Source organism: Tetrao urogallus (assembly GCF_951394365.1).
Source record: "Tetrao urogallus genome assembly, chromosome: 5".
NCBI lineage: Eukaryota > Metazoa > Chordata > Aves > Galliformes > Phasianidae > Tetrao > Tetrao urogallus.
The window spans coordinates 1,698,066-1,748,987 of record NC_136818.1 but is presented as its reverse complement, the minus strand read 5'-3'; the positions used below and the strand labels follow the sequence as shown (position 1 = coordinate 1,748,987).

The 50,922-nt window shown below is 45.5% G+C and overlaps 2 protein-coding genes across 3 annotated transcripts; both read left to right on the top strand.

Moving 5' to 3' along the window:
* Positions 1-451: 451 nt before the first annotated feature.
* DNAJC6 (DnaJ heat shock protein family (Hsp40) member C6) lies at positions 452-30,073 on the top strand (the record flags this gene model as incomplete). Of its 2 annotated transcripts, none has more annotated exons than XM_079535564.1 (19): positions 452-635; positions 11,699-11,849; positions 12,707-12,756; positions 12,864-13,012; positions 16,508-16,630; positions 17,761-17,894; positions 18,735-18,929; positions 19,306-19,423; positions 20,331-20,410; positions 20,581-20,774; positions 20,868-20,948; positions 21,715-22,161; positions 23,131-23,283; positions 24,798-24,866; positions 25,403-25,528; positions 27,109-27,366; positions 27,714-27,859; positions 29,408-29,584; positions 29,972-30,073. In XM_079535564.1, the coding sequence occupies 19 exons, from the start codon at positions 452-454 to the stop codon at positions 30,071-30,073; spliced, it is 2,937 nt and encodes a 978-aa protein (XP_079391690.1). The 2 variants fall into 2 exon arrangements, with proteins under 2 accessions (XP_079391690.1, XP_079391689.1); XM_079535563.1 differs by having other exon boundaries at positions 25,403-25,537.
* Positions 30,074-33,393: 3,320 nt separating this feature from the next.
* LEPROT (leptin receptor overlapping transcript) lies at positions 33,394-36,110 on the top strand (the record flags this gene model as incomplete). Its single annotated transcript, XM_079535571.1, has 4 exons — positions 33,394-33,409; positions 33,584-33,659; positions 34,471-34,657; positions 35,994-36,110. The coding sequence occupies 4 exons, from the start codon at positions 33,394-33,396 to the stop codon at positions 36,108-36,110; spliced, it is 396 nt and encodes a 131-aa protein (XP_079391697.1).
* Between the last annotated feature and the right edge of the window lie 14,812 nt (positions 36,111-50,922).

Below are 50,922 nucleotides of genomic sequence, written 5' to 3'. Positions count from 1 at the left end.
ATGAGGGTGGTGAGGCCCTGAAACCGCTGCCCAGAGAGCTGTAGGTTCCCGTCACTGGACGTGCCCGACACCACGGATGGGGCTAAGAGAGCTGTCCGTGGCAGGAGCTGGAACTGGATGGGTTTGAGGTCCCTTCTAACCCATTCGGTGATCCTACCTCAAGAACCTGCCGCCAGCTGTACACCCTCCTCCTCTGAGCTTAGGAGTCGCGCTGGGAGCGGGCGGTGCTGCGGGCGCAGGATGTACGAATGCACCATTTTCCTTAAAGATCTCTCTTTCCACGGGATCACGGATCGCGGTCGCGGCCCTCCGATTGCTTCCGGGCCCGCGGAGGCGGGCAGAGCTCAGCGGCCGCCCCGTCCCGCCCCGTTCCTCCCCTCGGGGCGGCCGGAGCGCTCATCTTCCGTCCTGCCCGCGGCGGCACGGCAGGCTGCCCGCCCGCCTCGCCCCTATGAGCCTGCTCGGCGGCTACCGCAAGAAACCCGGAGGTGACGGCTATGAATCTTTGCAGCTGGTGGAGAGCGGCGCTGAGGGAGGCGGCGGTGGGCCCGGCGCGGTGGGGGCGGGCGGCCGGAGCCCCGCGCGGCAGCAGCAGCAGCAGCACCGCGCCGACGGCAGCACCATGGACAGCTCCGGTAAGGGCCGCGCGTGGGGACAATGGCAGCGCGGACAATGGCAGCGCTTTGTGCCGGGCTGCTCGCGGCGGGAGGAAGGCGAGGCGGGCGCTGCGAAGCCCTTCCAGCTCGGGGTGCTCTGTGAAATCGGCTCGTGGTGTCCTCTTGGTTTCACCTTCGTTGGAGGAAATGGTTATTTGGAAGGTAAAACGGATCGAGGGTGTTGGGGTCTTTTCCCCGAGTGCGACCGACCGACCTGTTTCCCAGAATTATTGGTTTTCTTTCCCTCGCCCAAAAAGCATCATCCAACCAAGGTGCGTTGATTGTGCTGGAGAATGCGGTGCATGCAGCGTTTTTATTTAATCAGGGAGTGGGGGACCAGATGGTCTTCGGGATTGGTAATGGGATAGAGAGCTCTTCAGCTCTGTATCACAGGTCCAAATTTGCCTGGGTCACCAGCCTTCGGGAATACTCATCCAATAGCTTCGCAGTGAGCCGCTGGAAGGAGCCACTCTGTGTCTGGTTGCTTAGTGGTGCCCATCCCCACCAACACCTACAGCCCGTGCAGGGGGCTTCCAAAGGCCAAACCTGGGCAGGATATGCCTTGTCCAGTCATGGGGGACCAACCCTGTGTCTATCCATCATGAGGGAGCGATGTCGCAGTGATATCTGCACTGCTCCATGAAAGAAAGGCGTGGGCCTGGGGCACTCAGAAGCATTCCATTCACTGCCTTTGTTTTAACGTGGTAACCTTCTCCAGAGGGAAATAAATCCTCTTGACCCACGTCTGGATGTGGGTGAGGAGCCATACCTTGTATTCATTTCACGTTTTCTCTGGTATAATGGGAATAATGTTTTCCTCTTCCTCATTGCCACGTAAATCTGCTTTCCAGAGTTCTTCTTGAGGCTTTGTTTTTTTGTTTCTTTTGTTTGTTTTGCTTTCTTTTTTTTTTTTCTTCTCACTCCTGGACTTTAGAACTGATCTTAATTTGCTGCTATGATATCTTTGCTATAGTAGCTCGCAATACTAGTGTATGTCAGTAGATTCTTACTCACAGCAGGCTGCCGTGTTACAGTTGTTTGGATCCATACACTGGCATATCCGCTGCATTGGTTAGATGCTGCGGTCTGTTTAACCTCTATCATTAAGGCAATTATCTGAATGAGTTTCCTAGAACTTTCAGAACCACTTACCCCCAGCCAGGCGTGGGCTCACGTCAAGTCACAGCTTTTGTCTGGTGTCAGCTCGCGGTGTTATTTCAGTGTTGCTGCTGCAGTCGCTCTGTTCTGTTTCTTCAAGCCCTGCCGCTCCCTGCTGAGCCAAAAAGAGGTGTTTGTGGATAGCCAGACAATACCTTTATTTACGGCTTCCGTGCAATATTCACCCATTCCAACAGTTTAGCTGCAAATACAAAGACATCCCAGAGTGCTAATTGTACTCACTCCCTCAGTCTGCTTCTGGGATGCTCTGCCCTTAAATACGTGGGGCTGGGAAGGCCGTGGTTAAGGGCTCTGCTTTGTGCACTTGGTGCTCTTGACATCCATGGCAGTGGCTCTCAGTCTGCCCAAATCTTACAGCCACGCTCTGGGCAGCAGGGAGCCTCAGGCCTGGTTGTGTGGCCTTTGAGTTGAGTTTAGAGAGGGTTTTTTGGTAATTGTAGTAAATTTGTATGTTGTGCATACAAATGCATTTTTTGGAGGGTGTCTAAATCTTCAGGTGAAGTTCAAGAACCTAATGTGAAGCTCTGTTTTACATGTGAATTCCCAGCTTGTATCTGCCTGGTTCATTTAAACACTGGCTGCTGAGAAGTGACAAATTATCAGCCCACAGAAAAGATGTTTTTCTTTGCCAGGGATGAAATTGTAAAAGCTTCAAGAGCTGTATCCACCCCTCAGGTGTGCTTTTGGCTTCTGGTCATTTGGTAATTGAACTGTGGGGCAATTTATCTCTAATGCTGTGTGAAGGTGTGTCATTCTGGGGGGAGATTAGGTAGCACAATAAAGGAAAGACAGGGCAATAAGGTGGCTGCGGTTTTGGCTTACTAGAGCAAGGGGAAAAAAAAAAATACCCACAACATTTTTCTTAAAAAATTAGAGAATATATTCAAAGGAAATATTTGAGAGTCTTCCACAAGGTCTAACTTCACCTGATAGGCAGCAGCAGAGAGTTTTCCAGCCAGGAGCAGAGATCTGGGACCTTGGGGGGAGGAGAGCTTGAGGTGTGATGGTGGAGGCAGTGATGTGTGATGGGGGTGGCAGGGCATTGGAGTCTCTGCACCCAACAGTGATGTCTTTGGGGCATCCTGGCCCAATCAGAGCTCTTTCTGTGCATCCCTCCCACCCCGCTTTCTGTACTTTCCAGGAGTTCTGTTGCGTTATTTTTCCCTCTGGTTGTAGATGATGGTTTTGAGTGTGGCAGAGCAGCTGCTGCCTCTGTTATCACAATGTCTGGGAGATGCCTTGGGTGCTATGGAAGTCTGACTGGTGAGGAATGGTGCTGAAGGCAAAGTGCTGATGGCTGTCGGGCAAATTATGGGTTGCTTTAATTTGTGCGGCTACTCCTGTTGGTGCTGCAGTGACACAAACTCATGTGAGCTGAAAAAACGGCCCAATGTTGGTTTTTGTTGTTGTTGTTGTTTTTGGTGGGGGTACTGGTGTGCTTGGGCAGTGTAAGTGGAAATTCCTGCCCATATCTGTCCCTCACTGTTGGGTTGGGTTCAGCTCAATGGAATCAGGAGCTGCCCCCCACCAGGACAGGCTGCCCAGGGCCCCAACCACAATCAAAGAAGGGATTGGTAGGGACCTTGAGATCATCGAGTCCAACCCTGTGCTAGAGCAGTTCCCTACAGCAGATTGCACAGGTGGGTGTCCAGAAAGGTCTTGAATATCTCCACAGTAGAAGACTCCACCACCTCTCTAGGCAACCTGTTCCAGTGCAGTCACCCTTACTGTAAAGAAGATCTTCCACATGTTAGTATAGAAAATCCTACGTTCAGGTTTTAGGCCATTACTCCTTGTCCTATCGCTGTGCACCACCGAGAAGAGCCTGGCCTCGTCCATTTGCTTCCTATTTTCCTTTAGAAATTTATAAACATTTATCAGATCCCTTCTCAGCCTTCTCCTCCCCAGGCTGAACAGACCCAGGTTACTCAGCCTTTCCTCGTGTGGGAGATGCTCCAGGCATCTCACATTTAAGTTCTGTGAGGCACGAACACTGTGTGCAACTTCAATGTGTTCCTGTAGCTGCTGAGCTCTCAACACCTGATGCAGTGCTTCTCACAGCCCTGCCACGTGTGCTGGATGCCTTGTAGTAGCAGGGTCATGGTGCCTAGGTCCACACTCTGATGGGCCCTTGCACTGCAGCTTGCTCTTTCCAAAAGCTGCAGGATTCAGGGATGGAGGAGAGGTGAAGGGAGAAGGGAGAGTTGTGCTGGAGCTGGCAGGACACAGAACATTGCAAGTCCAAAACCAGAATCCCAAGAAGAGCATCTGTGTGGTTCTCCCTTTGTCATTGTAACCTGTTAATTTCTGAAAGTGCTCGGAAGAATCCAGCAGTGAAGATTCAATCGATTTTGGCTTTTGCTGTGGCATTCAATCATGCTTGCTTAGCAGCATGCTGCATGCTGGAAGAGGAGGAGGGAGCTTTAGGAAACACGGGGAGATGAAACGTGTTACAAAAGGAGCCAAGCCTTTCTGCGTCCCTCTGGGATGTTTACAAACTCCCTGATCTACGAAATGGCTTTGGGACACTCACAGGATAGCCCGACTCACGCTCAAACTGCCTCGGGCAGCATAACTGCAAAAGAAAATGGTTTACATCAATCGCAAGTGTACCAGTCGAGGTTTCTTCCGCTGCTTCACACCTGCAGACCTGACCTCTTGCACATTGGTGATTGCTTTTCACTGAGTCAGGAGAGAGACATCTCCATGTCACTGGCATGGGGACAAAGGCTGGGGCTGACAATGTTGTCTTGTCCTCTTTTCTCCCCGCGTTTTCCAACAAGGAGGCTCAGCTTAATGGCTCCTTTGTTTGGTTGTGTGTTTGGGACACTTGAATGGTTTGGTGTTGGCAGTAGCTTTTTTTTTTTAATCCTTTTTTCTTTATTCTTTCTTTTCTCTCTCTCTCTCTTTTTTTTCTTTTTTTTTTTTGGCATAGGGAGAATGTCAATTGGCTTTGAGGAGCAATTTCACAGTTGTGCTGAAATTTCCGCGTTCCAGCCTCAAATGCATTTGGTCACTTTAGTGTAACTTTCATAAATAAAGGAAACCATATAACAAATGGGGAAAAAAAAATCCTGAGAAGGAGATATTCTTTCCCCTCCCAATGGTATTTCTCTTTTAACTGACAAAACAAAGCGTCCTCTCTTCATCTTATGTATTGATTTGTTAACAGTATGAGCAGTATTTGTTAGTTAATTTCTCAAGCAACAGCAGAAATAACTTAATTCTTAAAATCTCTGTGAAGTTTACATTTAGGCAGTCTCCAACGACCTTAAATCAGCAAGCTTTGTGCTCCTGTTCCATTACCTCCAGAACTGTATCCAGAAGGGGCTCCTGGGCTCCCTCCCTGCTCCAGGCAGCCCAGGGCTCTGAGAGCTTTACCACTATGGCTTATGGCCCTGTCCTGGCCCACGCACAGCAAACTGAGCACAGAGAGGGATGAAGTGCTTGTGGGAGGAGGAATGCAGCTTTTCTTTGCAACCCTGAGAGGGAGGCACCAGTGGATGTTTTGCCCGATGTCAGCAGAAATGCACTGCAACGTTCCCATGCCAGCAATCCCTTGTAACGAAGCCCAAACCTGGGACTGTACAAAGCATCTCCTTTAGGAGCCTCGTGGTTCATAGACTGACAGCATGGTTGGGTTGGAAAGGCACTTGGAGCCCATCCAGACCCATCCGTGCTGTGGGGACACTTCCCATCATCTCCTCCCTGGCCATCGGCACCTCTGGGCTGAAGATCCACGTGGGTGCAGTGCCAGAGGACTTCAGGAAAGCTGCAGTAAGTGAAGAAACAAACAACGAAAACAGCCACCACAAACAACTCTTCCCTCACTCAAATCAATTATTAAGATGCCTCAGTCCCACAGCCCATCCTCTCCCAGCTTTGGCAGCTGTGCTCGTACACTCGTGGTGGGGGTGTTGCTGTTAGTTTTGCAGACAACCACTTGAGTTTTGAGATACCTGTGCTCACCGTGGGAGGGAATCTAACACAAGCAGGAATCTGGGGCAGCTGCGAGGAGGGGGTGGAGGAGGCAGGTAGCCAAATATTAGCAGAAGCATCAGTCTGTGCGGCCTCTGAGATTCCGAGGAGCTTTCCAGAGGGTTGTGCAGGCAGCAGTGCCCTCTTTCCTGGTGCTGTTGGGTGCCTGTGCCCTTCTGCTCTCTCCCAGCCCTTTCTAGCCCCCTGGCGACTCATGCAGTTCCTTTGGTAAATGTGGGGCAGCCCTGGCTCTCTGTGATTGGGGTGTGTGTGAGAGCAGGGATGCTTTGGAGTCTGTTCTTCAGTGCTTACGTGCTGGGAGGAGTGGGGGAGCTGGCTCAGGGCTCTGGGGCTGCGCTCTTCAAAAACACAGCTGGCAAGTGAAGCACTCAGTCCTGAATGCTATTGATTGTCACTGGATGCAGAGGAGCCACCTGCCTGGATATCATCCTCAGGTAGAGACTTGATGCTTCCCCCTTGAAATGGAAGCGTGAACTCTTCCAGTAATGTCTGTGCATTGATTGCAGTCCCCATGCTGAGTGTGGGGATGGGGCAGAGTCATGCTGTGGTGGAGCTCCTAAACCTGATATAGAGCCTGGGATGGTGTCTTCTAATGCTGGTGTAAAACACGCCCTGCCCTAGGCAGGTTTTGCTGAGGGATGAACGTGAGCAAAACAGCATCGTGTTTTGCTGGGTGCTCCTTAAAAAAAAAAAAAGCCACAACAATTGAAGCGTTGTTGTGAAGCCACAACAACAGCATCTCAGCCTCTCTCAGATGGGAGTCTTTACAAGGGCCCTTTCTGCCCAGCTCAGGGTGCCTGTGCTGTGTCTCTGGCTCCCCACTGTGCCCCACTCCATCTGCGGAGAGCGACAGGCAGCCCCAACCCTGGGGGAGGGCTCAGTGCTTCCAGGACACTGGGAGGGGGCTGTGTGTGAGGCAACTACAAGCTTCATCTCAGTGCAGGGTCAGGCTCTAGTGGCGCTGTGGATGCAGAACGCAGAAGAGCATCTGATGTTCCCAAAGCTGCCCCCATTGCTTTGGATTAAAGGAGAGATGAAATAATGGAATTATGGAATGGTTGGGAGTACCTTGGTCCCTGGTTTGGATTGTGCCAAGGAGGGGTCAGGTTGGATGCTGGGAGACATATCTTCTCTCAAAGTGTGGTCAGCACTGGCACAGGCTGCCCAGGGCTGGGGACTCACTGTCTTAGAGCTGTGGGGATGTGGCACTGAGGGACATGGGCAGTGGATGTGGGGGGCTGGGCTGGGGCAGGCTTGTGGATCCTGGAGGGCTTTTCCAACCTGACTGGTTCTGTGGTTCTAAAGGAAGCGCAGACAGTAGCTCCCTGAGCAAAAGGAGTGTGACCTTGGAGATCGTGTTGCATAGCATGGACAGGCTGAGGTGAACTTGCTTTCTTTCCTGTGGTTTCATGTCTGCATTTTGTCTGCCCTTGGCATGAAAAAAGAGTTTGTTTACTCTTGCTAAGTAACCTATGACATACAGCACTTAGCTGCCTGATCCTCCATTTGCAGACGTCTTGCTTTCACCTCCCGCTCCCAAGCCAAGTATTGCTTCATCAGCACTGACTGACAGTCTTAAATGCCTCTTAAATGTCGGCTTTATTCCCAGCAGGGCTGGAAGTCACAGCCTGTGGCTCTTAGCAGTGTGGGTTGCTGGGGGGGTCTGGTGCTTGGAAACCCACCAAACATTTGTGATATGCAGGAGAAGCTTCCATAACAGGCAAGTGAGCAAAGCAGTGCCATCCGTCAGCTGTCTGTCTGCATGCAGGTTAGTTCTGTAGCGTGGTTAATAGGCTCCTGTTGCTGGTTTTGTTGTGCTGAAGGCGAGCAGACTGCAGAAGGTCTCTTGGTGGGATTCAGTCTCTCCTGATGCAGCAGTTGCTGTGGTGTTTTGGCTGTTTGTGCTTGGAGTTCTCCTGCGCTGCACATCCTTTTCCTGATGCTCTGAAATTAGCTGGAGAATGAGGAGAGATCTGAAGTGCTTTAATAAAATATCAGTGCTCTGCAACTCCCATCCATACTGCATGAGGCTGGTGCTGTGCAGAGGCTCCTTCATCTGCAGACTGTCCAGATGTGTGGAATTCCACCCAGTGGCTGCTGATGAGAGGGGACTGTTGCAGAACACTCCTGTACAACGTGCTTGAGCTCTGCAGGGAGGTGCAGCAGGATGGTGCTTTGGTGGTGGCTGCTGGAGGTTTATCCTGAACTCCAAACAGTCCCTTCCTGGGGGAGGCATTAGCTCAGAGCAAGGAGCTTCAGCTGTAACAAAGCCAAACTCCAGCTTATCAGCCAAATGGGAGAAGCCAGGTGGACAAGGAGGGAATGGTTTAAAATTAAAAAGGGGAGATTCGGGTCAGATATTAGGAGGAAATTCTTCCCCACGAGGGTGGTAAGGCCCTGGCACTGCTGCCTGGAGCAGTGTGGGTGCCCCATCCCTGGAGGTGCCCGAGGCCATGGATGGGGCTTTGGGACTGTGGATGGTGTCCCTACCTGTGGCTGGGGTTGGGACTGAGAAGACCCTTCCAGCCCAACTCATTCTGTGGTTCTGTGGTTCTATGGAAGTTGTCTTGCTTCCATAATGCTCCACTGACCCAAAGCACATCATGCAGAGATGATCCCTACCATCAACCAGTGAGAGCCGACCTGCGCACCGCAGCTCAGGTGTGCTGTGCTGTAGTGAAAGCCCAATGTGAACCATACCTTCATAGGGAAATGAAAAGGCTGCAGTTAGCAAGTGATCCCTGTGAAACCTGTGCCATGAATACAGTTCAGAGGCGTGTCTCTGGAGCCTGCTGGGGAATGTCCTGTAACTGGGTTAATAGAGAGTTCTTGCTGCATAAGGAGCAAGATGCATCTCATGCATCAAAAGTAATTCTCCGTAACAAGACTTCTAGACAGCAACTAGCACACTGCTGGAGTTAACGGAGCTGCTGTGTGCTAACAAGCTGAAAGGTAGAAAAAGCTGCCACTAGGTCAAGGCCTGCCCAAATGGTGCTGATCTCCAGGTCTGTCTGGGCTACAAGGGATGGCCAGCTCTTCCCTTTGGGCCCAACAAGTGTCCTTGTGGCCTGGCTTGGGGTTGGGGGCAGACAAGGATGACTGCTGCCTCATTTGCAGCGCTGAAATCCAGGGCTCTGCCTGTCCAGGTGCCCCTGTCCCACAGCTCCTGCCTGTTAAACTCCCGGTGTCCTTCAGAAGGGTCTACAGGAGCTCTGAAGGTCCCCACTCTCAAGAGGGACTTAGCACAGAAATGCTCTATTCAGCAAAATCTGCGGGAGCAGGCTGTTTTGCTTTGTTTTTTTTCTTTTTAATCAGATTTTTTGGCTGTTCTTGTGGGTTTCTGCATATGCTGTCAGATCTGTGTGCTAATGCATTAACGCTTTCTGCTCTGCTGCTGGGACCCGTCATGCACATCTTTGTGCTTTGCAGGAAATGCTGCCCATGGGGAGGGACCTTGGACCCGTTTGTTTTGCTCCTCTGCGTAACAAAGACCGTGTCATAGTGCTAACAGACAGGCAGCACTGAGGTTCTGCTCTGACACAGTGACAGAAAGATGCCCAAGCAAATCACTGCATGGGGTGCCATGCTGAGTGCTGCTGTGCTGCAATTCTCCTTTCCTGAAGATTCTACGTTTTCCATATTCTCAAAGGCTTTCTGCTACTCTGTTAGAGAGCTGCCAAGAATGCAGTTTGTCCAGCGCTCACTGGTCCTCAGATCTCTTTGCCCCTGCTTTCCTCATTCCAAGTTCCCATCTTTCTCCCTTCCTTTCTTTTAAAAATGGACCTGCAGAACTGAGAGCACCTTCTGAACGTCACTTCTTCCCTCCTCCCTCGAGTCTCCTAACACAGTAATGTGAAAGCAGAGTGTTTGAAGAGAGATCAAACACCGATTCCCCACTTGGAAGCCAAGGAGCTAATTGTTTTTTTTATTTTTATCCTTTAATCGCACTCAAAATAGATATTTAGGATTGGTTTGGAAAAGAAATGTTCCTGTGCCATGAGAGGGCATCCTCTGCTCCGAACTGGGCATGGTGCTCTCAATCTTTTTATGTGTGCAATAAAGAGGAAAAGATATTGCCTTCAGCATTCCCAGTTTGCACGTGCATCATGTGGATCACAACCACATTGCCGTGCATTAAGCACCCTTTGTGCACAGCAAAATAAGTAACATCACTTTACCCATGGAGTCTTCTGTTTACCAATATATTCCATATTTATTGATATCTCCCTCCATATTTGAAAGAGTGGATGGCATTTAAATGGGTTTGGTACTCTACCCAGTAAATTGATTATAGAGATAGTATTTTTCATGTTCCTTCATAGTCTTAATGCCCCTAGAATATTTCTTCTTGTAGTGTGGTACTTCAATAGCAGGCATTCCACAGAACCAAAGGAGTTAGAGCTGTAAGGTCTCTCAGCAAAACATATGATAAGCACAGTCGGTGCCACCAACCTGCCCTAACCTTGACAAATCTCCTGCTTTTCTGAGTGCTGGAGTAATTAATAATGGATAGGATGCTCTGTTACATTTTGTCCCATGGCTCTGAAGCAGGACAAATGTTTTCAGACTTCCCAGGTGCTCTGTGAAAGGCAGCTCTTAGTGGATGCTCATTAAAACTACTTGAGACTGTGGCACACATTTCCATAGGTTGCTTGTTGCAGCAGTTAACTTTCTGACTGATCTGACATAATAATGAGGTAACAAATGTATAATTAAAGTAATGCGGTCAAAGCTTGCTAAGATCAGACAGTTGAGTCCTTGTAATTTAGGTAGCCAAGAGCTTTGTTTATAGATAATAAGCAGTTCAAAATATAATTTTATTGGTTTGTTTCCAATAACTTGGTTCTACAATAAAGCAAAAACATGTCTACTCAAGTCTACCTTCAACTTACTATACTTTTCTAAGAACGACATATGCTGTTAACACAGCAGTGATATAATAGGAGTAGCTGCAATGAATTGGGTCTTGGTTAAGAGAGTGGAACAGTAATTCTGATATAACTGCAAAATGCAACCTTGTGAGGAGGAGTGCCACGTCACAGTCCATCAAAATCATGATTTAAATGGCTCTTGTTCTGTTAGTCTCCTACTGACTTTGCAACTTCATGATGTTTCAAGCTGTGAGGAAAAAGCTTGAAAAGAAAAGGAGATGAGCTCTGCACTGCTTTCTCCCCATCAGTTTGCTGATTCCTGTGTTAATGCTGCATTAGGAATATCCAAAAATGTTCTATTTGTCAGCAAGAGAGTTTAATTCCTGCGCTTTCTTCTTTTCTGTCCGCCATCTTCCACTCAAACAAATCAGACTGGTCTCTTAAGTGACTTGAGATTGCTCTGATGATTTCTGCTCTGTGCATAGTCATGGGTGTCCTCTGTGCATGTGGTGATAAGACAACCTTCAGTCATCCAGCCCCTGGAAGCTGTGAGTTACACAGAAGAGCTGTGGCCTATACAAATGTCCCTTTCTTGTCCCTGTGGAAGCAGTTGTTGGTTTGGCCTTGGCTGTGTGCTGAAGAGCTTTGGGTCGTGTTGAGAGGTGAGGAAGCTCGACTGGTGGTTGTCCATCCTTTACCAGCACCAGTTAACCTACGCACAGTGCTGAGTTGCTGATGGATTCTGTGCCTAGCCAGCAAGAACGTGCCCTCTGTAATTATACTCAGTAACCCTGGAGGTCCCTTCCAGTTTGGGATATTCTGTGATTCAAATCTCTGGACAATCATGACTTTAATAAGCAAAACTTCTTTTGCCCTGCTCAATATGTGACAGGGCACATGAATACATTCGGTCTGAGTAGAGCAATGGGTTTGTTGGCTCTGTGAGTTTGTTTCAAACAAGTGATGTTGGATTTGGTTCTGTTGTATTTGAAGGTGCCTCATCACCGGACATGGAGTCCAGCTATGGGGGAGGCTTGCTGGATATGGTGAAAGGAGGAGCAGGGAGGCTCTTCAGCAATCTGAAGGATAACCTAAAGGATACTCTGAAAGATACGTCTTCGAAGGTCATGCAATCTGTTGCCAGGTATGGTACAGTCGAGGCAGGCAAATGCAGGTAATATCATTAGCTGCAGAGTGCGAGTCTGAGCTGCCATCTTAGCTGGCACAACAGCTGACCTAACGAAGGTGGAGGGGAAAATCACAAATTACTTCTGTAATTCTGTCCCGCAGTTGGGTATTTGGCCCCAAGGAAGCAGGAGACCAAAGTAAATATCTAAGCTTCATAATGAATGAGGATCAACATCCAGAAATCTGGAAAAGGCCTTCCCAATGGCAGTGGGGCATTTGATCTCTGATTCCTTCATTAACACCCGTGGGGTCCTTCTGCTCAGGTCCTTCTGCTCAGCCTCTGCTTGAGTTGTTTGTCACTGAAAGTTGGCTCGTGTTGTATGGGACTCCTCACACTGATATAACTGTTCCATTTGCTAAAGCCACTTCTTGAGCTGAAGAAAGGGCTGAGGTGACTTTGCTTTGGTCAGCTCTGCTGGCAGTGGTCCCTGCGCTTTGCGCTCCATCGTCCTCTGAGGAATGTGGGGCTACAGTAAATTAAAGACATGTAATGTATGCAACTCCTCAGAGGCCTTGATAGACAAAGTGCTTAATTGCTAGATATTTCTTCTGAAAACTGGCACTGAAAATTAATGACAAAAGGGTAAAGGGACTTTACTGGGGGTCCACTTAAAAGGAAGGCTGGGTCACCGTCTACAGTAAGCTATCTATAGCTTCTGCTTAGAACACAAAGATGAAGTACAAGTCATCAGTTCTAAGATCATTCTCTTCCTTGCACTGAAAGTGGGAAAATACTGTTCTCCTGGTTCCTGTAAAGCACTGTGTTCTGTAAATACGTGTGTAACATCTGTCTCCTTCTTTGTCTCCTTTTAGTTACACCAAGGGAGAGCTAGATATTTCATACATTACCTCGAGAATCATAGGTAAGTGCTGCTTACCAGATATATAGAGCTTGTAGTGTCTCAGGGTTCAGAGGTTCATAAGCATGAAATGGTACAGGCTCAGTTTAGCTTGTTCTTAACATTTCTAGTGATGTCTTTTCCGGCTGAAGGCGTTGAGCTGGGATTCAGGAACCACATTGAAGATGTCCGGACATTTCTGGATTCCAGACACCCTGACCACTACACAGTCTTCAATTTGTCACCCAAGTACTATCGCAGTGCCAAGTTTCACAACAGGGTGAGTATATCTTCCAAGGGATGGATAGCAGTGGGGGAAAACTGAAAGGTGGCAAAAGAACCTGCTCCTGTCTCTCCTGTGTGTGGCAGAATGTAATAAGATGGAAAAGGAATTATAGGTGTTTTAAAGCTGCTGTGGTCTTTTTTGGGTTTTAGCTGATACCCAGGGCTACAGCGACTAAAGAGGTGGAAAATTCAGGAATTAATGAGATGTGTTAGGAGTCTGTGAGAGTGGCATTGCACTGAGATGAGCCTGTGTGCTCTTGGCTCCTACACTGGTAGATTCCCATCCCTGCAGACATCGAAGATCAGGAGATGGGGCTCTGAGCACCTGGAGTTGTGGATGTCCCTGTTCATTGCAAGGATCTCGGACCAGGTGGTCTTTAAAGGAACCTTCCCACACAAAACGATTCTATGATTGCTGTCAGAAGCTGCAGCAAAGAAATAACCTTTAGTTCCTCATGCACTTACTCCTTCTGAAGCTCCCCTTATTTAATACACAGACTCAAATGTATGATGTGGGGTGTCTGACCCCAGAGGGTTGCTACTGAGACTCCTAATAAATAGCCAAGTGCTGGCAGTGCCTGGAGCAGATTACAGCCATGGGTTACCATGTGAGATCATCTGATGGGGGATGAGGGCTTTATAGGAATTTGAAGATGGCCTTGCAAGGTTTCTAACAAAAGTGCTTTGAAATAAGTGATCAATAAAAGAAGGTACTTTGTTTTCATGTTGAAGAGTCCTCCAGTTGTGTTTAGTCAAGCAGGAGGACTTAGCACGCAAAGCATGGGGCTGGGAACTGCGTCTGAGGTGGATTTTTGGCTTTTTCTATAGCATGTTACAATTAAAGAATACACCTCCAGTCTCTGTCCCACTTTCCTTCTCTAAAACCAGGATGTCATATGGGAACAGTTCAGGGCTCTGGTTCATCAATGGCTTTTAGAGGATATCTCTACAAAATAATGCTGCTGAAATGCAAGATTAAATCTCATCTTTCAGAAAGCTTCCTGTTTATTCCCTCTCCCACAAGGGAGTGATGATTTTCTTTTTTCTATCTTTCATTAACTCCAACTGAAAAGGCAGCATCAAACTGCTGGACTGACCCCCCTGTTGGGGTGAGCCCCATGCCTCGTGTTAGCTTGAGGTGTAGCCGAGTCTATCCTCAGCAATTGCTCTGATCACAGATAGCCACTCACTTGAAGCAGATTTCCCAGCAATCAGTAAGCAGTCATGGCTTCAAATATGAGGTCGTAAAGTAAATGAACAAGAAAAGCTAATTAAAAAGGGCTGTAAATCTTCTGTCTTGCTTGGGTTTGGTGCATCAGTGTCAGTGAGAGGAGACAAATCTACTTTTGACAGCCCAGTTGGTATATTAGTTGACCTGGCCATTGCTCCTCCATCCCCTGTACTTCATCTCCTACCTTCCTATGAGACTTGCCAGCTACTTCGTATGTCACTCCTGAATCTGACCAAGAGCTTTGTATTGCTTTCACACACACAAAGGAAATGATGGATCTTTCAATAAAACATTCTACTTTCAGGTGATGAGCTAGGAAATACAGCCTCCAAGTATCTCTCAGGAAGATGAAATGTGCACAGCAAAATGCGTGAGATGAGATGAAACACAAAAGAATTGTAAATATGAATTTGAACCTCATCTCTAGTGGGGAATAAGATACTAACAGGCCACCAAGAAAGTGAAATCACCTGGAGAGTATGTTCTGTTTTGGATGAGCTCAAGTTTTGAGAGAGACACTTGTTCTTTGAAGGGAATGGCTTCTTAATTTCTATCTCCTTCAGAACTCCTGTGCTCTAAGACCAAGGAGGGTCACGATGTGCCATGGTGCAGGAGGGAGATGACAGTGAATGCCCTGTGGGGCCATTGTCTGCCTCGAGGTGGGGCACAAAGCCCTGAGTGCCCAGCGCAGTGCAGAGGAGAGGGAATGCAAGCAGTCAGAGCTCTAATCCGGTTGTGCTCTGGTTGTGCTCTGCTCGGCTCACTGCCCAGCAGGAGAGCTCACATCTGCTGGAGAAAACGTGAACAGTTTGAGAACATATAACTCAAATCTAGCATTAAACAAAGCCACGCTTCGGAGTCCTTGCAGGGTCACGTTCTTGGCTGTTCCAGCCCCGCTGCTGGAATAAAACAAGCACTAGCTGCATACTTCCAGAGCTCCAGTTGAGCTCCTGGTACTTCCTGCACGGTTGCCTTTCACAAGAATTGCTGAGGTTATATTTGAAATGAATGAAATGCTGCATAACGTACCTTTAATTTCCTAATTGCCAACCAGCAGACAGATGTGTAATTATAGACAGGGTAAATAAATAATTGTGGACTGTTGGGAAATGTGTATTATTTACTTGATAAGCCATAATGGCTTTTCCAGATGCCTGACAGTGAGGCCTGTTCAGAGAACTGTCAGTGAGAGGTCACTGGTCATGTTAATTCCAGCAGCCACTCGCAGTGTGTATTTGGTGTTTTGGTGCTCTGCCTGCCAGCAGATCTTGTGCAGCCAGAAGTGGTGTGGAAGTTCCTAGGGTCGGGAGGAGAATTGGGCCAGATAACTCAAAATAGTTGTTATCCCCATTATGGTATTGGTATTTTGGGTCTGTTGAAGAATGGAATAAATGTTTGTGATCACCTCGTAATTCTTGCAGACAATCTTCTTCCTGCCCCCTGGTTCTTTTCAAGCAGAATCCAAACATCAGCTGAGAGAGAAAAGCAATCCTTTGTCTTAAATGCTTTTTTCTCCTTTAAATTTCTTCTAGCCAGAAATGATGTTCAATAAAGACATTTCAATTAAAACCAGATGAAGCAGGGATGTCCGCAGAAGTCTGTTTGATGTTCTGTTTGAGACTGCAGAGACTGTTCTTGAAATGTGTCATGACTCAGAGCTGGTACATTGATGAATAGTAACCAGACATGCTTCAGAGTTTGTGGGTTTTCGGCTCTAAGAAGTCATTCATTTCTCTGCTCATATCATTAACTGTGCTTACACAGATAACTTATTTATTTATTTATTTATTTAAGGCAGAAGTTTCCTTTTGATCAGTCTAATTTCTGTCAAACAGGGCTTGAAAATTCTATTGCATTGAGAGCAACAGATGCTCAGTATCCTTCATAAATCGGGGCTGTAGTTTCTGGGAATGACTTGTTTGAAGGCCTTTTACTGGGCTCAGTGTGCAGCTGTGAGACTAGAGTGCCATGGAAGGCCACTCAAGATAATCTGGCTTGGAATGTAATTGTTAACAAAGTATTGCCAATGGCAATCCGTCAGTACCAGGCTATTTAACTGAGAATTCCTTTTTGTTTGTCCCTTTGTCGTTCGTGAAAGACAGAGATCAGAATTACGCATGAGAAGTGATGGAGTAGCTTTCAAGTCCATAACTCTAGGTTGCTGAATTAAGTGTGTTTATTGGCAGGAAGCATTTGAAAAAGCACGCACTGCTTAATACTCTTATGAAGCTGGCTGTGCTCATGGTGCAATTCCTGCAGGTATCTGAATGTAGCTGGCCGGTACGACAGGCGCCCAGTCTGCACAATCTCTTTGCTGTCTGCAAGAACATGCACAACTGGCTACAGCAGAACCCCAAAAACGTGTGTGTCATCCACTGTATGGTAAGTACAGCAGAAAGGAACCACATTTTCAGACCTGTGAGTCGTAAGTCACATTGCATGTTGCAAATGTTGTGTCTGTGGGCAAGGATGGCAACAATTTCTAAAGAAAAAGTGTGATAAAACCAACTCCTATAGAAAGGGAAGCAAATGCATAGAGGGGAGTTCTGTTTAACAATAACCCTGAGGTTGTTAGTCTCCTGCAGTGGCTGCTTGTCAAACGTGGCTGAAGATGTCCAGTTGCTTTTCTTTTTCACAGTTGCCTTGCACTGTGCACCATAGCTCATGTCCTGCTGACTTCCCAATAAAGATGATTCAAGATGGGAACACAGGCCTGATGTGTGAGGATGGTGTCATTCTGTATGAGAAGCTTGTAATTTACTCTGAATAACCTTTGATGTTGACTGTAATGCCCGAGAGGACAGTTCTGTTCTGTTCCTGGAGCCTAAATTAAATTCAGGAGGCTGACAGCCCTCATCAGGGTAAACTTGGAAGGAACTGAGGAAATGAGTGCTCCCAAACTGTGCAAATCTTACATCTGGGTCTGGCAGTTCCTGCCTCACGTAGTGGAGCTGTGGCTGCAGGACATGAATTGGGTTCAGACAGACTGAGATGCACTCGATGTCTCCAGTCTTGGAAATACAGCTCTAGAGTCAAACACCTTTACTGACCTTTGGGTAATGAATGTCAGGATAATGCTATGAAGGGCAGTGAGTCCTTTTGAACATTTTCTGAGGAGTCTGGAAAAGCCCACTCAGTTTATATGAACCTGAGAGATCCTTTCAGAGGCAGTTGGCTAAACTTGCGAAGGCAAGCAGCCTGTTAACCTCAGGTAGATGCTGGGCCTGGGTCACCTCTGCATGGCAAATCCTGTGGGACAGCTGGAGGCAAAACATACTGGACATGGAAGCAAGTCTGAGCCATCCTTTGGCTGCTTGTGAATGTCATCTTTGATCCAGGCCACTGCAGCTCACTGAAGCCTCAGGCTGGAAATTCATTGTGGTGCTCTCATTAGCAGACTTTACAGAGAAATTATTTTGGTGACTAAAGGGAGAATGGAGAGTGTTTGGGTGGAATCAGAAGGCTGACTCTATACTTACACATTTCTTCCCCCGCTCTGCTCTCCCTACCAGGATGGCCGTGCAGCCTCAGCAGTTCTGGTCAGCGCGATGTTCTGTTTCTGTCACCTCTTCTCTAACCCAGGCCCTGCTATGCAGCTGCTGAACACAAAGAGACCTGGAATTGTACTGTGGCCATCTCACAGGAGGTAGAATGCCTTGGCTGAATGCTACGTGTGTGTTTTGACAATGCGTTCCCAGCTCCTAGGCTGAGACATGCATTCCATTTTGGCTTTATTCTCCAGAAATAGGGGGTAAGGTAGCAATCAGGCACTGTAGCAGGTTGTCCAGAACAGCTGTGGGATCTCTGACTTCTGAGATCCTTGGCTGGGGATCACCGTGAGCAGCATAATCCAGCTCTGAGGCTGGATGCAGTGCTGAAGTTGGTCCTGTGCTGAGCAGAGAGGTGGACAAGATGACCTTCAGAAATTTCTTCCAACCTGAGTTACTGTGTTATTTCACGGAATAATGTGAGCTAAAGGATGCATATGCTGCACGCCCCATCCTGTCCACCCAGTCCCAAAGGTGCCAGCAGGAGGCAACAGTGTTAAAATGCAGGACTCCTATTGCAGCAGCAGCAGTGCTCATGCATTAGCCGTGCTACTTAGCTTTGGCAGGTCGTAACTGATGTTTATGGCCACTTCCATTTCACCCACTTTGTAACAGTAATGGAGGAATAAAAACAAATCTTACAATAGCTTTGTGCTCTGGCTCAGGAAAGCTGACAGGTCTGTAGTTAATAGGGCTTTGGTGAATCCCCTTCCCAATACCAGCTTCATCCTTATAATGTTTACACTGTAAAAATGTCTTGTTTATAGTTTTCATGAAGCAGAGGCAACACTGCCTGTCAGAGCAAACAGAAGATGTAGTGTTACGTGTGGAGAAATAATATCCATGACTAAGTACTTCACATGGCATGTGCACGTAAAATAGAATGAAAACTGATCACCTGGGATGAAGGTCTCAGTGATGGCTTTCTCTATCTGCAGATACATAGGATACATTTGCGATCTAATAGCAGACAAGCCTGTCATTCCTCACTGCAAGCCTCTGACTATCAAGTCAGTCACCCTCAGCCCAGTCCCCTGTTTCAACAAGCAAAGAAATGGCTGCCGGCCCTTCTGCGACATTCTCAGTGGAGAAACCAGAATCCTGACCACATCCCAAGAGTATGAGAGGATGAAGTGAGTTGCTGTGCTCTTCTACCATCCTTAGGATGCTTTGCTGTAAGGTGTCTAGTGTCTGTGCTGTGGCCATTGCCAGACTGTCTGATAAATCATGGGGTGCGGATATTAATTGAAGGTTGGTGCCTACTATTGAATTAAACTGTCAGGGTCAGTGTGAAGGTATCTCAGTTGGGTACCTTCACTGAGATGGTTCAGTGCTACAATAGTTTCTCCTGTGAAGTGTTTCTATTTCAACTCAACCTCACACTGAGCAGAATGACTCTGTTGGTTCAGCCTGAGTGAGATGGTAATTTTGATGTTGATGTTGGGGTTGGGTGGTAATGGCGTTGTAGAAGGGAGCTTAACTGTGGATTTCCTTCTTGTCCCCTCGAAGAGAATACCGTGTGCAAGAAGGGAAAGTCCTAATTCCACTGGGAGCCACTGTCCACGGAGATGTTGTTGTTTCCGTCTACCATATGAGGTCAACCATAGGGGGACGCCTTCAAGCAAAAGTAGGAGTTTGTTTAATTTCTCTTGCATGATAGAGGCAATGTAGCTAACTAAGAGGGGCCTGAATATTGGGTCTAAGAATGAAGATGGCACTCATGATATAGAAGGCTTCCTTACCTGAACATAGACTTAGCATAAATCGGAGCGGTGCCAAGTGAAAACAAAGAGCATTTGGGGAAGTCTTTGGTGCTCCCTCTGTCTCTTTACAGTGTATATTGATAGGATGTAGGATCCTTCCAGGTGATGCAGCAGATAGAAACCAACCCATCAGCAACTGGTACAGGCAAAACACCACCAAAATCTCTGTTTATGCCCTCTAAGAAGATGGGAGAATATTTTTTCTTTAGCTCCAGTGATTATGACTGATTGAGCCATCCCTCCTGGATGGTGGCAGAGTTGCTTGTTCTAGAACAGCCTTCACCTTTTTGAATGTTATGGATAACAGGCAAAAATTGCAGAGCAACTGATGAATGTTTCTCTTCTTAGCTCATTACTGGTGCTGTTTGCTATACAGGCAGTGCTTTACTGGAGTTCCTACTGTGAATGAAATGGTCTTGTATGTTCCTAGGCTACCTGTTGCTCCACTGTATTCAGTGGAAATAGATATCAGTTTCATTGAAGTGCAAGAATAGGCCAAGTAGGTCCTGGCAATGAGGGCATGTTCCCAAACGCTGTGAAGGCACTCCTCTGTCAGGGCAGCAGCAAAATTAAAGGCAGATGGAAATACTGGAGTTTGAGAAGAGAAAGTTCTACTTTCTATAGAACGAACAGAATGAATTAGCTTATGCAGCAGTAATCTATATAGTAACTGGTAGTAGGGTAGACTTAACCATCTGCATGTGCAATATAAACAAATATTTGAATTTCATGAGTTTAAGCACTTGTTCATTAAGGTGCTCTGTTTTTCAGATGACCAACACACAAATATTCCAAATTCAATTTCATACTGGATTTATAGCCCTGGGAACAACCACATTAAAATTCACCAAGTGAGTATTTTAAGCTGAACATTAATCAAACCTGGAACATAAAAGCCTTAAAAAGGCTAAAGGAGAATATTCACAAATGAAAGTCTGTGTGCATGCATATATATTAAAAGATGATGTAGATTTGTAGAAACATCTGTTCCTTTGGAATTGACCGGCTTCTCCCCATTTAGACCTGAACTGGATGCCTGTGACTCTCCAGACAAATATCCCCAGCTTTTCCATGTTATACTGGAGATAGAAATACAATCTACTGATAGACAAACAGAGTTAACTCCTCCGTGGGAGAACTTCACAACAAAAGACATCAATCCAACCATTCTCTTCTCCTCTCATCAGGAGCATCAGGACACTCTTGCTTTGGCAGGTGGGAGCCGCACAGCTTTACTCACTTGATTTGGGGCTCCGTCTTACTTTCTTTTATTTATTTGTTTGTTTATTTTGGTGCTCTGTGCTGCAGGTAAAGGTCCCACTGATTCACCCCAGGATAACATCAGGAATGTTGGACAGAGTGCATTCTTCTCATCTCTCAGCTGGCAAGGTACGCAGTGTAGCCTTTAAGTCAAGTTGCTTAGAATGAGATAAACAACTTGTTTCTCTCTCCCCCCTCCCTGGAGCATGGAGGCTTGCTGAGGGATCTGATTGTGGCATGCCTTGTGCATTAGATCACTGTGCTGCTGGTCACACCCTTATGTTGCAATTGAGTGGAAATTAATTTCCTACAACATTCTCTTCAGAAATTGCCTTCTCGCGCTGTACGTGACCGATTATTGACACAGCTCCAGTATAAACCTTCACCCTAGGCATCCTTGGCATTGAAACAGCATAAAGGTGCTTTTTGCTAATATTGTACTTGGGAGAACATAGCATTGAGAGTGAGCTGGGTGCCTGTCCACAGCATGGGGGCATCGCACTGGAGATGTGCAGGCAGGACCTGGGCACAGGAGGTCCCATGGGCAATGCCAGAAGGTGATTTGTGTCACTACTGTTTGTAATGAGCCCAGGCTCTGGGCCATGGCTGGAGATAGGCTCAGTGCCTGGTCATGACCCAGAAACCTGTGCAGCTCTGCTCTGTGCGGGTGGCACTCACTGCTCTTTGGGCTTGAAGAGAGCCAATTAGCCTCCCCCTGTGTTCCTGATCAATAACACTGACCGCTTAGCACGCAGCCCAGAAAAGACCTCAATTTAAATCTTTACCACAGCAGCGTTCTGAAAGGTTCTGTTCTTGATAGCTTCTTGTTCTGCATTTAAGCTGATTTCTATGGGAGCCTTGCGATGAAACTAACGGCTACCTAATTTTATTTTAGATCAGAAATCTGACAAAAGTAGCTCTCACCCCACCTCAGAGGACCGAGCAGCATTGGTGCATGAGGAAAGCGAACAGTCAGATGATGAACTCTTGTCCCTTTCCAGTCAACACAGCAATGCCAGCGGCGACAAACCCCACGGGACGCCAAAACATGGCAAAAAGCAGCAAGAGCTGCCAGCACCGCCTCCGCCTGAGGACGTGGACCTGCTGGGGCTGGATGGCAGCCCCATGAGCAAAACCTTTCCCTCGCAGCCGGCGGCTGCACCCTCTAACTCGGACTTGCTGAGCGATCTGTTTGGGGTTGGCGGGCCGGGCTCCCAGGGGCAGAGCACACAGCCTGCTGCCGACGAGGTCTTCCACATGGCGGGGCCCGGATCGGTGCAGTCCACCCCTCGGCATTCCGCGGCCTCGGCGTCCCCGTCCCCATCCCCGAGGGTGGGAGAAGGTAACGCCGGCTCCGCGGGGGTGTTGCTTTCCTCTCTGGGTGTGCTTCTCATGGAGACAGTGAGGGACTGAGGGACCCCGAGAGGCCGTCCGGTTCTTCCGCTCTGAGGCTGGAGTCACCAACGCGAGCAGATTGGCCAGTTTGTTTCTTTAAGTCTCTGGGGAGCTCACCCAGATGCTTGGCTGGCTTCTTACATTATAGGCACTGGAAGTCACCCTTCTTCCAGTGCATCCAATAATGTATGTGAGGAGAATTCTTGCTAATTAACAATCAAGAAAACCTAGCCACTTGGGTCTTGGTCAGACCTGCAGCGGTTTAGATTGGATTTCTTTTCCTAACAGTTGGGGTTTGGAGCTAGGATGGTGGTCTTGGGCTGTGAAATACAAGGTTGCAGTTTCTGATCATTCAGCAGACATGATAAGCAATATAAGAAGATTTTTAAAATTATTACTATTTTTTATTGCTCCAAAGAGTGAAATCAGGTTGGTAGAAAGAATGGTTGAATAGATTATTAGGGAGAGGGATCTTTTGGAGGACTAAGTAAACGGAGAAGGGCAAGTAGAGACCATGTGTAATTGAACAGGTGAGGGTCTCTGCAATAGGTGACTGGTTTTGCCAAAGGCAAAATAAGAACACTGAGCTCGATCCAATGGCTGTGTGGGGTCTTCCTCCGTTTGGTTTGGCCTAATCCTTTACATTACAGTTTAAGAGCTGACATGTCAACATGTACGTGATTCAAAGAGCACAATATGCTCACTTAACTTTTTCTTAGCAACAAATAATTTCAAGTGTTTGCGATGCCTGCCAGCTTCCTTGTACAGAAATGTTGGGATTGTTTTTCCCTTTGTTAAGGAGGGCACTGGCTGGAGCAGAGCTGTGGCTGAGATTGGTGGCACCTGCCGCAGGCTGGCCTTGTGGCCCAGTCATTGCACAAGTTGGTGATTTAGAGTTCTCAAAAATGTCTTCCAGCATCTGCCTTTGATCCATTTGGAAGCAGCCCTAAGCAAGCTGGTCCAGACCTCCTGGGTTCCTTTCTCAGTTCATCAAATGTCCCCGGTGATCCTTTCCTTCAGGCAACAAGAAGTCCTTCACCAACTGTGCACAGCGATCCCTTCCACATGGGTAAGAAAGCGAGGCTCTTCCAGTGGATTTGAGCAAACACAAAATGCTGCTTTTACATTTGATGGAGCCGTGAAGTGCAAACTGGTGCTTACCATGAAATGACTCTAAACCACACAAACCCCACTAAACAGGAAAGAGCTTTTTGTCTCCAGACTTAAAGCATGTTCATCAGTTGAAGTGTGGTACGACGAGACTTGTTTTGCTCAAGTCGTATTCTTAATTAATAAGCTATTTGTATACATGAGGAAAGAGACCATGAAGAATGCCTGCCTGCATATTCCTGTGGTTATGAGGTCTACTTTGAACAACCTGCCATTAACTGAGCTAAATAAAGCACAGCATATTATGCCTGCTAAAGAAAACACCCATCCTTTGGTGATTTTGGTTAGAGGTATCTGATTTCTTTAGATCTGATTCTAATTCTGGCCACATTCAGTTAAATCTGACTCTTTTAGTCTCTCCCTTTGTTTAAAAAAAAATGTTCCTTAGTTGTCCCTTTCTCTCCCTGTGCCAAAATGCAATATCATAGCTTTCTATAACACACATTCAGATATGAATTCCTTTGTGTCTCACCATCCAACACACATCCCTTGGGTGGCACGGTCTCCCTGGAAAGTCAGTGTGACATAGGAGGGAACTAGTCTGCTGCTGGCACCGCTTACATCCTTGCTTTGCCAGACTCAGGCACTGGGTATTACTTCTGTGAATAAGACCTTTGGGTCACACTTGGAGCTGGCTGCTCTAATAAAAGGAATTTAAATGATACCCCAGCATGATGAGGTATTAAGTGACACTGCTAATGCTGTGTGTAATGAAAAGCTGGCAGGGTGAACTGGACAGATGTACAGACTTTGTTTGATAGGGCTAAAGCAAAGACTTCTTGATTGTCTCTATATGTGGAGACTGCTTTGCTGTGTCTGTGTTTTCCCTCCTTGCCCTTTGCATATAGAACATTTCCTTGGGTTGAGATGCATTCAGAAACACAAAACCCCACGTTATACTGGTGATAAGGTTTTATAAATACGTATATAAAGCCTCTGACCAAAGCTGCCATAAAACAAAGACTGTAAATCTATGTCCTTCCCTATTAACGTCTGTACAGTATGAGATCAGAAAGAAATGGAAAAATTTGTAATGCCCTTTGTGGGGCAGAAATTCACTTCTAATTAGCAAATGATAGATGGACACAGCCCTGTGCTATCAGTCCTGCTCCTCGCCCCCTATCCTTTCCAGATGCTGGATTACTGGGGAGGTTTGGGTTGGCTTTTAGGAGAAATGTCTTCTCTAGAGATCAGTGAGGTGTTGGCACAGGCTGCCCAGGGGGTGGGAGGGTCACAATGCCTGGGGGTGTTCCAGAGCTGTGGGGATGCAGCACTGAGGGCAGTGGGCATAAAGGAGGTGGGCTGGGGTTGGGAATGGGGAGCTTGGAGGGCTTTTCCAACCTGAATGATTCTATGATTATGTTGTTTTTGCTGTATTACTCTGAGATATTTATACATAGCCATTCTGCTTAGCTTCTAGCACACCAACAGTTTCCATACAGCCAGATGTTTCAGGTGGCTGGGACTGGCCCAACAAACCAGGTATGTGTTGTAAAAGCTCAGAACACTTAATGAAAAAACCTCAGTGAGCTCTGAGATCTGTTTCCTTCCTCAAAAGATCAGGGTCTGAGGTGGGACAGGGTGCTAGGGGTGGATGTATGCGCTTGGGCTCCATCCCATTGAGGAGCCAAGAGAAGGACCTGAGAAATGCTGTGTGTTCCTACAGTGCTGCTAAATTACAGTATGATTCCTTCTACTCTTGGGAGGGTATGTGTGTCCTACCAAAATTTGCTTCCCGAAGGCTTCCAGTTCTTAAAATATATCCATTTATCATAATTACTCTGTCGTTGCAGACAGTCTGGGGAATGTTCTTGTTGCTGAGCCTAATTGTGAGTGGGAGTGCAAGTAGTCTGGGCCAACGCTGAATTGAGACTGCTTAGGAGCCTGACAATAATACACTTAATTTTAACATCAGTTGTAACATTATGTAACCAAACCTTGGGTAAGAGCTGCTCAACTAAAATAAGAATAAAAATGTAGCTATTTTTTCTTTTTTTTCCCCCCTTCTTATCTTTAAGGTGGGTTAGGTATGGGAAGTAAGTCGGCTGCCACCAGTCCTACAGGATCCCTCCACAGCACTCCCACTCACCAGCCTAAACCCCAAACACTGGATCCATTTGCTGACCTGGGGACTCTTGGAGCAAGTTTAGCAGGTTTGCATCCCCTACAAAATAAAGAAGTAACCAGCTACCCCTGGTTTAGAGAGATAGGATGAACAACCTGATATGTGACAGAGAGCTATGGGCTCTCTCAGCCTAGCTGCACGTCACTTTCAAGCATTCCCTCCTGCTTGATTCTCTGTAAATTTTCACAGACCTGTGCTTTTACTGATCTTCCATTAAAAAAAAACCAACAACTGTGCATGCCAGCAACAATTTGGACCTTGTAGGTTGTGTGGATCGCAAAGTGAAACCTCCGTCTCATCTGCATCAACTGTTTCTGGCTAAAGATGCTGCTGTGTTTAAGTCCAACTGCAGAACGGTTGCTGCAGACCTTGCAGCTGTGCCTGGGAACAGGCTCTGGCTCTTGACAGCTGTGGGGGTCCCTAAGGAATTGTTTCATCCTTCTAGATTTGGCCCACTTTCCTCCTTTGTGAGGAAACCTGTGGTTCCTCACTGATCTGCCTCCAATTTGCTGTACTGTTGGAAGGTGGGATCTGAACCCATTTTCATTTGCACCTGGCTATGAAGAACTGTTTGCTTGGCTCTCAGACGTGCATTTTCTCCTTGTTCTATCTCAGAACTGTCAGCAAACACTCAGTCCCACAGCAGTCCTGACAAATGGCTTAAGTTTTCCTTAAAAGCCAGCATGTCAGCTCCTCTGACTGGTAAATAGATTTTTCTTCCCTTTGTCACTGCCCTCAGCTCTTTGCGAGCCGTTGTGGTTTTATCTGATGTTTGTTTTCTCCTTTGCGTCAGTACCAGCATGGTTCTGGAGTTAGGTTTCCCAGTTCCCTCTGCTGGATCACTGGCTGCTCTGCAGGAGCAAAATAAAAAGAATGCCAAGACTCATGTCAGAGCCATCGATGTGCTTTTAAAGCGTGGATTCTGCAGCACAGCTATGGAGTTCAAAAACAAACGATTTGGCATCCACAGGATATTTAACCACATTGCTGTTGTTCTTAACTAAATCAAAAGCACTTGACCCACTTTCCGTGATATGTTTCAGAGCTCGAAGTTGAGTGTGGGCATTAATCTCAATAAAACATTAATGCTGAATACCACCCAGCACAAACTGTGTCTGAGGACCATCCTCTGGAGTAAGAAGGTGCTGAAACACGTGACTCTGTGGGATAATAGCACCTCAGCACAGCATAACGAGGAACCATTTCAACATGCGCCAGCTTGATAGTGCCACTCTAACGCAGAAGCTCTGATTAACAGAGTGGCAGAAGTTGGAAGTGTCCTCTGGATATTTCCCAATCCAACCCCACCTAAAGCAGGTTATGGCACACAGCTGTGGTTCCCAGCTAGCTGCATATTGCTTTTTCCACTTCATCCCACCAAACTGGTGCTCCAGAGGCAGGTGCTTGCTTTTATGCAGCTTGCAGAGCAGAGACAGGAAAGTTGGGGGGCTTTGCTTGATGTTGCAAAAGTAAGTTTGTGGCAAAGCTGAAAGCAGAAGCCAGCTCCTTGGAAGTTTTTGTTGAGATTCCCTGGCCAGAAGGTGAGTCGTTGCTCTGTTTGCTAACGCACACCATCACTCCTTTCCCCTCGCTGTGCAGGTGGCCCTTCGTTTGCCAGTAAGCCAACCACGCCGACAGGAATGGGTGGAGGATTCCCCCCCTCACCACAGAAGCCCTCTCCGCAGCCCATGGGCAGCAGCTGGCAGCAGGGAGCTGGCTATGGCTGGCAGCAGGCACAGCCCAAGGCCCAGCCAGGCATGCCCCATGCCTCACCCCAGAACAAGCCCAACTACAACGTGAGTTTCTCAGCAGTGCCAGGAGCGCAGAATGAACGTGGAAAAGGACCAGCTAATGCTGGTAAGCATTTCAGAATTCAGCGTCTAAAAGGTTGGCTCTTCGTGATGTTGCTTTAATGCACCAAAGCAGGTTGGAGTCTGGTGAGCAAGTCGTGCTGGTGGTGTTCAAAGTTCAACAGTGGTTCCCTGTTCTAGACTCTGAAGCATGCTGATATCTAGGAAATCCTGGATTACAAATGGGATTTGATAATAATTCAAATGTAGCATTAACTTATACCTCTTCTGAGAGAGCCTGCACACTCATAATCAGTGGGAGATTGTTATAAGCGATGTGGGGAGTTGCTTGGGTAGGAAAGCAGTGTTAAATAAGTTTGTATTGTGAAAACAACTTATTCTTGTTTTTTTAAGATTCAAAACCTAAAGTGTCTGCAGATTTTGAAGATCTGTTATCTGGCCAAGGTTTTAATGCTCATAAGGACAAGAAGGGACCCAAAACAATAGCTGAGATGAGAAAAGAAGAAATGGCTAAGGAGATGGACCCTGAAAAACTGAAAGTAAGCAACGCTTTTGTTTATGCTTTACTGTCATTCAGTGTGTCTTTCGTTCTCATCATGCTGGATGCTCTTGAACACTCCCTGAAAGGCGGAGGTGGGCAGTAAGTCACTGGCCTTCCTGCCTGTGAGAGGCATCTGAGCAAATGGAAAGGCCATCTAGTGCCAGAAAGCTGTGCTCCTCTTCTAGTACACATCCTCCACAGCACTGCTGGATCCCCAGCACCACATGGTATCTCTCATGCTTGTTTTCCATAGACTAGGTGTCTAAACTTGATGGCATCATGCACTGCTGTGCTCTCCATTTGCATCCCAGTTAGGAATGAGTTAGTGTGACCTGAAAAACAAAGTCAGAGACTGCAGGTGTTGGAGAACACCTGGAAAAAATTCCACTAGGTCATCAAAATGAGAGATACCACTTGGGAGAAGAGCAGTTTGTTTCCTAAAAATATATCAGAAAACAACAACAGAACACCCTGTGTTCCGAAGTAGCTTCATAAAAAGAAGCCAGATAAGAGCAGCAAACATCTCTTCCTGTCCTTCGGGCTAACCGAGGCTTTGACCAAATGAGGGACTTAGCCCCCAAAATGAGATTGTCTTGGGGCAGAAAGTGAGAGCTTCCTGCTGTTTGTTCACATTATGCATTTTCACATGTTTCCTGAAGATGTGAACGTCCTTTGGAATGCAATTAAAACTCCAAGGATGCATTTCTGTCCTAAACTAGAAAACAGCAGTGGCTTGCTCAGTGTTGCTGTCGTGGCTGCTGGGGCACCATGTCACTCCAGCTCTGGTGAGCAGGCATAGCTAATTGAACAAAACCTTTGTCTCATTAATCTTAGCTACTTTGGAATTCTCACATCTCTCCTGAATAAATTGCTGAACTACAGATATGTCTCAAAGGGAAGGAAGTACGTTCTGTCCCACTCCACATGAGGAATATTAAGCCACAAATTAAAACTGCAGCTGTGGGCTCAGATGGCCACCACTAAGGGGGACATCATCTAGGGAAGTAGGGTTACCTTCTGCTTTGTTTGGCTGCTAAATTACAAATAGGAAAAAAGGCTCATGGAGAGAATTGAGGCTTCTGATTTAAAGGTTAAAAGGATTTATATTGAAGCTAAGCTTCTGTATGAGTCTTTAGTGCATGTCTAGAGCTAAGGCTTCTAAAGATATGCCTCCGCAGCAGAGTTTCAGTCAGGATTATTTTTAGGTATGCAATTAAGCCTGCTGAAGAGCCCACAGTTAATCATTTCATTTATCTTTGACTGTTCCATGTAATGGTTGTTCAAAGTGTTCTTAGCAGTGGCCCAACTCAGTATTTTTGGCAGTATTTTTGGCTCTGGCTATCTTGGCTTTCAAGTGGTGATGTAGAAATTAAAGACAAAGTACAGACTGACAAATATCTTTTATGAATATCTCCCAAAGGCTTTCTGTAGCTTGGAAAGAAATATGAGATGTTCCTTGGAATCACTGCTATTCAAATACAGAAACCTTTTCCTCCTGGAATATCTAATGTAAGGCATAAATGGAGGTTCACGTTTTTCTCCTCAGATCCTGGAGTGGATTGAAGGAAAGGAGAGAAATATAAGAGCCCTGCTGTCCACAATGCATACCGTCCTATGGGCAGGGGAGACCAAGTGGAAACCTGTTAGCATGGCAGATCTTGTAACTCCAGAGCAAGTGAAGAAGGTCTACCGACGGGCAGTGCTTGTCGTTCACCCTGACAAGGTAAGGGCTTCCTAGTTCACACTGATCAGAAATTGACACTGTTCTCAAAAATAAGGTTAATTATGAAGTGTTAAATGTGATTGCTCAATGTATTGGTACAAACAAATGTGTAGAAGCATCCCAGCCTTGGTTAAAGCTTTTAGCCCTCTTGGGTCTGCATCTCTTTGCTCCGTCACTCTGTCAGCTCTGGGGAGCAAAAGGCTGAAGAGCCAGAAAACTGTTAAGCTGTTTACAAGGTCAGCAACTGTGTTTTTTTCTCATCAAAGAATAAGTGAAAACCATTTGTGGAAAGTGAACGATATGTGTTTGAGAATCTGGCTGCACAGAGGTCTTCTGCTGGCAGTCTCCTTGACAGATGTGATACCCCTGTTTCTGTTTTTGTTCCAGGCTACTGGGCAGCCATACGAACAATATGCAAAGATGATATTTATGGAGCTAAATGATGCCTGGTCAGAATTTGAAAGCCAAGGACAGAAACCCTTGTATTAGGTACTTTCTCAGTCTCCACTACAGACCTGTGCTAGTGCTTGTATAGTCTCTTGTCACAAATGTCACAGATCAACCAAACTCTGGCTGGAAATTCAGAAGTTTCAGAAAACAAAGAGCCTAATACTTATCATGAAGAGCAAGAGAAAGGTTTCCTTATGCTTGTTTCAAGAATCCTGAGCTCAAAAGGAACTCTAGCCATCTGGCTTGTCATCTGAGAGCCACAGGGCTACAGTTCCTGGTACCTTTTGTTTTCCCCTTTGGATTCCAGTGGGGTGAGAGAGAAGACATTCTGGGAAAAGGTGGGATTGTTCTGTCTCTGACACAGCGTAGCCGGTGAATTTCCTACTTTGTGTGTGTGTGTGAAATGTGACATGGCAACACTTCACTTGAGTTCTGTAACTGGTGGTGAAGCCCAGACTTTGATGTATTTTCTTCCTAGGTTTGGATCAAACTTCATCAAATTTAAGTGCTCAGATGTGGTTTAGGCACACTTCTAACAGTCACCATTTGCTGCTTAGTTGCTCATAAAGCATAGTATGCCTGAGTAGAGATAAAGCTGAAGCCTGGGTAGATCCGTGTGGCAGCTTACTGCTGCTTTATGCATTAATACTGTACTTCACCTCACAGTCCAGCAGTGAAACGTGTGGAAAAAGTTCCTCAGCATCATGGAGTAAGTGTCTTTAAAGCAAACAGCAAGTAAGGGATGTTAAACAGCACCTTGATGGCTTGTTAAACAGCAATTCTGGGGGAATAGCAAGCTGGGGGGGGAAGAGTGGTTCTACCTTAGTACAAGGGAAGAATGAGCATGTGCTGCATTTCCCATGAAGTTCTCATCAGTAGTTTGAATCCATCAAGCAGCAGACAATACCAGTAAGCTAAAACTCTACTGCAAATTGTTAGAAACTTCCTAGCCTATAGGTAACAGCTCTCCTCCTGAGGACTCAGAAGACTTTTTCCAGCCCACCTGCATCACCTCTATGCCTTTATCAGCTCCAGAGCACTTGGCAAAGGCTCCTGGCAAAACCCATTGCAACTTCACTTTTCAGACCATGGAGTACAAGCTGTCATGCAGGCATCTGTGGGCCAGGTCTGATTTTTGAGGTAAATTGTGCAGATTAATTATCATAGAAGTTTATTATGGACCAAAGCAATAATATCGTAATGAAATATCTTTGATGCTGAAGCATCTGTCCTAGTTCAAATCAAGTTATGCTCTTCACCCCAAACCTGACTTTCTCCTTTTGTGGAATCACTGAAGCTAGCAGTTTGTTTACCAACGATTGTATTTGAGCTTTGGAAGGCAGATATATTGAGAGGATAAGCAGCAAATCATTTGTATTTGCTGCTTGAGGAACAGGTTGCCATCTGATGCGAGTCATTAAAGCTGGTGGTTTTTAAAGACAATCCACTTGTTGTTGCACTTAAATTTTCAAGTGGCAAAACTTTTACTGCAAAGACAGAGTGTCAAAGTACATTGCTTTCTGTATAAAAGTCATCCTTTTGTTGTATTGGTCCATTATTTACTACCATTACTTGAAAATGTGAAACCAACACATAGGTCTCCTTTTATATAAAAGACCTTAAGATAATAGTAACAAACTGGATGTTATTTATTAATGTTTTGATCCAGTATGTGCTTGTCTTATTTAAAGAGATAACTGGAATGTGAATCATGTTCCTGTGATTTGTTGGTTTATTGTTTCTCATTCACATTTGTAGATATTGTGACCTATGCCTATATAATGAAAAGGATCTCATTACTATAATGTACTTTTTTTTTCTTTTTAATAATGAAAACTATGTTAGCTTTGTATCAGGTTTGTCATGGCAAACAACTCTGGATACTCATACGTTCACAAAATGCAAATCCATCATTAAACTTTATCTACCCAAAGAAACCCTACCCCACTTAAACTTTGATTACTTCATCCCTAATGTTTTTATGGGTGCATGAAAGTATTAGGACGTATGTATATCAAAATAGTTAACTAAAAAAAAGAAAAAATTCTTGTCATATCTGGTAGTGACAGAGGTTATCAATGTTCAGGTTTACTGTTTGACTAAATTATTGTAATTTTTGTAAATACAGTATATACTCAATGAAATTGTGACTGGTCTAAAACATTTGTATATACATTAAAAAGCTGTAATGAACACTCACGTGTGTTTTGTGCTTGTGAGGGGTGGGGGAACTCTGCCTTCTTGCTTTCAGCACAGGTCAGGGTGGTTTCTCCATAAACAACAACGCTTCCCTTAGCACTGGGTGGAGACTCCTTTCTTCTGCACTGCCTGCTTATGTGACCCACACCTCTCTGTTCCTGTGGCTTGGGGCTGGCTGGGAGCGGGTGCAGCCATGCAGGTGACTAAGAACCACTTGCTTGAGACAAATGTCCTTGTTTCTAAAGCCTTGATTTTTCCTCAGCAGCAAACAAGCTCAATGGAGAACCCAACTTCTCTTCCTGCAGGAGGTGGGAAGAACAGCTTGGGGTTTAACTCCGAGAGAAGCTCCAATAGGAAAAGCTGCAGTCTTTATAGCTTAAGATAAATACCCCCAGTGAAGCACGTAAAGTTACTCTTCTCTTTCTGCATTTTGGGTTTTTTTTTTTTTTTTTTTTTTTTTTAATCAACCTATTTATTGTAGGCCCAAACGTGGCATTTGTTGGCAGTAGATTAAGTTGGTGCTCACATTTTGTAGGCGTTTTTTTTTCAGACCGGCCGTGCAGTGAAAGGGGCCGTAGCCGAGGCAGGAGCTGCACGGAGGAAAACCCTGTTTGGGATGTGGGTCCCAAAGGCTTTGCAAGGCTGTGGCTCTTGGGCCAAAGCTTTGCCTTCGTGTGGCGGAGCCCCAAAACTCTGAAGGTGTGTGCACCGTGCCGCGGCCCAGCAGAAACGAGGGAGAGATGAGCCGGCCGGGCCTGTTTTGGGGGGTTAAAAACGGCTTTTCAGGAGCAGCCTCCAAAGTGGTGGCGACTGATTGGAGCTGCGTCGATCCGTACGTCTTAGACACACACACACAGCGCTCGTACACCGGCTTTACGGAGCCGCCCAGCGGGAGCAGCGCACACCACCCCGTCACCACAGCGACGGGAGCTCACGGCTCAGCTGTTTCCCGCCTCCTCCTTAAAGGGCGCACCGCCCCTTCCCGGAGTGAGGGTGAAGGAGTCGGGGAGTCGCCCCCCTCTCGGTGCGGCCCCTTTAAGGCACCCGATCACGTGCTCCGGCAGCGGGTGGGGCTAAGGGCCGGAAGTCTCGCGCCGCTACCTCAGCTGTCGTTCGGGGCGCCGAGAAACGGAACCGCTGCCACCCGGCCCGCCGGAAACATGGCGGGTATCAAAGGTACCGAGCGCTGCCGAGCCCCGCCCGGCGGCTCTGGGCTGCCGAGGGTCCCACCGGGCCGCTGCCGGCAGCTCTGAGCCGTTTCCTGCCTGCTGGCGGGCACGGCGGCCTGGTCGTGTTTCCCTTTCCCTCAGCTGGGCCGTAAGCGCCTCACCGCCTGCCTTGTGTTTGCAGCTCTCGTGGGGCTGTCCTTCAGCGGAGCCATCGGCCTGACGTTCCTCATGCTGGGCTGCGCCCTGGAGTACTACGGGTGAGCGGGCTGCGTGTGCCGGGCCTCCTACTGCCTGCTCAGCGAGCTGCCGCTTTCATCAGCCGGGCGCCGGGCTCCGCTCGGTGCCTGCCTTCCAGCCGTTGTCCCGACGCTTTATTGTGGTTAAATGGCCCCTTTTCAGCTTGCACCCGTGTTCCGTAAAAATGGCTGAAATCAGTGCTGTGCTTCCTCGAGGTGACGAACGCCTGCTTGCTGAGCGATCATTCTTAATCTTGAGCGATTCTTTTTGCTTTGTACCTGCCACAGCGCTGCGATGTTGCTTCTCAAAACTCAAAGCAGCCAGCTCGAGCTGTAGGTGACCCTGTTCATCCTGAGAGGGTTGGATCAGGTGGCCTTTTTAGGTCCCTTCCAATTCAAACGATTCTGCAGTTCAGTGCAGGTGAAGCTGCAGGGAGTGCTGGCACAGATGCGTGTGTCAGGGTGTGCCTTCAGAGCTGCCTTGTTTCCAGGCTGGGTTTCCTCTCGTTTGGAAAAAACTTTTGGTTCCAATCCTGCCCTTTATGTCTCCTCTTCCTGATGATTGTAGGTTTTGTGAGGTGATGGTGTGAGCTGAGTCAGGGAGATGATGCTAAATGTGAAATACGTAATCTGGTTGTGGGAGAGAGCGGACCCTGCTCTGTGAGGCCATGGGAGCACCTTCTGTTGAAAGCTTGGGCTTAAATCACTTCATCTGCTTCTCAAACCACAGAGTAGGACTACTGTCATTACTTTTCCAAACAAGGAAATTCATCTAAACTGATACTTTTTTTTTTTTTTTTTTTTTTTTTTTTTTTTTTTCTTCCCCCATCAGTGTTTACTGGCCTATGTTTGTCTTAATATTTTACTTCATCTGCCCCATTCCCCACTTCATTGCCAGAAGAGTAAGTGATGACAGCGATGCAGCCAGCAGTGCCTGCAGGGAGCTGGCGTACTTCTTCACAACTGGAATTGTTGTTTCTGCTTTTGGCTTCCCCATCATCCTGGCGCGGGTCGAAGCGGTGAGTTCTCACAAGGAGGCACTTACTGAGTGTAGGCTTTAAGTGTGCTGGTGTTTCTTTCTGAGCCAGGTGAGCTGCTTTTGTTTGTAAATCCTCCCTTTACTTTCCTTGTGATGGTCGTGGATTCTGATGAAAACAATCCCTGCTGGAAGCTTGCTTATGCTGCTTTTTGATCTAAACAAATGACTTGCATGACTTAAAAAGTTTGCTTCTAGTTTTGCTGTGGTCCAGTGCAAGATATGTTCTCTCCTCCTCCATCTCACACCCTTCTCTGTCATCAGCTCATGCAGTGCTTCTTGCACCATCTTTATTTTTATCTCAGAATGTCTGCTTTCTCCATTTAGGATGCTGGAAACTTGGTGACTGGAGTGTATTATCAGTTAACAGCAAAAAGCCAAACTTCCAGAACTGTCCTCCTGGTTTTCAAAGCATTTCCCAAGCTCATGCTTTGTCCCCTCAAATCTGAGGAAATTTCTGCTAGCTTCTTTTCTCTTTGCTTTCTGAACTGCTCTTCAGTGGTGAGATTTTTGTCACGTTCGTTTCCAAGGCAAAGAACTCCTTTGTCCTGTCTCCCAAACTGCCCAACGAGATGTTATTTTTTTTAATTGTTATTCTAGTTTGTTTTTCCCCCTTTGCCTTATTGTTTTGTTTAAGCTTCATCTGCTTAGTTTTAATTTAATTTGTGATGCACAATTAACCCAACATCGAGTCTATTGTGGACCTGATAATAGGCAGAACCAGAAGTGACCACAAGAGGGAACTCGAATTCATGGCTGTGTCTTAAGAGTAAATGTTTATTAGGGTAGACTTAGGTGTGCAGGTAGATAGCTGCAGAAAGCTGTTTACCTTTAAGGCCAGGTACTATTTTCTGTGCTTATTACTGGCATTTATTTGAAAACAATCTTTTATTTTTATACACAGTATTTACACAGTTAATTATTTAATTATACAGTTAATTATTAAGTTAATTATATACACAGTTATTACACAGTATTTAAAATAAAGTATATAATATAAATAAAATAATGTTTATACACAGTATTTAAAATAAAGCACTAATCTCAGTGGGCTTTTGTGATTTAGATCCGTTGTAGTGACCTGTATGGCAAGGTAATCATTTTGCTCTAAAATATAGAATTATTAGCCTGTCTGTTGAAGTCTTGCTTTATATGAATAGTTGCTAATTGAGTGATTAGTACTGTAAGTTGCAGTATTTATTGTTTGTCCTTTTTCTAATTGCTTTCTGTAGTATTTCATTTAGTTTATCTAATGCATATAAATAACTGGCCTGGATGAATGTTTAAGAACTGCTTTGTTTCGTTTCCTTGCATTTCAGATCAAATGGGGAGCCTGTGGTCTGGTGCTGGCTGGCAATGCAGTCATTTTCCTTACTATTCTAGGCTTTTTTCTTGTGTTTGGTAGAGGAGATGACTTTAGCTGGGAGCAGTGGTAGGACCTCGCTCTGATGCTGGTAATGTTTTCAGCCTATGTCACCATATGTGTGCTGTGTGTGTGTCTGTGTGAATTCACTATTGCAGATGTGTGTGCATATGCATTATCACATCCTAATGTGCTTTTTTACAATGTGTCAGCCAAAGGGGAAAGATCCTTGTGACAGCTCTCTTAATGTATTCAGTGCAGGTTGGGATCTCCATTGCAAATCTGTCCACAAAAAAGTTTGCAAAAACATAAACTGTTTTTACTTGTTTTTCAATATATGTGCATTAACTTCTGCTCTACTCGCTGATACATGGGATATCAATCAGCATGTTTACTTTTTTTCCAAAACCCATAAATTAAAGTAGATCAATATGAAGATTATCCTGCTTACTGTTGCTTACCTTGGTTGTCTTTCTGCTCTGATTAAGGATGAATGAGTACTTGCTTTCCACATGAGTAATTGTAATTTTTTCTTGGATAACAAAAACAAACATAGCATATGCCAACTCTTACACCTAATGAAAGAGAAAGAAAACCCTGGTTAAAAATTGATGGTGTTCACTTAGAATCTACATTCTTTCTTTTCCCTAAGACACGCCAGTTTTGTCACTCTTCAACTTAATGACTGTGGATGTATTTTGGGAATAGTCTTGTGCTTTAATGCTCAGAGTTGACATTACTTCTCTCATGAAGGCTCTCAGAGGAAGGAACTACTCTCAGGACACTTGCAGTCACAATACAGCTCTGTATTCCTGTGTGTGAAGTGCCTGAATTGCAAGGAAGTGAGCGTTCTGCTGGGCAGGACTTATCTCCTCTGTTCTCATTGCTTTGGTAACTTACTTATTCAAACTGCTACTTCTTGGCTGTAAGATTGTTACATTAAAACACTATATTTTTATGCTGGCATTATCCTCGTAAACATTCTCTTATTCTCATTTATAAAAGTTAACTTTATTACTGTTTTGACTTGCTGAAGCCTTTGATTTATAGAGGCACGTGATTTTATACAAACGCACTGTGGCACAACCCTAACTCTGGAGGACACTTCAGTAACCTGCAAGGGGCAAAGGAGGAGACGTGTTAGTTTGATTCTTACCTGGGGAAATTGACACAGAGATTCCTGTTCTGTGAAGAAACCAATTTCCTGTGAAGGATATGTTTTATTATGGAGAGCCCTTCCGAGTAGCAGGGGGCAGACACGTGTTTTATAGTCTGTGTTAGTTTGTGGCTGACTGCTGTGACCCAGCCTGGCTGTGAGGGACTTCTGTAAGGAAGTGACAGAACCAACTCTGCAAGATGTGGCACTTCCCTGAGACAATACCTTTTGCCCACTAGGTTGTATGAGAGCACTTGCACTGTTGTCCAAACTCTCATTACCAGTGTAATGGTGTCCTATGGGTTGCTGTGCAGAGCAAAGGTTAAGAAATAAACAAATGCTATGTGAGCACTCATACTCTGCCTTTTTTCCCATGCTCAGGGCCCTGCTAAGAGGATACAGAAGTCATTCTGTGGTGCAAGTAATGTAGTATCATTCAAATGTAGACTATCTTGGCAAATAATTCTAGTCTTTGATTAGATAGAAAACTGTTAATTACATATTTTAAACTTAAACTTCAGATTTGTGTAAGGTGAACACTTCAGTGTTGAGGAATGCTGAACGGTTGCAGCTGATCCTGAGGTGTGTCTGCAGTGTCAATCCTGCCAAAGAAGAGTTAATGTTACAGCACAGGTTTTCTTCTGGATGCTGGTGCTTCATTGCAGACACAGCAGGAATGTGCTTGTTAAGATGCTGGGTGTGAGCAGGTTGTCTGACTTCGAGGGAAATTTGCATATATGGCTGACTTGTAAAGTTCTGTTGTTCTAATTGGTAGCTGAATTATTTAGAGTAAACATAGTTTCTACAGAGGTCCTGCTTTGATTTTTTTCTTTTTGTGAAGAAATCACTTTTTTTCCCCTTTTCTATGACATTTTCCATTCAAGTTGATGAAGTAAAACATCAGTGATATACAACTGAAGTGCCTGATCCTGCACATATCTGAAGTCTTTGCTGAACATTCCATTTAACTCCAGCTGAAGCACTTTGTGCTTGCAATGTTAGGTTCTTGAACGTTTTCACTCCTCAGAATTTGTGTACTGAAGGCTGCAATGGAAGTCTGTAAAGGTACCCAGTTACCACTGAAGTTTTGCTTTTGAGGCAGGTGGAGTAAAGAGAATAAGCTCACATCAGTTTTTCTTTAATATAAATGATAGTCACTGTAGAATCTGTTCTCCATCTATTAGTAAAGAGCACACGTGTGACAGAAAAGGACTGGGATCCTATTGGGATGCAGGCAGTAAACATATGACAATCTAAAGTGAAAAGGAGGGCTGGAAATTTTGGTGTAGTGTTGAGGAGACGTTGCTCCTTGGGAAATCATTCCATTGCACTGTTTTGCTTTGGCTGTTGCTGTGGCAGGGAGATGCTGAAGGAAGAAAGTGAAGACTTCAGAAGCAGCTGTGTGCAGTAATACTTAATGTGAACTTCGTGCAGTTTTCACCATGGATGTTTTAAATTGTTCAACATTTAAAATCATATTTAATGGTGTTTAAGTAATGAAATTCTTCTTTGACCTCTTTAGAAGCAAATTTGCTTGAATGAGTTCAGCGTTTAAGAGGGTCAAAAAACCTCCTCAATGCACTTGGGTTTTTGTTTGCTTGTTTTTACCAAGAGCTTCATACATTCACACCAACCTGGTGCTCTGATGGCCAGTATTGGGCGTGCTGTCACTCTCAGTAGTGATTTACTGTGGTTTCTCTGAAGTTGTTTCCTTTATGGAATACCATATATCCAAAGTGCCTTAATTTCAACACTATGCTGATTTTTGTGAATGCATGTAACATGGATATACCATTTTCATAATCAACTGAAAAGCTGTTATTGCATTTTTATAAATCTGTCTTGCCAATTAATCACATTTTCTGTAAGTCACTATGCAGTGCAGTTTTTGTAACTTTTGTAAACACTATTCTTGCTTTTCTGTGTTTGCCAGGATCTTGAGATGAAGTATTAAAACATATCCTGCTTTTCTTCTTGAATTGTCTAATAAAACTGAGTAAACGTACCCGATCTCGAGTATTTGTCTTTCTTAGATTTCAAGAGCTGACAAAAAATAAAACTCTCCTGTAAGAAGAGGAAGGACACAGGCACAGCATCTCCTGCCTTCACAATGGTACTGTGGCTGCCAGACACAGATGCTGCTCATGAGCTGTTCAGATGTCTCTTGGTGTTGGTGTTCCCTAACTGGTGAAATAGAGCTTTCAAGCAGATCCTGGGGCACTGTGGTGTTGGGCTCTATCTTGCCCCCAGATCCTCTTCATGTTTTTTCTGGAGATGCATAGGAAGTGCCTTGTGGCCGTTGGTTCTGCAGAGATTTTGGTACCTGGCTTCTGGGTCATCAGGATGGCTCATCTGTGAGATTAAAACGCAGTGGGATGGGTTGCCAGGAGAGGCTGTGGAGCGCCGTGTTTTGGAGGTATTTAGAAACTGGATGCGGTCCTGGGCAACCAGCTCCTTAGAACCAGCTCCTTAGAACCAGCTCCTTAGAACCAGCTCCTTACAGCCTTGGTCAAGCAGGGCGTTGGGCCAAATGACCTGCAGAAGTCCCTTCCACCCCCAGCCATTCTGTGAGTAAATCCCCGAAGCCGTGATCTAATTGCAACAGGCCAATTAGTTTTATGGCCTCTGTTAGAATGTATTATAGAGGCCGTGTTCAAACATGCCAGTGTGTTATCACTTAGCCTGAAAGCTGTTATTTGTGTCTTGTACGTGGTGATTCTGTGAGCTTAGACTAACCTCCAGATTTAGACACATCCATCAGCACTGGTGGAAGCAGGGATGCAGAGGACATCAGAGCTCTTTTCTTCCTAGGTCAGTGCTCCTGTAGGTCAGTGGGTGACCGTATTAAGTGTGTGATCTTGATCCTACCGCTGCTTGGGAAAATGAGCCTGCTCAGTTAATTTAATCCAATTTGTTAAAGCACCCACCATCAGGAGAGGTAAGCTGTAGCATCTGGATTCTGAGTAGCTGATGTTTCTTGTTTGCAGTAATTCTGGCATCTAAGCTTTCGAGAAGATGAGCATACTTGTACTTTGCATCAGTTAGCTGCTGGCATTGTGCTGTTCTGCAGAACAGATACTTGGGACTGCTATTCTGTGCTGCATCACCCAACTCATTCGCTACTTACAGCTCTAGATTTTGAACCAGGGGACTTGCTTCCTAAAGAGCTTTATTTAACCTAGTTTTGGATTTGCTGTGTACCACGATATAGGAGGATATAGCTTAACAAGCTTCCTACCTCTCCCACCCTTGTTTTTGTAGCTGCTCAGATAGCTGTTCCCTGTCAACTTAGATAGGAAATTACAATGAGATGCAGAAGAATCTTGCACTGATTTTACAGTTAGTTCAGTCCCTTTAGCTTGTAAACTTCCTAACTAGTTATGTCTTTGGGTAACTTTCTAAAATCTTGAACAGGCTTTAATTTCATGAAGTAAATCTAAGCTCATCAGCACCCAGGAGTTAACTAAACTTGTCCTGCTAATGCAGGCTGTTACTGTTAATATGTAAAATTATGTAAAGCTCTGAAAAGATCTCTTTAACTCTGATCTCAGTTGTTAACGCTGCTGTTAAGATACTGCATCATTTGCTCTGCAGGGATTGTTTCTGCTGTATGTTAATGGATGAGAAGCCTATTTCATTAGGCTGGATGCACACCAGGTACTAACGACTAATTGATTTGTTTAAGTGCTCCCTGCAAATACGTGACTGGTGTGTACTTGAGAGCTCTACAGGGGAGAGCCTCGTGATGAAGTATGGAAGGAAGCATTAACTGCTGAGTTGTGATTACATGTTAAAGATCAACTGGACACTCCTACAGAAACATTTTCTCCATTGGCCTGGTATTTATAAATATCCTGTATTTATCCCTTGCTTTTTTGTTTTGCTTTTGCTCTTTATGGTGAGGTTTATTTTAGCTATGTCTCTCTTAGGAGTTCTTTTCAGAAATTGGTTCCAGCTGTGTATGTCCCAGTGCTCAGAGCTCAGCTGCCGGTGTCTTGAAATCAGTGCTCTCCTTAGATGAGTTCTACACACTGACCAACACTGTGGGTGCTGCTCCTTTCTATTAGCTCAGTTTGAATGTTCTGGTTTGTTGCTCCCTGCTTCCTCTCCCACGAAGGGATCAGTCCTGGTCTGCATGTGCAGACGGCATTCTTGCTGCTGTCCAAGTGCCTAGAGGGCCTCTTGGGGGAACATGGAGACATGCTCTCCTTCCACCCTACCTCATGGGTGCAACAGAGGGTTATCTTCATAGTGAGACTACAACTATGGCTCTGCTGATTGCAGTATTTTATGTATAATTAACATAATTGTGCATAATCAAACATGATATCATCTCACTTCAGAGTCTTTGCGTTTAGGAAGGTTGCCTTCCTACAAAACGTGCTTATAGTGTTGTTGTCTGTTATTAAAATGGAGAATTTTGAGTAAGTGGTTACAGCAGCCCTCCTGGTGGAGAGTAAGGGTCTGTTAGAGAGTGCTGAGGCTCACACAGAGCTGGAGGTGATGGCGGATGTTGGTGACAGCAGGACAGGAGGTTAGCTGAGGCTATCCGTGTCTGTGCATTTGGGTTTATCACTTGCTTCGAGCTGCTTTTTCCAGCATGCTGGCACAGTTGCTTTAATTTTCCCAATCAACATGAAGAAATGACGCTGTGCTTGGATGTTTGTTTGCTAGAGGATTTGGAGAGAAGTTAAAATGGTATTTATCATGCTCTACAAAGCATATGCTTGAAATGAGAGGATTGATCATGACATTTATATGTTTTGCTTACCCTTTGTTTTGACTATTTAAATTGGGCTTGTGATTTTGTTATTCATTTAATTCCTGCCTGAGACTGGTATTTCACAATATAATAGGGGCCTTTGTTACCAGCTCTCCATCTAAAAAAACGGCCTTTGCACAACATAAAAACAAAAGCCACAGTAGTTGTAACCCATGGCTGCTGACCAAGTCCTCCCTTTTTGAAGCTGGTGGGAATTTGCTATTTGGGTCAGTGGGGCAGGGAAGCCAGGATCCAAGAGGGCTGATGCTGTTAGATGCTGAAGCCTTAATGTTGAAGGGCAACCTGAGGGGGAGTCACTTCCCTGAAACAGACTGTCCATCCTGTTGGAGTGCTTGTTGCTTCTGGCTGCACTGCACAGGGTAATATTGGTAGAGAAATCCATACGCCTGTGTTTCAACAGAGGGCACTTTATTCCAGGAGAGGATTTCACAGCTTGTCCTTGTTTTCAGTAACACAGCTTGTGTCGCTCGGCACAACTGGTCTGCCTTTGATCTGCTTTTTCTAGTAGTGGAAGTGCTGAAGTTTGCAATGAGGGGTTAGGATGTTTAAAGACAAGACGTGATAATAAAATGATTTCTCATGTAATAAATTGTGAAGGGGAACTTTGCTCCTAGTTTAATTTTAAAATATTAGGAAATATAAAATATGTACCATGCATGCAGAACGTGACTTCTAACTTTTGAATCCAAGTATTCAAAATGACATATCTGAGGCAGTCCAGAGCATGCTATTTCTTCTATTCAAAGATATAGTATCTTTTCAAGGAAGACTGCATTCTTAACAAATATTTTGCTGTTTAATCAAAATGTATAGCAGAACACATTTGTTTGCAAGGCTTTTAAAATAGCTAGACAGACTAATTAGAAACAATCATTTCAAAACATACAGTCTTTCTGCTAGAGTCTCCTAAGTGTGTGAAGTTAATTAGGATTCAGCAAATAGCCTCCGTTAGGATTCAGATGGTTCAAACTCCTTCAGATACCTAAGAAGCAATGCAGGTGTCTGTTCCTCTCCCTATTATTAGAGAATTATTAGTCTGTTTGGCCCTTATCCCACAGGGTCCAGCCCCACAAGGAAGGCAGAAGGTCCCAGCTCCAAAAGGGCTGAGTTGGAGCCTGTCCTGGCTCCTGCCTTCATCCTGTCCCTTGGAGTTGCTCAGAAGCCCCCAGTTCCTTCATTTAACGTGACCTACATGCGGGCCCTGCTCCATGGAGTTCATTAACAAATAAAACCAACCCAAAGCAACCCTCCCTGTGATTGCTGGCATTTCCAGTTTCTCTGGAATATGGGAGTGAATGCTGTACTCCCACAGCCAGCAATTACAGCCAGTTCTTGCTTCCCTGCTCTGGTGGGACTGAGCTGTTGTCAACTTTGGGAATCGCAAGACAGCCGTGCCAAGAGTGGATTGCATATTCAAAAATACTAGCAAACGCTGATGTACAGGTGGTATTAATAAGATGGAGAGGCAAGCAGCCTGAGATGGCTACTTCTTTAATACAGAGATAGTTTGGGTGATGTAATTTGTGTGAGTGGTATCTGAGAGTTGCAGGTTTGTGTTGAGGTACAGAATGCTATCAGTTTCAGTCAGTCCTGTTTCAGGTGTGTTAATGAACCAGAGAGCTTGGTTAGAAGGACAAAGTTAATTCCCCAGGAGGTCCCTTGGGATGCAGTGCACATCCAGAGCCAATTTTCCATTCACTAAGACGAAGCAGAACAGATATGTGGGTAGCCTTGAGACTGAGTTCTTGTTGCCAGAGAAATTAGCGCAGTCTCTGGAGAAATGTACTTTTTTGAGCAGATATAACTGTAAGATAAATCCAGCAGTGCTGAACAAAGCCAATAATCACTCAGTCACAATGCATTTCATTGGTCCTATCCCAGTACAACTGGTATAGCAGAAGCTTCTAGGTGGCTTTGGAGAAAGCAAAGAGTAATTACACCAATAGACAGAAATAACCATAAAGCTGATTTGTGTGGCTCACTTACAAGTAGATCCTGAACTTTCTGACTTTGTAAAAGGCTTTGTGTAAATCCATCGAGGGCAAACTCATTCGTCCATCTGCCTGTCTGACGTTCAAGTGGCTGCTTTATTGTGTGCATCTCTGCTGTGTTACAGTGTAAGGAATTAGGAGTCAGTGAAGCTGATTGTATTCTTGGCACTAAATCTCTTTGGTAATGCACAGGTAATGAGGAAGTCTGTAGGTAAACTCGTTATGAGGTCAGTCAATGCGTGTTTTCCTGCAGCGCTTTCAATAATCACATTAACTTGATAGCATTTCCTTGGCTTTCAGAAAACTTTCAAATTGCAGAAATGGGCCATTTGTTATTGCTGTGTTTTCACTCAGGGATGGAGTGTGCCAACTAGATTTAGGCTGTTCTGTTCACTTCTAAACATCAAAACTTCCTGCCCCAAACCAACCCTTTTGCAGTTAGTAATTGTGCTCGGCAGCCTGTTTTCTCTCTCTTTAACCCAATGACAAAGAAAGTGGAATGGTGGAAATGAAAGGTGAGCAGAGGGGAGGAAAAGGCAACTGGTGCTAACTGGGGTGACCCATGTGTGCTGCAGCATCAGCCATTTGCATGTCCTACAGTCAAATGGGTGATGGAACAGCGCTGCATTAAATGTGACCTTTCTGAAGGGAAAACCTGTCTGAAGTGAATAATCAAATCAGACCTGCATTTGACACGCTTCAAGTGGAGATCTTTTGGTTAAAATAGCTAATCAGTAAGGGAGAATCTTGATGTTTGGAGACACAGAGTACCTTTAATGTGCAAAACAAAGGACTGGGAGTGTTCAGACAGAGGAAGATCAGAGTATGTTCTGTCACTGGATCTCCTCTTTTGCTTTAACCTAGTTTTGTAAGGACAGCCCTGTCTGTCTGTACCTAGTGCAGTGTTTCTGTCTCTGTGTGGAAGGACTCGCGTTGATTCCTTGTGATCCAGATTGTTAGGTTCATCAGTATTCGTGTGGTTCCTTCCCAGTGGAAAACAGCATAAGAGGGCTGACTCTGTTGCCCATTCCTCTCATCTTCTCCAGCAGCATCAGCAGAGACTTAGTCCATACCTCCTCATGCAGCAGCAAGAGCACCTAGCAAAGAGAGGTAATGCTGGCTGAGGGAATGCTTCCTATGGGAATGAAACGGGCCACGCAGATCATCTCTCTCCCCAAGGCCTCCATGTATCAGTGTACTCTGAGCCTAGTCTGCACTGCAGCCTGGGGTTACAATAGGAAACAGCTGTCTGATTCAGTGCCTGCTGGCTTGGTGCCTGCCTCCTACTGCTCCAGTTTTTGCTATGGAGGGCAAAATGTACAAAATCCCCTGTCGCTGGCAGAAGAGCTCTCACCAGCCTCAAGTGCGAGGGCTTAGCACTGCTCCTGCTGGCAGCGTGAGCCCCTTCACGAGGACATCGTGCTCTGCTTTTGCTGTGCTCTGCCTTCCTCTTTACCCTTCCCCTCTTATCAGAATCCCATAGTCTTCATTCGCACCTCCTCTGTGCCAGGATTATCTGCACACATTTCTGCCCTGGTGGGATCCATCTGCTTATTGTTCTACCTTCTTCCTGTATCTGGCCCTTCCTAGCCTCCTTTTCCCTATCTTCCCACCACACACTGTTTTGATACTGTTTTGTTTTGGTTTTTTTTTTTTCCCTGTGTTTTTTCCCATGCTGTTCCTTCCTTCTCATCTGTTATTATTTGCCTAGAAAGCAACTCATGCAGAATGTCAACATATCGGCATGGAAAGGGATCCACCCATTCCCTTTTTTCTTTTATTTTTGTTCTTCCACCCTGTGCTTCTGATTTCCTTCCAAAACTATTGGCTGCTGATGTTGGAATAGTCCCTGATGTTTTGAAATTGTCAGATCTGGCTCTGAGAAGTTACTGAGACAGAAATGCCTTCACTGCTGAACAAAATGGCTCCGCCACCCAGTGCATCTGGTTTTGGGATGCGTGTGAGATGTGCTCTCTAATAGGTCTTGTCCACAGTGTATCTCAGTGTGGATGAGATACTGCCAGATTTTGGAGAGCAAGGCACAGGTCCCAAAGGTTAGATGCCAAGTTCCCACTAGAATTAGTGGCTGAAGATGTGGTGTAGAGCAGTATTGGAAAGCCAGTAGCTGAAAACTGGACATAGCGTATAATGACTGCTCAATACTGACATAAAATCTGACTTGTAGAGTTTTCTTAGTTGCAGCTACTTTGGAACAAATGGCACAATTTTCTACACGCTAGGAAAAAGCAGCTTATATTTGTAGAGACTCAGTTATGAAGTGGATCCAAGTATGAACACCCTGTAGAAGGTTCTAAAGCTGCGTTGACTTGGTGAAGGGCAGCTGCCAACAAAGCCCGATGAAATCAATTAATAGTCACTTGACAAAGCACGTGAAATAAAACTTAGTGCTGAGCTGGGGCAGCAAATGTGAGATGGTGCTTCTGAGATACAGGAATTCACCTAGGTGCAGGTTGCAGGTATGAGCCATGCAGTGTGTGACAGCCATTCCGCTGTGTTGGGCTGGCTGCTGTGCTGAAGCAGAGTTCTCCCTGCCCTGAAAAAAGAGCATATTCATCTTGGCATCATAAAACGATCTGCAGCTATTGCCAGGATTTTATCTGTATTTAACCATGAGCAGCAGTGGGTGTCACTGATAAGTCATGAACGCTCGCAGTGAACGTACTGCTGCGATCTGCTCAATTTACTCTTGGCCTTGACACTCTGAGGCCATTCCAAACACATAGCAATTAAGTCTTTTCTGTGCATAGCGTATTCTAGTCATGTAGAATGTGTTCACAGAGCCCCCAGGGAGCTTGTGGTTTAATCACTGTGTTTACATGGCATCGACTCAATATTGTACAAGCTGCATAAGGCAGATGGGTTCCACCTGGAGGAATGGACGGTTTCAGGGACTGCACAGTGTGACAGTCCATCTGAGCACTCAACATTTAGCTAGTCCCTTCCTCCCTCTTTGTTTTAAAATGAATTCTGCCTAAATATCAGTTCACGCTGAGGTGTTTTTCCTGTGTTACGTTAGAGGTAGTGGTTAGGACAGTATGGACTGATGTTAGGCTCATTAAGTATGTCTTGATGGCTTAGGAATTGGTTTGATGAGGAATGACCTGTGCAGTTTTATGGCTTTTTTCTTTTTTAGAACAAAGTATGGTAAGTGGTTTATGGAAACATCGGCTATTAAATTATAAGAAATATTGAAAAAGGAATTTTAACCATGAGCAGAGTTTAAAAATGAAATTATTCTCAGATTCTTTCAGTCTTCAGATGCTTTGATCTGGAGGTGATCTTCGCTGTCTGAAGGTCTGGTAGTACTCTGAGTGGTATGTCCTGAATTCTGTGCCAGGTAGATGTGCCAAAGGACGCTGGTTGTTTTGCTGCTCTCCATTTTTGTACTGCTGTAAAAAGACCTCTTAAGCTGTACTGGATGGATGTATGGTGCTTTCCTTTTTTCAAGAAGAATAATGTGTCTGGAAAAAGTTAGGAAAATTGTATGGCATAAGTGACATTCGACATTTCCCCCTTATTTAGGACAATTTTTCCCATTTGGAAACATGGGATAAGGTGGGTGAGGATCCTTGTACCCATACTCTAGCTTTGCCTGCTTTCAGCAGAGAAAGTGGCACTTTCACATATCGTGGGCATGAAGCAGATAGGGTTTGTGTTTTTCCTGGCATGAAATCCATCACCGATGCATAAACATTTGAAGTACAATCCTTTTTCTGCTGCCAAAAACACAGAAGCAGCCTCAGTTTATATTAGACCACAGTTGCGTTCAGTGCACAAATGTTACAGTGAACAACGTGCTGACCTTTTACCAGGGCTAGAGATGTTTGTGTTGATAAAAGGCCTATGGCTTTTTCTTTTTTTCCCTGGGGGTATTTTGCAGAATATCTCCTTATTTTCTCTTCCTCACCATTCGTCTATCTCACCAGTTACGTTCTGTGAATTCAAAGCCTCTGTGCTGGATGACACATTAAACTCAGATTGGCGCCAAGTTTTACAAAGCTCTTCTGGAGACAGATTTCTTTCTCCTTTGCACATGAAGATGTAGTGGTGTTTACCTTCTTGTCAGTGAAATGCAGTTGAGCAGCTCTCATCCTGGCAAGGATTACAGTGATAGTAGACCACACAACGCTCCTCTTCTGAACCAATAGCAAACTTTGATTTTGCCTAGCCAGAGCATCAGCGAAGACTGACTTTGTGTGACAAGCAGTGTTGTGGCTGTGGCGCAGTTCTGTTTGTTCTCATCCTCACTACAGTCAGAACTGAGTTCACACATCAGGGAGAAAAATGGAAGGGAAAAACAAAGTGACCCTTTGGAGGGGTCTGCTGGCTCTGTCAGCTGCCATCACTGCTTACCTGCACTCTATTATCCTTTGCTGTGTTTTCCAGTTGCTCGTTCCTATCAGGTAGGTGCATGATCTGTGTTTGTACTGGAGTCAATGGACTAATGATCTTTCACTCTGTCATGCTGCATTTTTATTCTTTTTTTGATGTGCTTTCCCTCTCTCTCCACAGCAGCTTTCTTTAAAAGTCATTTGTAGGGAACACATTTCCCTAGTAAGTGTCTTAAACACATCTTTGCAAAGGAATGAGGTAATAAAGGATCTCATTCTGCTGCTATAATTTGGAAACATACATTAAATCCGGTCCATAAACTGACCTCCAGGTAACTGTTGGAAGGCCAAGAGTTCAGCAGGGACATGAACAGCTAGGAACATGTGGAGGGCTTGTTTCTATATTCACTGCCACAGGGAGAGGTGAGAGGAGGCTTTGGCTGTAACTGGATAGTGCTTTGTACTCTGCCTTTGTCCCTGGCTGTATGATACGAGCCATGGAGCAGCAGCTACAGACACCTGTCTTCTGGCGTTGTCCTTGGTTCATTTTCTCCTCATCTGCCAAGGAGGGCCATGCTTTTCTTACTACAGAAATTTCTCCTTTCGAGTTAGAATGGATTTTAACCCTGCAATGGGGCTAGTCTGGCCACAATAAGGCCTCCTGGAGAGCGTAATAGCTCTTCCAGCACTAAATCAAGGCAGTGCCAGCTTAGGAGCATTCCCGTATTGAAGGGGATCCTCCAAAACAAAGCTGGGTTATCTGTCTTCTGTGCCTTGTGATTTCTTATTGTAACTCGTAATGAAGCAAAGTGGTGGTGCAGATATAGCAGGGAAACAGAAGCACTTGGAAGTGCTAACAAATCAAGCTGGGAGAATATTGGAAAGGACAGCAGTGCTCAGAACGGGCTGTGTTGCTTTGCTCTCTGACAGGCTATAGTAAAAGCTACAGAGATGAAGGCTTTTAGTCCCCCCAGAATAATAATCTATTCCTGTAAGAGGAAAGCAGATAGCAGAAGGACTAGAAAAGCAAGATGTGTCTGATTTCCCCCTATTGCACTTTCGTTTCTACACGCATTCTCCTTACTCCCCCTGGAACCAGGTTTCATGTTCCCACACGCAGGGCTTAGTCATTTGAAAGAAAATTAGATCAAATGCATTTTAATTTATAATTTGAGAAGTGAAATGGTTAGGAAAAAGAAGCCAATTTATTAGAAAACAGGTTTGTCCTTTAAAATATTGCAGAAGTGAAGTACAAAGGTTCACACAGCAGATTGGTTTTCTGTATCTCAGAGGCAGCACAAGTACAACCTATGATGTAAATGTTACTATAGTAACTCGTGTTTTTATTTAAGAGCCCAGCAAATTGACATATCAAACCCATAGAACTTGTAAGAATGTAAGTTAAACTGCAGAGCCTGATGGTTGAAAGGACATCTTTCTTGGCTGAACTTTTTTTCCCTGCAGCTTTCCCCCTGAATGCACTGAGCGTTTTCATGTGGCCAAACTGCAGTTTGGCACTCAGGAAGCAGCCTTTGCTAATGGTGACAACACTAATTACCTGGGACCTCACATGCAGCCTTTCCTCTCAAAAGGGCCAAAGTTTCCACCTCGTGAATTTCCTGTAGACTTTCCCTTCTGCCTCCCCCAAAAACTTCACAGCTAAAGCTGTCCAACTGTAAAACAAATCAGGACTATATTATGAACTATAATGTATTCCTCCCTCCTGATGGAGCTGCACAGCAGAGTCCCTTGAGAAGCTGGCTGCGCTCAGTGCTGCTCTGCTCTCCTCTTCGCACTCTCAGAGCTGCTGCAGCCACTGCTCCAATGCCGGCCAGGCCTATGTCAGAGCTCAATGTACCCTGAGACTTCAGTGCTGCTCTATCCAACTTGCATTGTGTGCATTGATTGAGGTGATTACTGTCTTGAATAAACTAAGAACCATGTCTCGTGAACGTCAAGGACATATTCTGCTCTTTGTGCTCGCTTTTTCCATTTTGAAATCTTCCTTATGTTTACCAGCATAAACTCGCGTTAGTTTGTCTGGAAAATGAGCAAGTGTGGGTCCTTGCTATGCAATCTGTTGGTACACATCTTGTGTTAGACAGGGGCTGCTTTGTGGTTACATTGCCTGTGCGCTGAGGGCTGATTGCTGGGAGGAAGGCCATGTTGTGCTGTTTGATGGAGCTTGGTTCCTAAAAGATCACACCCAGAAGCATTTGGGGGACTTGACAAGCTCACCTGGCTGTTGCAGAGGTTGGGGTGCAGCCCCACCTGCGCCTGTCGGCTCCACTTTCTGAGCAGGGGGTTGGTGTTCTTCAGGCTTTAAAGATGTGGGATATGTCTTGCAGGGTTCCAGTCTGCTGGGAAGGGTGGCATTTGGGGAGGAGATGTGAGGGGAATGCGCCTCTCAGATGCGCTTTTGGAATGGCTGCCAGGAGGAGCTGAGCTCCCAGGCAGCTGAAGGCAGAGTGCTAGCAGGTGGCTGGAAAGCTTGGAGCCAGGAGGGAGGAGCTGCCTGGCTTCTAAATGGGAACATCTAGCTTAAAGCTGAGGACCGTAATACAGCATGAGATGATCACCTGGGGAAGGACATCAGCTGGAGG